General features: G+C 49.7%; 2 non-coding genes and 2 pseudogenes across 2 annotated transcripts; all 4 read left to right on the forward strand.

Annotated features, from left to right (window-relative positions):
* The first annotated feature begins 28,105 nt into the window (after positions 1-28,105).
* Positions 28,106-28,181, forward strand: LOC138565436 (small nucleolar RNA SNORD47; annotated as a pseudogene).
* A 538-nt stretch (positions 28,182-28,719) lies between these two features.
* LOC138565486 (small nucleolar RNA SNORD75) lies at positions 28,720-28,785 on the forward strand. The gene has a single exon (XR_011301351.1). It is a non-coding gene; the product is annotated as a small nucleolar RNA SNORD75 (small nucleolar RNA).
* A 1,447-nt stretch (positions 28,786-30,232) lies between these two features.
* Positions 30,233-30,316, forward strand: LOC138565451 (small nucleolar RNA snR60/Z15/Z230/Z193/J17). Its single transcript, XR_011301324.1, has one exon. It is a non-coding gene; the product is annotated as a small nucleolar RNA snR60/Z15/Z230/Z193/J17 (small nucleolar RNA).
* Positions 30,317-68,028: 37,712 nt separating this feature from the next.
* Positions 68,029-68,104, forward strand: LOC138565434 (small nucleolar RNA SNORD47; annotated as a pseudogene).
* Positions 68,105-72,089: the final 3,985 nt, after the last annotated feature.

The raw sequence follows: 72,089 nt of genomic DNA on the forward strand, positions 1-72,089 counted from the left end.
TGTCCCCAGGTTATGCTCTGAAAACTGATGGGCCAAAGCGATTGCCTTTGATCCATTGTCTCAGGTTGGCTGTCGTTGGCTGCTTATTTGTCCTGGACCAAATGCTGGTAGACTTATCATGACAAATAATCATCCAACAAGTATTGGACTCAGCACTATTAATATGATTGGTTATTTATAACACGCTTAATACCCAGAGGTTTCTAAGCGCGGAACCGGAGATCAAACCTGTTCTGCTCCGTGTCGTATTGCTTCCAAGGCGAGCACGTTGCCCATGAGCTATCCACCCGAGAAAGATTAAACTAAATTGGAGAATCACTAGAGGAAAACCGCTCTAATCCCAGGCTGCCTTGGGCACCTGGGATCTGCATGGATAGTCAAAAGGGCTCCATGATCCAGGAGCAGCAGAGACGAGGGGGTCAAAGGCAAGCAGTAGAATCTTTCCTTTTGCTGCTTCACTAGTGGCTTCCGACTGTCTGTACCAAGTAAACCTGAAATGGGGCAGAGAGAGGCGATGTGATGGGCTAGAAGTGGCAGTAATTGTGGAACAGCCAGGGAGTTGGACCCCTGGGGAACACAACAGGTAGAGCTAGAGGAGAGGAAGGACCCAAGGTGGACCTGGGAGGGTCGATTGGAGAGTTCAGCAAAGCCAGGGCCTGATCGGCGACACCCAGGTTATCACCAAGGCGGTTGAGCAGGATGGCATGATTGATGTGTTGAAGGCAGAAGAGAGATGACTAGGATGAGGAGACAGGGAGAGCAGGTCTTCACAGATGTTCAGAGGAGCAGGTTCCATGCTTCTGGCAGCTTTGAAGCCAGACTGATGGCCACGGAGACAACCAACTGATTCACTGTGAGGATTAAGATGGGAGATGGCCAGCTTTTCCAGGAGTTTGCCCAGGAAAGGAGTGATGGAGATTGGGTGGTAGTTAGCAGGGCAGGAGGGATCATCTGAGGATTTCTTAAGGGGGTGCACAAAGGGAGTGCTTCAGGGGGGGAGGAGTGGTTGCAGAAGTTGGCCAAAGCAGGAGCCAAGGTGTCAATGCGGTCCTTCATGGTTTTATAGGGACCAGGGTGAGCCTTTTCTGCGGACTTGGCTAGAAACTGTCTGGAGAGAACAGAGGAGAGGCAGACAAGGGTGGAGGGGTGGCTGGCGAAGGGCCAGAGGAAGATGTCCTGAGTTTCAGAGAGAAAATGAGAAGCCAGGGCCGTGCAGAGGGCCTGTGAGGGGGACAGGAGAGGTAGAGACTGCAGCAGGATTGGCCAGCTCCTTGCAGATTTGAGTTCGGCCGAGTAGTTGGATGCTGCAGAGACGCAGGCTTGGATGAGGACTCCCTTCTTGGTGTGGACAGAGCCGGTATTGACTTTATAGCAGGCGGCAGGCCAGTTTGTCAGAGGATGCACAGAAAGAGCACCATTTCCCCTCAGCCACCCTGCACTTGCCTTTAAGGGTGACTAGGTCTGAGTTTCACTTGGCTTTGGGCTTCAAGCCGATCCTCATGACAGGGGCAAGAACATCAAGAGTATCAGATATAGCAGAGTGGATCATGAAAGGGCTGTGTCAGGGTGTGAATCTGGGGGGGTGAGAAAGTGGCAGCTAAAGCCTCAACTGACGCACACTTAATGGGTCGGTGGCACTGCTTGAGTTGCCTTGGCCTGAGGGGTGGAGAGTGCTGGGAGGAAAGGAGAAAGTGATCACTCCAGGAGACAGGAGTGGTGAGAGGGATAGAAAGGGGAAGGTCTGAAGAGATCAGAACATCCAGAATGCGCCCTGCAGATTGAGTTGGGCCGGAAGCGAGAATAGAAAGGGTTAGAGGTCATGAACGAGAGGAAGGACAGGAAGCAGCCATGTGGATATTAGGAGTTGAGTGGTCGAGACCAGGAGGGAAGAGAGGGCCACCCACTCAGGAAGATCTGACCTGGTGGCCAGCAGATGGAAGCCACAGTAAGGGAATGGCTAGGAGAGAGCCTGCAGATGAAGCATTTGAAAGAGTAGGCCTGCGTAGGAATGACTGGCAGAATCCACTCGGGGCTAAACCCCCTCCAGAACAATTGGACCTGGGCGCGGAGAGTGTCTTGTAGCCATCAGGAAGGAAGAGATTCAAAGCTTGTACTATACCTTCAAAATGTCTAAATACTGTTGTATCTTGTGTTACTCTCGTGTATCTACGAACACGTAAACTGCAGTTTTATTAAAAATCTCACTGCTGTACTCGGAACTGTCCTGATACATTTTTTGTCAGAAGTCATTCACAGTAATGTGTACACACTTACCAAGGTTGTAACCCTCATAGGTGTGTGTTCACCCTTCGTTCATCAGCCAGGTATCCCATGGCCTTGCTCATTTTTGCTCTTTAATACGTGACTACCCACCTGGGTAGAGCAAGGCATCAACCAGGTGCCCTTTTTGATAAACATTTTAGAGCTGGCCATGAACCATGTCTCGGTGAGACCAATGACATCGAGGTCATGGTCTTCAAGGAGGCGGCAGATGTTAGGAGTGTTTGACAGCTGAGCAAGAGTTTAGAGTGGCAATATGGAGAAGGTTGCCGCCCTTGAAAGACTTCCGGGGAGGGGTCAAAATCAGAGATATGCCCTGCAGAGGTGTAGAAGAAGCCAGAGGGCTGGGAAGCAGAAGAGGAAGGGGTAGAGGGCAGGGTAGCCAAGGCAGTTGTGGAGGGGGACAGCAGGAGAAGGAAGGAATTTGAGGCGCAGGAAGCATCTATCGGAGAAGGTTGTCCTGAGGGCCATGGACCAAGACAGTCCCGTTGAGGTAAACGTTTGGCCTTAGAGGAGTGGAAGACGGCCAGGAGGGCCTCCCACCATTAATGGCAGAAAAGAGTGCAGAAAGCACAGACCATATGAAGAGTCCATGGGTCTGGCGAGGGAATGACAAAGGGGATGTTGGTGAGGGTTTGCCTGGAGGAAGCACTAGTATAGGTGTCGGCAATGGGGAGGCCTGGGTTGGAGACCAGGATGTCCTTTTTATACTTCTTCCTACCAGATTTAGTGAGGGGGAGCAGGATAGTCCAATAGTGAAGCGGTTAGAAAAGATGGAGACAGAGCACCATAGACTAGGGAGGCGAGGAAGGGAAGGGAAGGGAAGGGAGGGGTGGGGGTAGGGGCAGCAAGAACACCAGAGAAGGACTCTTGGGGGGGGGGGGGGGGGCAAGCAGACGAGACTGTAGTAGACAATTCGACAGAGCTCGAACAATGGAACAGTTTGCTAGATGAACTCTTTGCTAAGGAGGCAAAAAACAGACTGTGCAAGGCTTGTGACTGGCTTGTGACTGGAGAGATATCCATTGCCTCAATCTCAGGGTCTAAAATATCTCCACTGGCTCCCAGTAGCTGCAAGGATCACATTGAAATCCATCTGCATCATCCATAAGGCTGTCGCTATCTACAACATATTCACCAAATTCACTTTCCCCCCAGATCTTTATGCTAAGAGGGTGTCAATTCTCTGCATGGCGAGCGCTTCTTTGAACAGTGAGCTGGTGGTAATCTTTCCTCAGCTGGTTCCCTCTGGAACAGCCTCCCCCTTCCTCGGTCTTGAGCCAGATCTCCTAAAATTCCAGAAACTCCTCGAGACTTTCCTTTTCACCTTCCCTTGTTAAACCCTGTGTCCTGGGACCTGACAACCTCCCCCCCTAACTCTCTTGCTCCCCCCCCACTTCCAGCACTTGCCTTTGGGTGTCCACTGTGCTTTCTCACAAGCCTGCATTTATGTATTGGAGGGGGCCCCACTGTACCAAGTGATCTCTACCAGACACTTAACTGTTTGCAACAGACTCCCTTGCACTTCCCCTTTGGAACTCGGCACTCACTGGTGGCCCCCATCTCTCTGCACTTGCATGTTCTGAATGCTTGCAAAGACTAGTAGGACTTGTCTTTTCTCATGTTCCCTCTGTTGCTCTTTGGGTGAATTCCTTGATGTATAGACACGCCTTACATATGCACAATAAATGAAATGGTGGCAGGCTACATAGGTAGCCAAAAAACCATGATGGAGCACAGGGTGGTTTTCTGTTTGCTGGCCAGGAATGTACATGGCTATCAGCCTGCATCAGACCAGGAACTCTGGTGCAGACTGGTGGTCTGTGGTGAGTTAAGTTGCCAGGTGTATCCCTTTTTCAGTTGAATGGTGGTTCAGTCCTTGAAGGGTGTTGGTAGTTGTACAGATTATTCCATCCCTAATATGTGACTTTATGTAGTTCAATGCATAGTGTATTTTTGTATTGATAATGCGCCTTTACAGCCCCATGGTGTTTCTGTGCGCATCAAGATGAAAGGGCAACAGGTGTGGTGAAAAACAAATCAAATGTTCATACGAAGCCTTGAGCCATTCAGATCGTGCTAGTGCTGTAACATGAAAGCTAGGGGGTGGGGGAGGGGCACTGCAGGGACAACTAAGTAAAGTGCAAATATGACTGTAAATGAGGGCCTTTGTGCTATGTATTTGGGTATGAGAGGCTTCCACGAGGTGAGTCGACTGCTCGGTCTTGAAGACGGACCAGCCAAAAGTGACCATGGTTTTCTTTTTTTGGGGTCTATAGGTCCAGTTAGTTACCTTGTAAATGGCCATCTGTTTTCTTGCACGTAACAGGTGGCAGTGTAGTTCTCGGTACTGTCTCGCCCGGTAGGGGTGTAAATGGCTTTATTCTACCTGGTGCCTGTTAGGTTAGGGAGGAGAGGCCGGCATGATTTTAGTGATGAGAGGAAAGGATTGCAGGACTACCAGAGGTGGCCTGCTGCGCCTAGGCTTTTGAAAGGGTTAAAGGACAGTTGATAGCTTGCAGGATATCCATGCTGTGGCAGGGAAAGGAGAGGCTGTGGTCTGTTCTCTGGCTACTATAATTCATGTGAGTCCACACTAACTCTCATGGGGTGCTTGCTTGCTTCGGGAAGATGGGAATAAATAGTTGTTACTAGACTAATGCAGTGAACTTTTGACTCCTCAGGAAATGTTGCTGGTCCTGCTAGAATGAAGCCCAAGGGACTGCATAAACCCTTAGGTGATTTGGCATTCTTAGTAATTGTACCGTATACCTGTATGATAATAACTTGAACTCTCTGATGAAACGCGATTAACTGACAATCCTACTTTCTTATGTTTTGCTGCGGGTAAGATGACACCTATTAGTTTCTTTTCACTTTCCATAGCTGCTGATCAAATGCGACACTAATGGTTAATAAGATTCCTTTTGGAGCAGGGGGCCTGGAAAATTGATACATTATCTGTAAAACGTGATTAAAATAATTCTTGCACAATGGAGTGGTCTTAATTGTCTGGCATCTTCTTTAATGAAACACCACTGATGTGCTCACTTTACCTCCCATGGTGCCACCTGCTATTATAAACTTTTAGCACAGCACGATGTTCAGGCCACTCCACACCAGGGAGTGAGGTTTTTAAGTTTTTGACGCCAGACATTTAGTTTGTGGGATACTGCAACCTATTTTTGCATGGATTGTGCACTCACAGGGCAGCTCCATACACTGAGCTGCTCACATTTGCTTAAATCTTCTTCATTGATTTTTATTTGTTGGTAGCGCCCAAAACCCAGAGGTTTCAAAGCACTAAGAAGGCAGTACATAGTGAGTTAACAATGGTTGAAAACTGGTTACATTTCAGCAAAAGTATTTAGTCATGTTCATAAGTGGACAATGGGCTGTACAAGTTGCATGTATTTGTGAAATAGTGAGGATGTGATTGTGGTTCCCCAGAAGAGTGTTACCAAGGAGCTTGGATTGTTGCCACTTTTTCCAGATAACTGGTATGTGGCACAACTCCTGCAGTGACTTTCTACTTGCACCCCCATCTTGGGCCAGTAGAAGTGCATGGCTAACCTTTGCGTGGTTGTCTTGATGCCAAGGTGACCAGCAATGGGGAACTTCATGCGCCAGCTGCAAGAGGAAGGGTCTTGCATGAAGGGGAACAGCCAACCTCCTATGCATTTTCCAATGCATCAGTTCACTATATTTTACACAACCTACATTTCTCAGCACACAAGTCCCTGGGTAGTTTGTGTGCACTGCTGGCTGCAGCTACACAAGCTGCGCTGACATCACGATAATTCCAACTTTTTAATGTTGGGCTTTACTCTGGTGCAACATTCATAGTGTTCTGGACATGGAATACTTGAAACCATGCAGTCACCTTGAGCAATTTATTCAGTTGCTAGTCTGATACAGATTTGAAGAAGTGGATACTATGAGATGCAGTTTTAGGGGTTGTTCAGGGGCAATTGGGGTTGAGAAGGTAGAAATACAATGAGGGCCCAGTATAACTTGGGCAAACATCAGAAATTGACAGGGTGGGGGGGGGGATTAGACATGTATCTGAAGTTGATATGCCTTAAGCTTAGATGGCAGAATAAGTGATGTTGTATTTGGGCATTGCAAGCTCAAAAGCGCTGAGTTAATCATTGGATTTGTAGTGAAGGGACCAATGGGGTGAAAAGATAGTTGGGAGGGGGTCAGAGGGGGGTGGCAGCACAGTTTCTGATGCCAAAGCTACTGATCTTGCGTGTAGACCTACCTGTGGAGGGAATTCACTTTTTTGGTTTTGAGGGGCTAATCCCACCCAATCATGCTTTCAAATGAAAGTGGGATAATGCTGAAATTAAAGCTGTTGCAAAAATACTTTTACTTATCACGCTGACCAAGTGCGATTCGTTACAGGGTGAAGACAGCTATTGACCTCTGGCAGGAAAACCTGCTGTTTTGCTGAGTGCCCCAAAAGGACTTGGTGAACAGGCAACCATTATTTGACTTAGCCTGTGCCTGTTCCCCCGCTTGACTGAAGTAGCTGTCCGCTTGAAAACCACTTTTGGCTGTGCTCCCACCCTACTGTTTGACTTTACACCTATCACTCATTTCGACTACTATGCCAGTGGATCAGGTTCAGAACTGTACTTTGCAGCATACCTGATGCACTGTGCCTCTTTCAGCTTTGGCTAAACCTTGGAACTTGGTGTGCAATGGCTGCATTGTTCTTTCTGCCTTACAAAAATCGAACTTGATTTGGCGGTGTACTTGATGTTGCCATTTTTAAAATCGATTCTTGTTGGGTGCACAACTTTGGTACTAACAGCCGTCTGCTGTTGAAACATCCTGCATTAACGGCCTACCTTGCCGTCTGCCCCCACCACTCTTAACTTCGGTACACTTTGTTTTTGTGCCACACCCCATGTACTTCAGTCTGGTAAGTGTCCTCACTGCAGCTAGCCATGACGCTACATATCTTCTATCTTCTCAAACTGCTTCTCTATTTCCGATCCCTCTCCTATCACAAAATCTGGCCGGAAGAAAATTAAGGAGATACTTGGCTCCAACCCAGGCCTTCCTATTGCAGACACTGTTTCTTGACTTCCACCAGAGACTCGCACCTCCTTTGTTGCCTCACCCGACCAACGGACCTGGTACATGGTTGCCTTTCTCGTATCGCTTCTTCTCCCATTAATGGTGGCACCCTCTGGTCCCCAACCTTCTCTGACAGGCTCCTGCTTTTGCAAACCTTACCTCTCCCACTGCACGGGTGCCCTTGCCTCAGTGTCCAGCTCTCGTCGGCATTGGCACCTACGCAATCCTCCATTATCCTTCTGGCTCTCTTGCCAACCGCGGAAGACTTTGAAAGATGGCATGCTGGTCCATATTTCTACGCTCAACTCTCGCTCTGCTGTCAAACGCTATCTGACATTTGCAATCTCCTTGAACACATGGCTCTAGATGTGCTCAACATTACAGAGACAAGAGAACAGGAGGGAGTGGCGCTTGTCTTCTCAGAATGGATACCTGTGTCCATCACTACTGCTTGTGATTAGTCTGCAGGCCCCCACTCGCCTAAATCTTCTCTCCTTATTCTATTGGCGACCAGGACAGTCCACGTTCTTCCTCTCGGAATGGGCTAACCTGGCCTCTCAACTCCTGCTGCGTGGTCTAAAAATCCATCTGGACTCTCCTGATGCTCGGGACCTTTCCACAACCTCTCTCCCTCTCCTACCTTCTGGCTGCATGCACACAGCCAGCCACTCTTTGGATGCTCTTATCTCTACTGACATCCCTCTCGCTATCCCTCTCTTGGACAGACCACTCTCTTGCATCGGTGCGGCCACTCTGTTTCGAAGTAACCAGACCCATGAAGAGTGTCAGCAGCTGTCTTTAAATCCACCTGCTCTCTGCCTCCTCCTACTGCTGCAGCTGACTCCCAGCCTGACGCAAGCCCTTGCTAACTTCAATCTATCTCCCTTCACCCTTGATACTCTTGCTGCTGTCATGAGGGTCCGACTGAAGCCTTCCAAAAAGTGCAACTCTAGTATGACTGATCTGGCTTCTCTTAAATATAAGTGTAGGGAAGCTGAGCGGAAATGCAATTAGTTATATCAGCTGCATCAAACACGGGCAAACTTTTCAGTCTGGAAGGGACTGGCCAATCCTGCAGCATCCTCTTCCATCACCCAAGAAGGACCTTTGCTCAGCCCTGGCTCCACACTTCACAGCAAAAACCCAAGACCACCTCTCACTCCCACATCATACACCAACACCTCTGGAGCCTGCCTTGGCTCCTCCACCACTTCTCACTCCCATCACACCAGATGAGGTTTTCAGACAAGTCTGATTTATGAAGGCCTTATCCAAACAGGCGGACCCTTGCCCCTCCAAAACCAGGAGGACACCATTGACTAGCTTCAGCCTTGACTGATCTCTGCAATCTCTTTTGCCACTGGAGTTTTCCCAGTGTCTCTTGAGCACGCCCTTGTGCACCCTCTGCTTAAGAAAACCTCTGCCCACCCCCTTCATTCTTGCAAACTATAGCCTCTTCCCCATCACCCCTTTCCTGGCAAACTCCTGGAGAAGTTGGCTCACCCTCCCCACTGAATCTGCTATTTGCCTCCACAACCATCACTCTGGCTTTAGAGCCTCCAGAGGCGCGGAAACTGCTTCTGAACACCTGTGAATACCTGCTCTCAAGTCTTGACCCACTCCCTCTGTCATTCTTTTCAACCTCATCTGCCACGGTAAACCACAACATCCTGATCGCACGTCTGACACCCCGGGAATCACAGGTCCGGCTCTGGCATGGTTAACAATCATTTCTGAACGCCCATCCCAAGTGAAACTTAATCACTCCACCTCTGGCTTTCCCAGGGTTCTAACCTGTCCCCATAGGTGAATGTCCATGGCTGCCCAGGCAGCCATTTTCTCCTCTAACTTCCAGTGTTATGCGGATGACATGTAACTCTCCTTCAGGCTACCCTCGGCCACCTCCTCTACCTCGCTCATATCTGACTCCACAATTTAGTGATGGTGTGCTTCAAATGACCAATGCCGCAACGCTAGTGATACTGAGATCGTTTGCATTGGGACTCCTGCTTTCCCACTTTCACTCTGGCTGGCCTTCCTTGGCCCTGCACCCACCTGTGAGGCAAAAAAGGTTGGTCATTTTTGCATCTACTATCCTGCTCCACTCACATCTCAGGCATTTCTAAAGTCCAACGACCAGCTTCACCTCCTCAGGGGTGCTCTTCCTTTTCTCACCTTCCCCCAGCGGGTCACTGGCCGAGCCCTGGTTAAGGCTGGACTACTGCAATAGCCTCTCAACCTCCCTGCCGCTGCTTTGCGCCCTTTGCAACACATCCAGAATAGAACCTCAAGACTTATCCTTGGCCTCGAGCCCAGGGACTGCATCTCTGGCGCTGAAATCCTTTCACTGGTTCCCTGTGGCTGCAAGGATCAAGTTCAAGATCCTCTGTATTGGCCACAAGGCTTTCTGGGGCCTTGGACCTACCTATCTGCAACATGCCTTCCTAAATGCTGTCCTTCCCAAGTCCTCCTCTACCTCCAACCTTCTGTGAGTGAGCCGGTTCTCCAAGCAGATTTGGAGGGAGATGTTCATTCTCAGCAGGGGCCTCCCTCTGGAACAGTCTCCCTGCTGATCTCCTAAAATTCCGGACACTTCTTTTCTCCTCTCCCCCCCTGCTAACCTCTCTGCTCTATGCCTCTCACCCTCCTTTTCCACACAGCCTGCTGACTGGCTGCCTGGTCTACCTCACAGCTCCTGGACACCCTTGCCAGTCCTCACACTTGCCTCATTACTGCACTTGGTCAATGACTTGAGTGGCATCTCTCAGCACTTAACCCAGTTTCTCACTGGGTGCACTTACTCCCACTGCACTCGTTATCCCCCCTTCCCTGTACTGACTGTGCACTTACACAATCTAAATGTACCATGCCTTTGAACCTGGTCTATCCTCCCTATCTCCCCTACTTGCATGGTGGTGCAGAAATGCACTTGAAAAAACTGCAGAATAGTCGTCGGAACTATTTGCTGTTATCTACACCATTAACTGTACTATAAGCTCTTACTCTGCCTGTGCAGACTTGTACCGTTAAGAAATTCAAGGGCTCTGAATAACTTTTTCTCTGCTTGTGCCCTCATTACCATACCATTGGTTTAGCTTCAGGCAGTTGAGTTGGGCGTACAAGGCCAAAAGTGGACTTTGCAGTTTGTCTGCCTCATTTACAGACTGTCTAGATAAGATTGAGTGTAAGCTCTGAGCGCGAAGCACTCTTGTTTTGCTAAGCTAGTGTGTTAGTAGGACTGAGCAGGAAAAGTGCAAGAGAGCAGTGGTGCACTGTTGGCAGCTTCAGTTAGGTTAACACTATTTGCTGCGCTTGGGTGTGGTTTTTGGTTGGTAGCAGTCGTCTTCTGGTTGCAGTGTAGTTTGAGCAGTTTGGTGTGCTTTAGAGTAATGGTTGTTAGGTTAGTTTGCGAGGTGTATGCAGAAGTTATTTTTATTTTTTAGTGGGTTGGGTAGTGGCATTGCTATCTAGATGTGATGCCTGCTAAATTATTTCTAGTTGTGGCACATGAATATCTCAATTTCTATCTAAATGTGGCATTGGCTAATCACAAATCCTGTTTTATGTGATGCAGGCGAATATTCCCAATTTTAAGTCACGCAAGCTATTGCTCCGTTTTTTCTGGAGTGGCTAGCAGTTAGGATACAGTTCATGTAGATGTGAGATGGCTAGGCAATACAGTTGAAGGGTTAGTGGATATATATGGGTCAACAGTTGCTATAGAGTGGTACATCATGCAGGCTTCAAGCTAATGAGTCGTGGGGAAGAGGTAGGAGAGAGGTGGGCCAGTTTAGTGGGGTGTAGTATTGCTGTGCCCCCGTCTCCACACCGGCTTTGTCTATTGCTACTGGTTGACTGCTTCCTGCTGACACCATCTGGAGCTGCCCTTTTCTGTGCGGGCCCTCGGCCAAGGGCTGCCTGGGCAAAGCTCCCCTGAGTGGAAGTCTTTCCCTGGCCAATCGGGGAGTCGGAGAAAGGGAGAACAAGCAAGCTGGGTGCTTTGCAAGCAGGGGAAGGCAGAGTTGCAATTTAACCAATCCAAATGGTAGGGGCCACTGTCGTTGCCCTCATAAGGGCAGAAGGCAGGCAAAACTGGCCAATCGGGGGAGGGTGGGCAGGGAGGAGTCTAAGGGTAAGGAGCAGAGCAGCGAGAAAGTGCGAAAGCAAGAGATGGAGACAATTTGGAGGCAGGCACAGGGAATTGTAAGCTTATACAGGGTTCGAAATTGCTGGGAGTTGGGATCCATTTAGCTCTGGCTTCTACTCTAGTAGAGCCTGGTTAACTTGAAACCGTTACTAGGAGCTACTTTTGGCTCCCCGGGCCAACTGGTGCCTCACAAACATGTCATTTTAACTTTTGCGTTAAAATGTAAGCCAAGAATTGGAACACCACCATTCATTATAATGGATTGGGAATGATGTGCAGAAACTTGGTGTGCATCGTATGTGGTGGTTAGATTTGCAGTGTGCGGTCTACTCGCACCCGATTAACCACCGCTGATGTGCCCAGTGAGGTGGTGGAATTCCCAGACCTTAGAAACATGTCTGGTGTAGTTTATACTTGGTCTAGTGGCTTTTGATTTCAGGTGAGACTCCTACGAAGAAGTGAGATTGCATTCAACATTAGGGCTTGCAGATTAGATCCATGATTAGATCTACAGGCCTAGCACCCATTAAGCTTTCTATGGGTGTCATTGTTATTTGGAGACATTGTAGGCCCACATTTCAACCCTGGTTCAAAGATCCTTGTTTAGGTTGGTGGTCGGGGAAATTTTACCTTTTCAATATTGGGTGTAGGAAAAATATCTTGCAAGAACATAATGGAGCCCAGCCAATTTTGAGTGGTCTTGTGTTTGTAGCGCTTCCTGCCATGTTACCATAAAGCTAAAGTAAGTGTGCATGCAGCAGTGGAGGATGGGTGTGGGCGGAGTAGGAGGGTTGGACCCATTCCAGAGTGGTAACAATTTATTAGCAATGTGCACATGTATAATAACCACGTGTGTTTTAAAAGTGCATCCTGATTTCAGAATTGTGGTGCTTTTAAATGAGCAGACAACTAAGTCAACCCTTGCACCTGTAGGGAGGTGGTGCTCATTGCATGCGTCTTTACTATTTTTATTTTTCTGACTGCTAAGGTATGAACTGCTGCTCTTTCACTTGCTATCGATTTGTCGAACGGGGATAGCGTTTTTAATTTTGATAATCTTTTACAGCGGGAGGCCCATGGACGCTTCCTTTTAGTTCCAAACGGTGCATGTAATGACCGCCTGCAATATGGACACCCTCCAGTCTAATGTGCCTGAAATGCTGCAATATCCTGAAGGGTCTGTAGAATGGCCCCATGGCTAGACCTGGAAGATACTTGCCGAGTAACCAGGTGAGGATGTCCATTGAAGACTGCTTGGAACCAAAGCAGCAGATCGCTACTGTATTCCCCTTACCAGCTTCGAGGATCACTTAGCAGTGATATAATTGATGGCAGTGATGTAATCGGTGTGCTGAGGGGTTGCATGATGGAAGGCACAGGTTTTGTAGAATTCAATCTTTATTTTCTCCAGCATGGGGACTGCCATGGATTCACATGCTCATGAATATTACCCGTCATCAGGCTTGGAATCCTAGGTAAAAGAAAAGTTTCACTTTTGCTTACACACTGTATTTCTCTTCTATACTGCCCCTGCCAATGACTGCCCTCTCCCTGGCAGCCATTTTAAGATGGGAGTTCTTGCGTTTTGCTCTGTGCTGATCTGTTTTTTTCATGTGCTCTTTCCTACATCGGCTGACAAACGGGGATCCTTTTGTTGGTGAACTTCAGTGCCCCTTCAAGGGCATAATCGTTGCAGTTTCATCAGATTCCAGAAGGCCGTCGGCGTACTCCGGACCATGTTGCAGAAGTAGGGGAAGCTCCCTTTTCAAGCTCTGCTCCAACTGCCGAACATGTTTTTGGAGGACCAATGCCTCTACTGTCTCCATCTGGATCACAAGGAAGCAGATTGCAAAATCTGCCTCTGGTTCTCAAAGCGAAACGTGAAGGATTGTCACAATAGGCTGCCAGTGTGGTTCAGCTCCAAGGCCTATACTCCTGTGTAGGGAGCAGGGGTATGCCTCACAAAGGAACGGCTGGTCCCACATACGGGCTTCTAAGTTATTTGAGGGCGCTCCATCCGTGGGGGCCCAAGACCAGGCCGGGAGCCTTGCAGGCGGGTCCCGTGATGGACAGGGCACGCTCATCTTCACTGTCTGCATCCAGCGCTCCAGTGCCACCTCTAAGAGGAAATCGGCAAACCCAGCTAAGCTGTGGGAAAAGCCAGAGAAGACTAAAGTGCAGGAAAAGATGACCATCCTGCACCAGAAGGCCCAGGTGAAGTTATCGATTTGGTGGTGGCTGCCTTCTCGAAGGCCAAGGGGGCTGACCCAGACAAGGTAGCCCCAGCAGTGGCCAGAGTGTCCCTGCACCGGAGACTGGAGGCATCGGCCAAGCCAGTGGAGAGGACATCCGAGAAAAGGATGCCATCCCTGAACCCGAACCAGAATCCACGGGATGCAAAGAAAGGGGGAGTGGAGGCCTTAACTGTACTCTAGGGCACAGATAGTTCATCCTAGGATGAGGGCCAGGCATCTGCCCACACGATCCAGGAGGATGTGGGGGACAGCGGTGAAATCCCTGATGGGGATGCTGACTGAGGTGGTGATGGCGGACCTGCCAACAACTGAGCTGGGCGCAGTAGGCATTATTTCACCCCTACCCCTCTGAGGATATATCGCTGGACATCCTTTCGACCCTGCACACCGTGGTGTTGGAGATTCAAAAACTGATGCCGACATCGCCGGCCCCGGTAGCTCCAGGCAAACCTCAGGTGAAGAGAAAGTGGCACCCTATGCCGATGCATCAACCCCCACTCATGTGCCTATATCAACGACGCGAGGCCAAGAGGTAGAGCCATCTTGGCGGTGCCTATCCTGGATATTGTTTGGGAGGAAGAACTGGCTTTGAGGAATCCAGCCACAGTCCTTTCAAGAGGGATCGGCTGGAGAAGAAATACTGGGTGCCTGAGTCTGCACCCAAGTGTCTACGCTCGCAGCCTTCCCCAGACTTGGTTGTCGCAGCAGCAGCAAGGAAGTTGTTGTCTAACCCCTCTTCTTCATCCTCTGTCCCTCCCGGATAGCGAGGGGAAGAAGTTGGATGCCGTGGGAAGGAAAGTAATCTACTCAGCAGTGTCCAGTCAAGGCAGCCAACGCCCTTGCTATCCTGGCCAGATGTGACTGGGAGCAGAGGTAAAAGATGGCCGCACTGCTAGAGTTCCTACCTGACGACGAGTGGGTTGAAGCACTTTCCGTCCTCCAGGAGGGGGAGGTGGCATCAGACCATGCCATTGCGTTGGTGGCCCTGGAAATCATGGACACAAGTTTCCGACAGATAGGGAACAGGGTCTTCCTCCGTCGTCATGGCTGGTTGAAAGCCACCAACTTTTGTCAGGAGGTCCACATGAGGTTTCTGGACATGCCCTTCGGGGACAACCTTTTTGGGAAGGCCGTCGACTAGTCGTTGCAGGCCATTAAGTCCGACACTGAGACGGACCTTGCCTTGGGCACTCTTCAACACCGCCCATCATTTCGTGCTTCCGGCGGAAAATCAGGCAGACAGTCGACGGGTTTCGGCAGAGGGTCCTCTTCATACTGTCAACCCTCCCGATCCACGACACAGGATTTTGGTGGAGGTGGCAGTCTTAGTAGCTCCCAAGTTGGCATGCAGGCCCTGAAGCAAGATTGAACCGGCCAGGATGTCGGGCCCGCACCCATGCACCCCGGTGGGACGCAAGCTTCGTAGGTGAATGAGAGAAGATCTCCACTTACGGATGGGTGCTAGATGCTCTTGCCCACAGACACACCCTAAAGTTCTAACATAAGTGTCTGTGACCTCCCAGAGCCCAGCAGGAGCAGCACATCACACAACCCCTGCAGGAAGTACGGGCCATAAGAAAACGGGCAATAGAGAGGATTCCAAAGCGACTCGGGGGGCCTCTGGCGTCTACTCCAGATACTTCTTGGTGAAGACCAGGTGCTGGAGGCCCATTCTAGACCTGTGGAGTCTCAACAAATACCTCAAGTGCCAAAAATTCAGGATGGTCACAATGTAGTGTGTGCTCGGCCAACTGGAGGGAGACTTGGTGTCACTGGATCTGCAGGGCGCATACTTCCATGTCCCCATTCACGAGAAGCATCGGAAGTTCCTGCACTTCTCCAGCATTGGATCTTTCATGGATTCACATGCTTAGAATATTCCCCGTCGTCAGACTGGGACCCCTCGGTACACATATATAGCCTTTTCCAATAGGAAAACTTCCGACACTTTTGTGTCCTATCTAGGTCCTTTTAGGACCCGCCTTCGCATGCTCCGTAGGCCGTCCCCGTATAAGAGGCCCGCCCCTGCGGTTCCCCTTCAGATTTCAACCGTCTCCAAAGTAGTGGGATCTCCTTGCGTTGTCTTACTATTTTGTACAAGGTTGCATTATTGGAATTTGAGTACAGAAAATGTCCTCCGTGTCAGGAAAAGCGCTGTTCCGCCCAAGCGCGACGTGCGGCTTGAAAAAAGTTTACGAGGGGGACGGCCATATGGATTGTATATATTGCCTCCACCCTCATCATTCGGCGGATAACTGCGACATATGCAAAGGGTTTTCTCAAAAAACCCTCAAAGACCGCAGTCGACGACTGGTGGCATGGCTGAATGATGGAGCGGGGGCATACCCCCCCTTCAGAGGTAGGCTCCACACAATCGGCGAAAACATCACGCCGCGCTACCTCGTCGGAACCACCGGCGAGGAAATCTCGACCGACGGAAAAAGAGTCATCTGGAAGTCACTCAACTAGAGACTCCTCGTCAAGAAATCATCTTCATCAAAAAAGCATGAAAAGAAAAGGAAATCCTCCTCGGGCGATCATCATAGATCGACCACGAGTCGAGAGTCGAGTAAAAGCAAGCCAAGTGTGGAAAAGGCGGGACCGCCAAAACCACCTGCTAACTCACCGTCGTCGATGGCGGCCCAGTCATCGGCATCCACCCTGCCACTTACGCAGGTGGCATCCACCGACAACGACGTCGACGGGGGTTCTACAGGAGGCCTGGAGTCCTGAAGTTTTTGATCCGATCCCCCCGGATACTTTACTACAAGAACAGGCTGCGTTGCTGTCCTCAGAGGACGAGAATGAGAGAATAGCTGGCCCAGCAGACCTAGGGCTATGTGTGGCTGACAAGTCGACGACGAGGGGATCCGTTATACCGGTATCTGCCCCTCTTCTCAATCCTCAATCTGTTTTGTCGTTGGAAATTCTGTCCACGCTTCAGCCGTTGTTAGTCGTTGGACCAGAGACTACCTCAGGCAAACCTGCCACAGTCACCCGTCGACGAGCCGGGCCCGTCCCGTCAACCGACGCACCTACGCACGCCAATCTCAGCGCTGGCACAAGAGGAAGGTGAGCTGCGAGATTCGGAGTCTGACAGGGGAGCCATGTCGGATATCTCATCATCCCCCTCCAGGGATCCAACCTGGGAGTCAGAGGTGGAGTTGGAAACCCCTAGAAGCCCAGCTCACCCGTCCCCTCCGGACGACATTGCGTCATTCCATTCTATGATGGAGAAGGCATGCAAAGAATTTGGTTTGTCCCAGGAAGAACAGAAAAAGGACTGTTTTTTTGTTCGACCACATGGGTAAGAGAAGGAGGTCTGTGTTCTCGATACCAATACTAGACCATGTATGGAAGGAGGGGTTGCAGACAATGCGTCACCCGTTTTCAGAGCCGGCAGTGAAAGGACGCCTGGAAAAAAAGTTTAAGGCTCCAGAGTCTACCCCCAAGTGTTTGTCCTCCCAACCAACGCCAGGCTCGGTGGTGTCGGCGGCAGCGGCGAGGAAGGCGAAGGCCCAGCACAAGTGCACGACGACTCCTGAGAACGAAGCGAGACGCCAAGATGCCTTTGGCAAAAAAGTGCTATCCGTGGGAGTGACCACAGTAAAGGCCGCAAACTCTCTGGCAATTGTTGCCAGATACGATAGGGAGATGTGGCACAGGCTAGCTCCGTTGCTTGATCATCTTCCGGACGAGCATAGGAAGGCAGCGATGTTACTCGTCCGAGAAGGTGAGGAAGCCTCAAATCACACAATAAACATTGCGGTGGACCTCGCTGAGTCAGGCTTCAAGCAAGTCAATAATGGGGTCGTATTACGTCGACAGTCATGGCTTAAGTGTACCTACTTCAGGCCAGAAGTACAATACAAAGTTTTAGATATGCCCTTTGAGGGAGACCTTCTTTTCGGTGAGAAGGTGGACGAAGCCCTAAAGAGAATGAAAGAGGACTCGGACACGGCACGTTCATTGGGTGCCCTCCAGAGTGGCAGAAACTACAAGTCTTTTCGTCCCTTTAGAGGGGCTTCAGGTAATTCAAGATTCTCTGCATCTGGAGACAGATCCTTTGGCAGATCAGCTTACCCCTCCCAGAGATACAGACGTGCCTCCCAAACGGCAAACCGTCGCCGGAACTTCCAGACTTCCAGGAAAAGACCATCATATCCGCAGTCGTCGAGAGACGAGCAAAATAAAGATCAGCAGTGACATACAACACACCGTTCTGGGGGGAAGAGTTTCAGCATATGTCGACGAATGGGAACGAATAACGACGGATCAATGGGTGCTGGATACTATAAGAAAAGGACACTCTCTACAATTCAAACACAGCCCTCCGCAAATTCCACCTGCGTTCACCGCTCATTCCCATCTGAAGATACTTCAACAAGAGGTAACACTCATGTTAGCAAAGGGCGTGATAGAATTAGTTCCAACATCACAGAGAGGTCAAGGAGCCTACTCAAGATATTTCGTCGTAAAAAAGCCGAACGGCAAATGGCGTCCCATTTTAGACTTACGCGATCTCAACACGTCTTTAAAGAGCCTAAAATTCAAGATGCTCACTCTGCAGGAAGTGATCCGCGCCGTTCAAGAGGGGGATTTTCTAGCGTCCCTGGATTTACAGGACGCGTATTTCCATATTCCAATGTGTCGGAAACACAGGAAATTCCTAAGATTTGTAATAGGGCGGACTCACTACCAATTCACGGTTCTTCCTTTTGGGCTCAAGACCTCCCCCAGAACGTTCACGAAATGCCTGGCTCCAGTAGCGGCCTGGCTAAGGAAGCAAGGCCACCATGTATACCCATACCTCGACAACTGGCTGGTAAGGGGATCCTCCCCAGCGTCGACCAACACAAGTTTACAAGCCACCATGCAGCTTCTACAACAGCTGGGATTCGCCATAAACTTCGAAAAATCCTCTCTGCAGCCATCGAGATCGCTGGTATTCCTGGGGGCACAGTTCGAGACCCAGTTAGGGCTAGTGAAACCTTCTCTCGACAGAACCTCAAGACTCAATCAACAAGCATGCCGACTACGGCGAAACACCAAGATCTCAGTGAGAAAATACGTTTCGGTCCTAGGGGCCATGGCATCCTGCATCCATCTGGTGGAAAACTGTCGCCTATTCATGAGGCCAGTCCAGGAATTCCTTGCGGACCGATGGATGCAGGCTCAAGGATCGTGGTCAGACAAGATAACCATCGACGACGACGACAAGCTGCTTCGGACCCTTCAGTGGTGGCAGAGTTTCCACAATCTGAACAACGGCGTACCCCTACATGAGCCGCAGTTTCAGCGAACCATAGTCACGGATGCGTCCCTAACCGGATGGGGAGCTCACTTGGGTGCTCTCCAAACGCAAGGTCGCTGGTCTCCAACAGAGTCACTCCTACACATAAACGTGTTAGAGCTCAGAGCAGTAAGATGGACCTTGAAGGCATTCCTACCACACATCAAGGGCTCGCGAGTACGAATACTGACCGACAATACAACGGCCATGTTTTATCTGAGGAAACAAGGAGGGACGCGATCAAGAACTCTTTCCATAGAAGCCCAGAAAACATGGCATTGGGCATTAAAGCACGAAATTTCCATCGTGGCTCATCACCTTCCAGGAGTGAGGAACTCCCAAGCAGACTCCCTCAGCAGAAGCATGGCCCAGATACACGAGTGGGAAATGGACACAGTTCACCTGATGAGTGTTCGAGAAATGGGGTCACCCCCCTCTGGACGCCTTCGCGACCAAAGACAACAAGAAATGCGAGCAATTCGCAAGCAGATGGCCTCAAGAGGGCTCCAGGGGGGAGGCATTCTCCTTCCCATGGACGGACATGTTCCTCTATGCTTTTCCCCCGTTCCCCCTCATACGGAGGACAATACAGTGGATACGCAGATACAATTGCCGGGTAATTCTAGTGACACCATACTGGCCAAGGCAACCGTGGTTCTCTGACCTGCTTCACCTGTCGCTGGAACATCCCATAGGGTTTCCCAAAGCCCCGAACCTACTATCCCGGGAAAAAGGCACGGTGTGGCATCACGACCCGGACAGTCTCAACCTTACAGCCTGGCTCCTGACTTTTCGGAGTTCGGTGCTTTAGACGTTTCGGAGTATTGTCAAAAAATTCTGCAAGCGGCTAGAGCCCCTTCTACAAACAAATCCTACTCCTATAAGTGGCGGAGGTTCTGTGAATGGTGTAGGGGACAACAGGGCCAGAACCGTTGTCGGTGACGCCGGAACAAGTTCTACCTTACCTGCTCCTCTTAGCGGAGAGGGGATTATCCTTCACATCGATAAAGGTGCACCTGGCGGCCATCTCGAGGTTCACAAGGAAAAGGCAGTCGTCACCTCTATTTAGCGACAGACTTGTAAAACACTTCATGAGGGGTTTATTTCGAGCTTTTCCCCCGGAAAAACGTTTCCCACCGACTTGGAGTCTCAACACAGTGTTGGCAGGCTTAATGAAACCGCCTTTTGAGCCTATGGCCACGTCCGACATAAAATTCATTTCGTGGAAGTTGGCATTCTTGATTGATATCACATCAGCTAGAAGAATCTTGGAACTGCAAGCGCTGGTCGTAGACCCGCCATACCTAAGATTCTTTAAGGACAAAGAAGTACTGGCAACTAATCCTATGTTCGTCACAAAAGTTCCGACAGCGTATCACAAACACTCGTCCATTGTTCTCCCTACTTTCTTCGCCACACCATCATCGGCAGCAGAAAAAGCTCTTCATACCCTGGACATTAAGAGGGCTCTGAAATTTTACCTACATCGTACACAGGAATTCAGGTCTACTAGACAACTGTTCGTCGCGTATGGTCCGTCGACGAGAGGAAAAGCAATCTCTAAACAAGGATTGACTCGATGGGTCTCATCGACGATTGCGTTTTGTCACTCTAAGGCCGGAAGGCCACTGCAAGGACATCCTAGAGCCCATTCTACAAGATCGATGTCCTCCTCAACAGCTTTATGGGCAGGAATTCCGTTGACGGACATATGCCAAGCTGCGGCATGGTCAGTGCCCCACACGTTTACCCGCCACTACTGCCTTGCCAGGCAGCATGCGGACGAGGTGCAGATGGGAAGAGCTGTCCTGCGGCATCTGTTTCAGTAAGGTAAGCTCCACGCTGTGGAGAATCTGTTGTCTACCTTTTTAATGACAGTTTATTTTACGTGGGTAAGGTTATATGAGGTAACTTATTCCTACTGTACATATGCATTGTGTAGTATGTTAAGGGTATATTACATTACATTCTCACCGCCGTCTCAAGTGTTACTGCTATACAATCTATTCTAAGCATGTGAATCCATGAAAGATCCAATGCTGGAGAAGGGAATAGTTTCTTACCTGTAACTCCATTTCTCCAGCATTGGTATCTTTCATGGATTCACATGCGCCCGCCAACCTCCCCGGAATGTAATGTATTTAATTGATAAATTTATCCCTTCCTACTTTGGAGATGCCGAAATCTGAAGGGGAACCGCGGGGGCGGGCCTCTTATACGGGGACGGCCTACGGAGCATGCGTAGGCGGGTCCTAAAAGGACGTAGAGAGGACACAAAAGTGTCGGAAGTTTTCCTATTGGAAAAGGCTATATATGTGTACCGAGGGGTCCCAGTCTGACGACGGGGAATATTCTAAGCATGTGAATCCATGAAAGATACCAATGCTGGAGAAATGGAGTTACAGGTAAGAAACTATTCCCTTCGTTGTACAGGGAAGGTACTACCAATTCAAGGCCCTCCCTTTTGGATTGAAGTCAGCGCCCAGGGTGTTTAAGAAGTGCCTGGCACCTCTGGCTGCCCATTTGCGTCTACGGGGGATAAATGTGTACTTTTACCTCGACTGGCTCACTGTGCCAAGTCGAGGGGAGTTGCTGTCGAACAGAGGACCATCCTGCTAATAATGGATCTGGGGTTCTCCGTCAACTATCCAAAGTCCTGCTTGATGTCATTGCAGAATGCACTGTTCCTGGGGGCCAGGCTCAACACTGTCTCCTGCCTGGTGGCCCACTCGGAAGAGAGGATAGCATCCCTGCTGGGCAAGGTGCAACGGCTGTTGGCACTGTAGACTGCCACAGTGCAGACCATAAAGTCGCTGCTCGGCATGATGTCTAGCATTTATCTGATCCAGCTTTGCAGGTTCAGGATGTGACCCCTTCATCCTGGATGTCTCCACACCAGAGGCCTGTAGCTGCCATAGGAGAGGGATCTCCACATCAATGTCCCGCAGCTAGAAGAAGTGTTCTGGGCCCTCAAGTTGTTCATTCTGTCCCTCAAGGACAAGGTGGTGAGGGTCTTCACCGACTATACCACCATGATGTTTGATATCAGGAAGCAGGGGTGGTGGGGGGGGCTCGAGGTCCCCAGTGCTCTCCAGAGGTGCGCAGGACTTGTGGCACTGGGCTGTCGTCCAAGAGCTGTTCCTCATCCCTTTTCATCTGTAGGGAGTCAAGAACACTCGCTGACTTCCCTCAGCAGGGAGATGCGCTCTTGCCATGAGTGCGAACTTGGACAAGATCTGGACCACCTCTTCAACAAGTGGGACATAACCCATGTTGGTCTGTTTGCCGTGGCGATTAATTTCGCCTGCAGGTTCCACCAGTGAAAGAGCATGGGGTGTGTTTTTTCTTCCCGTCGGAAGGCGTGTTCCTGTACACATTCCCTTGGTTGCCTCTCATGCTGCGAGTCATCAATAAACTCAAACAGTGCCGATGCAGGATGATTCTCGTCGCTGAGGTAGATTTGGTACTCAGACCATCTCAGCCTGTTGCCTTCTCCCCTGGTTAAGCTTCTGGTGGTCGTGGATCTGCTCGCCAGAGAAGGTGCAAACCTACATCACGACCCAGGACCACGGAACTTGTAGGCTTGGCTCCTACGGCCTTAGAGTTCGGAAGGTATGAGCTACTGGCGGACTGCAGGAGGTCCTTGCCAGAGTGTCATCGACTCTTCAGTGCTGCGGGCACAAGTGAAAATGTTTCGCGGGACGCAGTAGATCAACCCTCTGAGGGTCAGGGCCCAGCAGATTCCTCTGTACTTGTTGTCCTTGGCCAAGGCAGGGCTGGCACCCACCTCTATCAACCTGCATTTGGCGGCTATCTCCCGCTACACCAGGTCTCGCAGGCGCTTTGGTCCCACTGTCTCATTGAGGAGTTCCTCAAAGGACTGGTTAGATCGTTCCTGCCGGTGAAGGTGCCAACCCTGACATGGGAACTCAACATGGTGCTGAGGAGGCTCATGGGGGATCCCTTCGAGCCTATGCATCAGCCCTCTCTTCCTTTCATAGAAAACAGCTTTCATTGTGGCCATCACCTCTTCCAGGATGGTAGGTGAGATCCAGGCCCTATCCTGCAAACAATCTTCTTTGACTTTTCACAACACGAGGGTGGTGCTACGAACACACCCCTCTTTCATGCCCAAGGTTCTGTCGGAATTCCACCTTAACGAGCCTTTGTTGTTGCCTGTGTTCTTTCCGAAAACGTTGTCGCTAGCTGAGAGGGCCTTAGACTCGCTGGATGTGGCTTACGCTCTGAAATTCTATGTGGCACGCACAAAGAGTTTCCAGGGGACGTCTGAGCTATTTGTGAACTTTGGTCCTGTGAACCGTGGGAAGGCCTTGTCCAAGGCTTCCATCTCCAGGTGGCTCTCCAGGTGTTAAACAGACCGCTGCCGGGCCGTCTGAGAGCCCATTCCACCGAGTGATCGCTGCAACGGCGTGCGCCTGCTAGACATCTGCAGGGCTGCCACTTGGAGGTCTGGGGCAGTATAACCCAAAGCTCAGCGATTGGTTTAGAGGATGAATAAAGTTTGTGTGGAACGGAAACTTCCTTTTACCAAGGATTCCTGGCCTGATGCCACGGAATATTCATGAGCATATGAATCTAGATCAGACCCATGCTGCAGAACAATAGTTACAGGTGAGTAACTTGTTCCGCATCGGTCTTGGAGTTTTCACTGAATTTCAAGGGTTTTAGTACGTGCGTCTCCAGGTCAATTTCTCCCCTTTTATTTTTGACTATTTGAAAAACAAGCTTCATTTTCTAAACCTGGGTTGTATAAATCACTGGAAACTGAAAAATGACTCGGCATGGTGGTCCAAACAACGCTCTGTTCTGCACATGTTCGTTTCTCTTCAAAGTCCTTTCTTAATATGACACTTTAGGATTTGGTTTAACCATGATTATTGTAGTGACGCGTTTTAAGACTTTGCATGTTTAGTTGAACTATGCAACGCTTTTAGCATTCATCATTCGGCTCGGAAGTGATGAACTAGGTCAAAACAATTGGCAGCCTACTTTGACAGGATGAGGCAAGATTGCTTAGCGGAAGGGAAATGTTGCATTATATAAGCAATTCAGATTAACTAATGTATCCTGTGACACACAATAGCATGTACAATACACTATCTGGTTTCCTTGTCCATTATGGTGCCACTGGTACCTCTTGTCTTGCAGACGTTGGTATAATTTAGATCTCATGTCCCACTACCCTCATATTTAATATTGTTGCATTGGTGGCGTTTCAGTGGTTGCCCTGGTATTGATTCCCACCTATATGCCAGCCCTTTCTACACCCTAGTGTAGATCAAGGATTGTCCAAGTCCTAACCTAAATTCCCCTCCAATATGTGAAGGGTAATCTCCCCTCCCCCCAAGCCGCCCCACACTATTGGTCTATTCATGAAAACCGTCTAGTTATGCATGTCCCTAATAACCTCATCTAGCTTTTTGTCTGGTCTTTGAGGAATATCTGCAATGTAACCAAGTGCACGTGCGCTTCAACAAATGATCAATTGCACCAAGTTGACTAAGTTCCACCTGAATAGATAGATTGATGGGAAATCCGAGGGTGGCTTAGAAATTGACATGTCTGATATGAAATCTGCAGTGAATAGAAGCCAGACAATTATGGAAGACAACGGAGTAACCAGAGGACGAGTGCCAGCCAAAATTGGATGGGTATGAAAAGCTATTTAGAGCCCAAGTATGAAGTTCTATCTTTTACGTTTTAATTTTATTTGGTTATCCTGTGAACTAAATTAGAGCAAAAGGACCAGTCATTTCGTATTTAGCCTGGAAGCTTGTGTAGGTGGAAAAAGGCACACAATAGATGGCTTTTTGGGGGTTGGAAATGTGCTACAATTAAATGGATTGTTGGGGGTACAAAATGTGTTGCTACTATTAAACCCTCCATTCTGCATACTCTGAAAAAACCTCAACCATACTTGCATTGCACACACTTCACAACACCCAACATGAAACCATCCAGTGCACAATCACATGACGGCTACCAACCAAAAACGCACCTGCGCTCAGTGACCGTTTCTCCGAACTGAAACTGGCAACAGCACATCAAGCTCTCTTGGTCTTCCTCTCAATCACACACCCCCAACCCTCCCATTTGGAGTTGCACCAGAGTGCCAAGAGCGTGGTACAAGACCCCATAACATTAACACACAGGCATGCATTTTTGTATTCTGTAAACAATCTCATATGGGCCTGTTCTATTTGGTTATGTAAACTGAATTGAAGCCGAGAATAAAGTTGATATCCTGAGTTGAATTCGTATAGTTTGGAACGTGAGATTGAAAGAGGACTGCATCTGTCTTGGGTAACAATTTTCTCCAGCTTTGGATCTTTCATAATTACACATGCAGTATGCATATTGCCAGTCAGGCTGGGAATAATAGGTAACAGAGCAGTTTGCTCTTAAAATTGAAACTGCTAAATTGCTCCAGTAGTCATTTTGGGTTGTATTGCTCACAATCAATAGAAAGGGCTCCCTTAGCTCAGCCCCCCTGAAGGCCATCTTCAGATTTTTAACAATTGTGTCGGGAGTCCAATCTCTTGGAATTCTTTGCTTACTGGTTTATTGCACATGTTTTATCTCTTCGCTTGTGATCCTTGACTCCAGTGCTGTCTGGGGTTATTCCTGTTCTGGTGGCAGAGGCCCCTTTGGAGCAGTTTTTCTTGCATGGCGTCTTCATCCATCCATGGTGGATCCTGGAAAGAAGTCTCTTCAATGCCTGTGCCAGATGCAGCCTCAATGTCTATATGGATCTCTACTGCCTGATGGGAGTCAACTGCCTTGTCAGAGGTCTATCTCTGAGCACTCGTTGATCGACTTCCTTGTTAATGACCCAGGGTAAATTGTTCAGCTGTTGACTACAGAGCACCCATACTGTTGCAGGGGCCTGCTATGGGACACCAGTACCATCAGGAGTGGGGACAGTGTGAGCCATGCCCCTGACCATGCAGGCCTCTGCCACTGTAGTGGCACAATGGTTCCACGGTATACTGGCCTACAAGCCTGTGCTCAGTGTGGGCCTGCAGGCCTTATGAATGAGAGACAGACTCTGTCGTTCCTCTTTGGGAGTCTGCAGCCATTCTCGTGTCTGCAGAGACTCCTTTTATTACCTTGGGCAATGAGTCATGCCCCATGTTAAAAGGGCAACACACTTGGGAGGGTCACACTCCTCCTTTTTCATAACAAACAAATGTTACCAAAACAAACGACCCCCCCTCCCCCACCCCCCCCCCCGTTACAGAATGAGATGACTTGGGCTACTTCAGACTCATTGGATCAACAACAAATGGGATATGCCACAGCTACACACATGGGGCTCACATGGTCATAGACATACTACACATGACCTGCGGTTGGTGAACCGCTGGTAGAATGTTGGCAGTTCAACCACATGTTATAACACCTTTTATTAACCTGGGGAGTGGAAACAGCAACCACTGAGACACCATTGTTAGCTGCTGGCACCATATAGCGCACACCTTCAAACTGTGGTATCACAGCTTCACATAACTGTTCTTCACTGAGACCACTTTAAGCATGTAGCTAATATGCAGGCTCACAGCATCAAACGTGTTTACTGAGTCTCCTCTTTAAGCAATTGCAGGACTGCAGGAGACCAGTTCACTTTCCATCAGCGTCCTTTCAGGATAATCCTTTCCACAGGTCCAGGTCCGCTGATGTTCAAAGGCCGCTAAAGCTTCACCTGGGGGCACCAGGGGCCACATAGGCTTACTCACTTGATGTTGGGGTAGGCAGTGAGATGCGGGTAGCAGGGTGTCCAAGCTGCACGAGGGTCAGGCTCAGTCCCTTGATGTTGGCAGTCAGTGAAACACGGGTAACTGGGTATTTAGGCTGCACTACATGATATTGATGGGGCCTGGGGTGACAGGATATCACTCACCCCCCCCCCCCGCCCAATCGGGAGTGTCACCATGTTACTGGAGCACAGGAGGGTGCACAAGCACTTGTGAGGAGCTGCAACCCTCTCTTGCTCCTAGCTCTTATGCTGGGTGGTGAGCTTGAGGTCTGCTTTGGCTGGACACTGATGACAGGGTGTGACCTGGTGTTGGGGCCTCTTCTTGTCCTCCCTGCCCCACCCCCCCATCAGGCAATACACCGATGCTGACGGTGTAAGGGATGTCCCAGCTCGGGATTTGCAGGGATTGTAACAAGGGTCACATTGGCCTGGTCCATGGCTGGTGAGCCCAGTAGGGTGTACACCAGTGGCAGGGCGATGAGGCCTCTTAATGCTTGGTTCTCTCCGGCAGGCAAGAGTGTGGGCAGGAGGCTGTCGGTAACTGGGGGCGCTCACCAGTGTTAGTGTGACACAGGGGGCTGGGTGTCGCTGGTGGCAGGGTGATACCTGAGAATGCTATGTGCATTTCGTGTGGAAGTTAAATTTGCAGGGTACTCGCTCATTGTTTCTCCAGTGGTAGCTCCTGCCTGCTGGGGAATGTCTGGCACCCAGGAGCTGGTTTTAGCTCCTGCTCATAAAATATTGACTTAGACATTGTGGATCAGCAGGGTCCTCCTCCACTCCCAGTAGTAGCCCTTGCTTACTGGGTTCACCCACTGAGAACTTAATTTCCAAGCTGTTGACCATAAACCTAGGTATGTTGACATTGAGACAAAGGCGCCTTCTGTCGAAAATGGCTGCTTGTAGTTGTTGGGCGCCGTGTTTACCGGTCTTCTGGCAGCCTGCAGGCCCTGCAAGACCAAGTGTTTGTTTTTTTTTTGTTTAACTTGAGTCCTTTTTTAACACGTGCGTGTTTAGTGATGCCTGACTTGCAAAATGAATGGCCCAGTGAATAATGACGTGGGCTTTCATGGCTGTCAATGTCTTTTCCCCCCTAAAGATGACCTGTTCTGCAACGGGCTGATTTCGTGGAGTAGATGGCGACAGCTAGAGTACTTGCCTGGCCTTTCCCCTATGTATGTGGAGCAATTATAGGCGTGCAGTTAACTTTGTTGGTGTGCACCGCCTGAATCCGAATTGCACTGGGCTTGGCGAGCGCCGCGTGTAACCGATGATTAAATCGATTCTGCCATATGATTCCAGCTGATTCTACTCCTTACCGTTCCATATCTTTCTGAGGTTACTTGGTTTGATTTGTTATTTAGCAAGTCACCTTTTTTGTTCCCTTAACGACTGCCATTTCCTTCTCTTGCAGGTTTCAGCGTGAATCCCCCCTTGAAAGGTATATTTATTTGTGCGCGTCATAAATGTATGTGGGCGGTTCGCTTGATAAATTGCACCGATCACAAACTCCAGTCTTGACAGTGAAGGGGAAATATATCATGTTGGCGGGATATGTTCGTGTGACGCTTGTTTGCCTCATCGGGCGCTATGCACTTGTGCTACAGCAGAGTCACCGGTGCCCCGATTGTGGCCTGATGACCACCGGTGAATAGATTTATTTATATCCCAGGTGGGCGTTGGGCTCCATAATTTACCATTACTTTATACAAATTGGCATCATTGCTCAAGCAGCACAGACACAGGTTTGGGGTATAAGGGCAGCACTTTATACCGTTTGATAAGTGTCGAATTCAGAATTGTTAATATTCCTAGCGTTAGTTTTCATACTCTTGTGGGGTCCGCATTTTGGAATATGTGCGTTACCCAGCAGCTCTGAAGCCCATGATGTCAATTTAAAGAGTAGTGGACAGAATGGATTTCTGAAATAAAACACACTGAGGCTTCAGTTTGCGGGTACAAGTGGCTGCTTGCGACATTCAACATTATGTTAACATTGCTTTGCTTTTTTCCTTTAGATGTGGCGCCAAGATAACACGCAGGTGGCATCAGTGCGCTGTAAGAACTCTGCCATGATGGTGCAGCCGTCACTTCTAGGTAAATTGGCCTAATGTTTGGTGGGCAAGTGCTTACTAATAGCCGTATGTCACAAAGGCCCTTACAGTAGATGCCCCTTGCACGTGTTGAGGAATCTAGGTCCTGCAGTCATTTGGCAGCCCCTTCCTGCCTCTTGTCTCTAGTAAGGGTTTACATCACCTACCTAATCCTGGTGTGCCCAGACTGTATCCACGCCAGCTCCTGTCCAGGGCTTGCCTTCATAAGTGCCCCATCTAGCACAGGGCGCACGCTCTCCTGTGACCTCGTTTGATCCCTTCCCTGTCTGCGCCCCCCCCCCTCCTTGCATCACTGATCTGCTGCCTCGTCCACCTGAGCTTCGTGACCCTGTGCCGAAACCTCTACTGGTGCACACTGCAGCGTTCAGGTAACTTTCCAGATGCTGTTTGGAGCATTGTCTGGGATTTGGTTGTTTGTCCTGTATTCCATGTTTGCATTTGTGGGGACGCAGCATTGCGTATACACTGAGGCCTGGAGTTTTGTGCGTGCAGTAATGATGACTTTTTATTTGCTACTCTTGACCGAGTGTATGATGAGAACGTTAACCACGTTTTACAATTCTGAATGCACGCAAGTCTGAGTAAATGTGTGTCTAGGAGTTCATGCCACGTGACTGATATTGATCTTTGTCTTCTAGCTCTTCTCCAGGGACAAGGCTGGATGTATTTTGATGGTAAGCGGTGATCAGTTGATCGGTCATTATCAATGGGGGAAGAGGGGTTGTTTGGAGCTATTTTCGCGGTTCCTGCAGACGGGGTACATTTTGTGGGCCATTATGATGGCTTTATTTTACAAATGGGAATCTCTCCGACAAAGGATGAGGGATGAACTTGTACCTGACATGGCACGGGGGACTTGTGCTGCAAATTGCTTGTAAAACTGCGCTTCCTTATTTTTTGTCCCCATTCTCCCCTCATGCAGGGATGCTGTGCTGTGGCGAGTGACTATAATTCAGCTTAAAACTGAACTTGCTGCCATACCTTCGGCAGCCCCAGTGACCAGCAGAAGGAAAATCTCCCATCTGTATGTACCGGTGTTTGGCGGGAGGCAGTAAGTCATTGTGGCTTGGAGGATGGGGGTGTGGATCTCAACTTTGTTGTAATTGGGAAGTGTTGATTGGTGTCAATTGGTCCGGCAGCCTATGGATTGTGTACTGTGCTACTCATTGCAGCAACGGGCGTTGGAGATCACACTGCAGCCCTTTGCATGCTGCACCTGCCGCAGAGCCTAGAGTTGCTTTTGGACACTGCGTTGTGTGCAATGGGATCTCTTGAACATTGATACAATGACGAGCCCATAGTTCAGCTGATGAACAGTGGTGAAAAAGAGCTTTTGTCTTTCGCTCCTATCTGATGTATTGATCCAGCATGACTTGGCAGTTTGTATGGAGTGTTATGTAAAACCCGCAATTCCAATTCCTTTCCAGCCTCGTGATACTTATTTGGCCTACTGGGTACGTACGCTTGGTCTTTTCGATATTAGAGGGTTGGTTGAGTGCGTTCTTTCTCCTGTATTGCCCGAAGGGTCGAACAGAAGTATTTAATCTTAAATCTGCCACAATATATTGACTTGCAATGTGGCTATCTTGGTCTGGTTGTCCATTTGTATTGTAATGGAGGGAAGGTTCGTTTTGTGTGGTAATAAACATTCTCCAGCATTGGATCTTTCATGGATTCACATGCTTAGAATATTCCCCGTCAGACTGGGACCCCTCGGTACACATATATAGCCTTTTCCAATAGGAAAACTTCCGACACTTTTGTGTCCTATCTACGTCCTTTTAGGACCCGCCTACGCATGCTCTGTAGGCCGTCCCCGTATAAGAGGCCTGCCCCCGCGGTTCCCCTTCAGATTTCAACCGTCTCCAAAGTAGTGGGATCTCCTTGCGTTGTCTTACTATTTTGTACAAGGTTGCATTACTGGAATTGGAGTCATATGGATTGTATATATTGCCTCCACCCTCATCATTCGGCGGATAACTGCGACATATGCAAAGGGTTTTCTCAAAAAACCCTCAGACCGCAGTCGACGACTGGTGGCATGGCTGAATGATGGAGCGGGGGCATACCCCCCTTCGGAGGTAGGCTCCACACAATCGGCGAAAACATCACGCCGCGCTACCTCGTCAGAACCGCCGGCGAAGAAATCTCGACCGACGGAAAAAGAGTCGTCTGGAAGTCACTCAACTAGAGACTCCTCGTCAAAGAAATCATCTTCATCAAAAAAGCATGAAAAGGAAAGGAAATCCTCCTCGGGCGATCATCATAGATCGACCACGAGTCGAGAGTCGAGTAAAAGCAAGCCAAGTGTGGAAAAGGCGGGACCGCCAAAACCACCTGCTAACTCACCGTCGTCGACGGCGGCCCAGTCATCGGCATCCACCCTGCCACTTACGCAGGTGGCATCCACCGTCCCACCGACAACGACGTCGACGATGGCCTCGTCGACGGGGGTTCTACAGGAGGCCTGAAGTTTTTGATCCGACCCCCCCGGATACTTTACTACAAGAACAGGCTGTGTTGCTGTCCTCGGAGGACGAGAATGAGAGAATAGCTGGCCCATATGGTTTCCATTCTATTTGTAGGAAGGATTTGATCCACAGTAGGGCAGTGTCTGTTATCCCGAGTCCTTCTAATCTCATTATGAGGATGTCGTGATTAACTGTTGAATGCTGAAGATAGGTCTAGAAGTATCAAGGCAGTACTGTTTGAGTCTGTGTTTATTTTTAGATCGTCCCATATTGAGAGGAGGCTGATTCCATTCCTCTCATTGGTCTGAAACCAATTTAAACCTGGTCTAGTAGGCAGTGCTCTTCTATGAATTCTTGGGTCGTTTGTATATGTACGTTTCGAGCAGATTGGCTGTGTACAGGATGTTAGAGATGGGTTTGTAGTTGGAGAGGTCCTCTACGGTTCCGGCTGTATCCTTGAGTGGTTCTGGCTGTATTCTTGAGTAGTGGCCTGATATATGCTGATTTGAAGGCTTGTGGCACTTTCCCTGTTGTGATGGAATATCACAGGAACATCCTCAACCTTTCAATGTGAGTTCCTTGTTTAAGAATTGATTTGTATATGTCTCGGGGGCAGGGGTCATCAGGAGAACCTGAGTTGTTGCTTTGATTTGCCAGTTTGATGTAAGTCTCCGTTGAAATTTCAGAAAAGCTTTGTAGTTTGTTCAGATTTTCCTCCTGAGGATAGATGGGGATTGTGGTGTTATCGGGTGGTTTGCTTTGTATGGTTTGTTGGATGCTGATGGTTTTGTTTTTGAAGTGGTCTGGTAGGTTATTGCATAGTCTTATTGTAGGAATTGGTGTATTGGTGCAGCCTGGTGGATTTTTTAATTTCATTTATCATTTTGAAGTTCTTTTTGGGTGTTTGGTGCTTCGAAGATTCGGTTGTCATAGCGTTTCCTTTTTGTAATTTCTTTTTGTATGCGCGGTTATGTTGCAGGAATTACAGTTTATTCGCACTGTTTTTTTATTCTACAATCTGGTTAGTCTTTGTTTTTTTCTTTTCATGGTGCTGAGTAGTGGGATGAACCATTTTTCCATTGCTCTTTTATGAGAAGGAGTGAAATGTTTTTCTTTGGCGATGTTGTCCATAGTTGTTACAGTCCAAGTGTGGAGCAGGGCTACTTTTTTGTCCAGGTCTGCTTCTTCCATAAATGTTGGGTGCGGTTTGCTGAGCTCGAGGAGTTCAATTAGGTTGGTGTTTTTGATGGTGCTCCAGTTTCTTTGCATAGTGGTCGGTGGTTTGTCTAGTTACCTATTTACTGGAGTGGTCCTTTTGATTACGAAGGTAATGATGAGGTGGTCACTAAAGAGTATTTGAATTGGGGGTGCCGTGGTAATTAGTTCTTTGCTTGCGAAGATTGCAACAAGTGTATGCCCTGCCGAGTGGGTTGCTCCTTTGACCAGTTGTTGTAGATTCATTGCTGCTAGTTGGCTGGTTAGAGATTTTTGTGTGGTTGTGTTTTCTTCTTCGAACCAGATGTTGAAATCTGAGGACGATCAGGTGATTGGGTTTGATGGCCAGGGTGGTTATTGCTTCCATGAATGCGTCTGCGAAGGTTGCATCGTAGGTTGGTGGTCTGTATATCAGTATGAATTTCAGGTTTGTTTTGGGGTTTACTGATGGGCATATGATTAAGGATTCACATTTATCAATGTTTAGTGGGTCTTCCAATTTGATAGCCAGGTGTTCCTTGTGGATGATTGCCAGTCCCCCCTCTTTTGGTTTTTCTGTTTGCTTGGACGCACTTGAAGTTTTCAGGTAGGCAGTTGAGGGTGATCTTGTAGTTGTCGTCTAGCCATGTTTCTGTTACAAATAGGATGTGGATCCCTCCGTCGCAAAGGAGAGTATATTTTGGAGGCATGTTTGGACATTAACCTTGCATTGATTAAATTGCAACAGATCTTTTTGGTGTGGTTTTGCTCATTTGATCCTTGTTTTGGTTTGTAGTTATCCAGTTGCTGTGCATTTGTATTGGCGTTGATTGGATGAGGATCAGCGAGGGCTGCATCTTCATTGAAGCGGTCTGATAGACTGAAAGCTTGGATGTTCAATAGCAGTGCTTCCATATTCATGCCAATGGGTTGAAGATCAGCGGAGGCTTCTTCATTGAATCTATCCGCTATGTTAATAGTTCGGTTGTTGGTTATTAGTACTTTGTCGTTTTGTCCGGTGTCCTGTGGGTGTTGGTCGTGGTCTTCCCATACTCTTATTGGGTGTTTCCTTCTTTTTTCTGCTTGTCTCGGGCGATTTTTTAAAAAAAATTTTTATTTTTTTTGCATGGGCCGATGTGTGTCATTGGGGTATCCAGGTTCTGGGGTTGTTATGAGGTATGGTGTGAGATGTAAGGATTTTTCTCTTTCGAAGTGCGTTTGGATCATATAGGTGTTTGGCGGGGTGTTTCCTGCATTTGAGGTTGTTGCTGCTGTGGTACATTGGAATTGTGTGTCCATGTCCATTGTGGCATGATCTTGTGCTCTTTCTCGGTGCCCATTCCTGTTCCTGGGCATTTTGTTGCTCGGTGCAGAGATAACGGGTCGAGTGGTCGACTGTAAATTCGAACTTGGCGGTGTGCACTGGCTGCATTGTGCTCTTTCTGCCTTAGATAAAATCGAATTCGATTTGGCTGTGTACTTGATGTTATCATTCTTAAATTCACTTCTTGCTGGTTGTACAACTGTTACCACCTTTTTTAGGAACAGCGTTTGCTGTGGAGTACATCCTGAATTAACAGCCTACCTTGTCCTCTGTCCCACCCCTGTGTTTTTGCCGTGCACCCTCCACCCCCCCTATATGCCTCAGTACATCAGTCTGGCAAGTGTCCTCACCACTGCAGCTAGCTATGTCGCTATATATCTCTCCTATCTTCTCTATTTCCTATCCTATTACTAAATCGGGCCGAAAGAAACTTAAGAAGGGCAAACTTGGCTCCAACTGAGGCCTTTCTATTGCAGACACCCATGTCACGGCTTCTGCCAGAGAGACTCTCAGTCTTTGTCGTTACCTAACCCGACCAATGGACCCAGTACATGGTTGCCTTTCTCTCACCTATCGCTGCATCTCCCATTAATGGGAGGTCCTTCTTTACCTCTTCACCATTTCCTGGGTCATATCAGAATAGAACCTTCATGTTTCAGGGTCCTCAACCCAACCGTCTTCTTTGAAGGGCTCCTACCTCACCTCTCGAACCTTAACTCTCCCTCTGCACAGGCTCCCTTGCCTGCTGTGCCTTCCTCCTCCTCAGCACAGGCTCCCTTGCCTGCTGTGCCTTCCTCCTCCTCAGCACAGGCTCCCTTGCCTGCTGTGCCTTCCTCCTCCTCGGCACAGGCTCCCTTGCCTGCTGTGCCTTCCTCCTCCTCGGCACAGGCTCCTTTGCCTTCCGCCTCCTCCTCTGCACAAGCATCCTTGCCTTGCTTCACTGTCCCAGCTCCCTTGTTGGCCTTGGCTCCTCCTATGGCCCTGCGGCTCTCTTGCCACCCGCGGAAGACCTTCAAAGATGGAATGCTGCTCCATATTGCCACGCTCAACTCTCGCTCTGCTGTCACACTCGTCTGACATCTGTAATCGCCTTGAACACATGGATCTAGAAGTGCTGGCCATTATGGAGACATGGTTCAAGGACGGCTCTGTCACGAGCTTCGACACTCCTGCCTGAAGGATACAAGATCCTCTCTGCGCCCAAGCCTAGGAGGACAGGAGGGGAGTGGTGCTGATCTTCCCAGAATGGATACCTGTGTCCATCACCACCCGGGCCTACTCCTCCTTCGAGTACCTAGTCTGCACACACTCTCTCCTAAATCTTCTCTTTATGGCCACCTTCTATCAGCCACCAGGACAATCCACTCTTCCCCTCTGAATGGTCTGACCTGGTCTCCTCTCTACTCTCCTCAACTCCTCCTGCTGGGCAACCTCAACATCCATCAGGACTGTCCTAACCCCTTAGGAGCTTTCCGCAACCTATGTGAATCTCTCCCTTTCTATCATACCTTCTGGCTCCACAGCGGACCACACTTTCGATGCTCTCATCTCAACCGACGTCCCTCTCTATCCCTCTCACTACCTCTCTTGGATGGATCACTCTTCACACTTGAAGCTCTCCTCGCCTCATGCATTGGCACTCCCGGTGCGGCCACTCAGTTTCAAAGTCACCAGACCCATGAAAAGAGTGACAGCGGCTGCATTTGCCTCCACCTACTCTCCGCCTCCTACTCCTGCGGGGCCCCCCCACCCTGACACTGCCCTCTCTAACTTCAATCTCAAAACCCTTAATACTCTTGCCATGAGGGTCTGACTGAAGCCTTCCAAAAAGTGAAACTATTGGTATGACTCTTATGTCTGCTCTGAAACGCAAGTGTAGGGCAGCTTAGCGGAAATGGAATTAGTCAGGAGGACCCTCTGACAAACTGGCCTGCCGCCTCCAAAGGCAATGTAGACGCTGCATCCACACCAATACAAGTCTTTATTGAAGCCTGCATCTCCATGGCATCAAACAAGGCCATACATTTCAAAGTCTGTAAGGAATTGGCTAATCCTGCAGCATCCTCCTCTTCGTCACACCCACCCAGGACCTTTGCTCGGCCCTGGCTGCACACTTCACTGCAAAAGCCCAAGACATCCTCTCCTCTCTCACACCACATCATACACCAACACCTGTGGAGCCTCCCTTGGTTCCTCCACCACTTCTCTCTTCTTTCATTCCCATCACACCTGATGAGGTCACCAGCGCCAGACAAGTCCTGTCTAAGAAGGCCTCATCCAAACAGGTGGACCCCTGCCCCTCCAAAACCATTAAGGACAACATTGACTCTCTCAAGCAAGCCTTGGCTTATATCTGCGATCCTTTGTGCCACTGGAGTTTTCCCAACTTCTCTTAAGCACTCCCTTGTGTACCTTCTGCTTAAGAAACCCTCTGCGGACCTCTCCATTCTGACAAACTACCGCCCCATCTCAATCACCCCTTTCCTGGGCAAAGTCCTTGAGGCTGGCTATCTCCCAGTTCACCCTACACACTGAATCTGCTGGTTGCCTCCATGACCATCAGTTTGGCTTTAGAGGATCCAGAGGCACAGAAACTGCTCTTCTGAACACCTGTGAAGACCTCTCAAACCTTGACACTCCCTCTGTCCTCATTCTTCTTTCTCATTATTATTCTTGCCTTTGACACAGTAAACCACAACATCCTGATCGCACGTCTCCGTGACACCTTGGGAATCACAGGTCAGGCTCTGGCATGGTTAACCTCCTTCCTTTCTGACTGCCCATCCCAGGTGGAACTTTGGTCCTTTCTCTCTATATCACTCAACCCGCGGCGTTCCCCAGGGTTCTAACGTGTCCCCCTGGTTCTTCAATGTCTACATGGCTTCCCTGGCACATGTGATTGCGACTTTCTCCTCTAACTTGCAGTGTTATGCAGATGACACGCAACTCTCCTTCAGGCTACCCTTAGCCACCTCTACCTCGCTCATATCGGACTGTCTAATTCAGTCCTGGTGTGCTGCAAACAACCTTCACGCAACACCAATAAGACTCAGCTTGTTCGCATTGGGACTCCTGCTTTCCCCCATTCATTCTGGCCAGCCTCACTTGGGCCTTCGCCCACACCCACCTGCAAGGCAAAAAAACATGCTCAACTTCGACTCCACTCTCTCCTTCTTCACTAACATTTCAGGCATTTCTAAAAAGTCCAACTAGCAGCTGCACCTTGGAGGTACTCTTCCTTTTCTCACGGTCTCCAGAGACCTGGTTCTCTCGACTGGACTACTGCAACATCTGCGTTCTCAACCTCCCAGCTTCTGATTTGTGCCCTTTGCAACTCATCCAGAACAGAACCGTGAGGCTTATCCTTGGCCTCAAGCCCAGGGACCGTGCATCTCTGACACTGAAATCCCTTCACTGGCTCCCCGTGGCTGCAACGATCAAGTGTAAGATCCTCTGCATTGTCCACAAGGCTTTCTGGGGCCTAGGACCTACCTATCTTCAACAATGCCTACCTAAATACTGTCTTCCCCCGAGCCCTCTGCTCATCTACCTCCAACCTTCTGCAAGTGACCCGGTTCTCCAAGCAGATTTGGAGGGAGATCTTTATATTCAGTAGGGTCCTCCTCTGGAACCGCCTCCCTGCTGCCCTCCACCTTGAGCCTGATCTTAAGTTCCAGAAACTCCTTTTCTCCTCTTCCTTCTCTCGCCACCCTGCTAACCTCTCTCTCTGCTCTCGCCCTCCTTTTCCACACAGCCTGCTGACTAGTGTACCTCGGACTCCCACAGGCGCCCGGCACCCTCGCAACTCCTCTCGCACTTGCCTTTGGGCCTTTACTCGCCTCATCACTACTGCATTTGTTCAATGACCCATGAGTGGCATCTCTCAGCACTTACCCCAATTTCTGACTGATTGGGTGCACTTACTCCCCCCTGCACTTGTTCGAAACCCCCCCCTCCCATTGTACCATCTGTGCACTTGCACGATCTGAACTTAACATGCCTTTTGAAGGTTGTCCTGTCTCCCGACCTTGCATGGTGGTGCGCAAATGCACTTGGAAAAACTTCAGAATCGTCGTCGCACCCATTTGCTGTTATCTACACTGTAAACTGTACTATATCCACTTACTCTGTCTGTGCAGACTTGTATCGTATAACAATTGAAGGGCTCTGAATGAATTATTTTTCACCCCTTGTGCCCTTCCTCCTTGAGCACTTTGAAACACTTGCCTTCTGTATAGGCGCTACACAAATAAACATTACCATACCATTGGTTTAGCATCAGTCAGAGATGAGTTGGGCGTACAAGGCCAAAAGTGGACTTTTCAGTTGGCCACCTTATTTTCAGACTTTCCAGATAAGATCGAGAGTTATGGTAAGCTCTGAGCAAGAAGCTGTCTCTTGTTTTGCTAAGCTAAACTGCAGGAGATTGAAGTAAAATGCATTTACTTTTTTTCCAATGTGCACTTTATTGAAGATTTAAACCACATGCAACATCCAAAGCACACTTCGGTAACCACGGAACGAACTTGTGCCCTTCGGGCAAACAGAACATTATGCAACATAGTCTCCCCCCCCCCCCCCCCACCTTTCAGTAACCTTCCGCCTCCATTGATATCCCTCCTTCCTTTGCACATATTGCAACTTTGTCCCACCAGCTCCGTTCACACCACCATTTCGATCTGTGAGTACACATTTCTTCCTGGATCAGCCCCTGAGCCTGTTCACCGGGAACCCAGATTCAGTGCAAAATCGTTTACTGCGTTTGCCTACCACCATCCTCCCCATCCTCCCCATCCTCCCCATCCTCCCCACCCTCCCCACCCTCCTCTCCCCACTCAGGCCAGTACAGTCTGCAGAGTCGGGTTCATGTATAATGCATCATACTCTGCCCATTCTATCTATTGAGAGCCAGCTTGGCCATGGAGACCCGCTGTTTTCTTTCCATAGTGCACATACTAGTGGCCACATTAATCCATTCTCTTGTCCCTGGGAGGAACTCATTTTTCCACTTAGTCACTATACATGACTTTGCAACTAGCATCAATGCTGCTGACATTTTAGCGAGTTTCCTGCACTCCGCTTCCATCTCTTCGATGCCAAACAATGTCAGGAGGGGTGCTTTTATTCAAGCTATGCCGTCTAGCTCTTTTATCCACCTCAGGACTTTGTCCCAGAAAGTCTAACCGGGTCACAGTGCCATCTGTGGAGTAGCTTAATGGAATGGAGGCTATATTGACAATAGACTGATGTCTTCACTATACCCCTGCACAGTCTATCCCATAGGTCGGGTCTAGGTTGGTTCCCATGTTACGTTCCCATCAACTCCTCCGTTTTTCCATAGATCCCTTACTCCGTGAGACCAGGGCCCCATACATAGCTGAGATCAGCCCCCTCATTTCCATCCTTTTGTCTAATAGTAATTTGAAGAGTGTAAGGTCCCTTTTGTATCGTTTCGCTCAGGTTCATTCTTGTCAGAGCCCCTTTTAGCTGTAGTAAAGTGAACACTGAAAGTTTACCTATGTCCAATGCTACCTCCAACTCAGTTATGGCTACAAAGTCCTCCCTCACCCCCCAAATTCCCTCAATAGTTGGTCTATCCTTTCCAACCCTGCCTCATACCATTTCTGGAATCTTTCAGGATTCGGTATTATGTCCCGCACCCCTGGGACCCAAAAGTGTCCCAATGGGGAGGGCCATGTAGGTAGTAACCCCCTCCATATCTCTTCCTTGTCACCAGATGTCCCATAAGGTACCCACAATAGGATGGTCCCGAATCCTCCTCGGGAGTCTATAGGGATCCATAGCCATTCTGCTACCATAGCCGGGTGCAGTTGTAGGTTGTCCAACACAATCCACTGCTGATCACGTTGAGATCTAAGATGAGGTATGAGGACTCTGAGCTGTGCAGCCTGATAGTACATCTTCATATCTGGCAGGCCCACCCCCCTCCTTTCTCCTTGAGCAGTACCAATGTCTCCCTAGGGATCCTTGCCCTTTTCCCCTGCCATAGAAATCTTGAAATGGAGCACCTAATATCGCTGAAGAACGCATATGGGATGCAAATGGAGAGCATTTGGAACACAAAGTACTCTAGGGAGAACCACCATTTTGAGCGCATTAAGGCAGCCCAACCAGGAAATTGTTAGCCTCTCCCACTTTTTAAAGTCCTCCTTAATTTTGTTCATCATGGGTGGGAAGTTTGCCTCAAATAGTTCCCTACAATTTCTTGTGACATTTATGCCCAGGTATTTCATCTTGTCCAGACATATCTGCATCCCCAACGATGTAAACCTTTCTATTTCCCCATCCCTTTTCTTATCGAGGGGGAAGAGTGCTGATTTGGACCTATTGATTTTGAATCCTGCCCAACGGCCATGTTACTCGAACAAAGAGCGCTACCGGTCTCGACTGCAGTGGGTCCCTGACGTGCAGGAGCATATTGTCTGCATATAATACAGTTTTGTATTCCACCCCCTCAACCAGAAAGCCCACCACCCCAGGGTCCGCCCTAATCTTTTGGGCCAGCAGTTCCATGGAAAGTGCGAACAGTGTTGGAGACAACCCTGCCTCGTTCCTCTTCCCAGTTTGAACCACAGGGAGTATCCTCCATTCACCACGACGCTTGAGCTATGGGACGAGTAAACGGCCATAATACCTCGCAGAATTTTTCCACCCTATCAAATGTCTCAGGATCAATGGATAAGAGGGAGGGGTCCCCCAGCATATCTTGGGATACATGGATCAGGGCGAGGGTTTTCTGCATTGTTTCCACTCCTTGCTGGCCCTTAATGAATCCCACTTGGTCTGGGTGGATGAGCCCCGGCATATAACCTTTCAGTCTGGTCGCTAAGATCCGGGTGTATATTTTAGCATCTATATTCAGTATGGAAATCGGGCGGTAAGAAGCACATCACCCAGGGGTCCCTCACCTCTATGTATTATTGTGATGAGTGCCCTTACGAATGATTCCCGTGTTCAGTATTCCATTAAACAATTCTGTCATGAATGGGGACGGTGCGGAAATCAATGTCTTATAAAACCCTGCTGTGAATCCATCCTCCCCTGGGGCCTTTCCCAATGGTAGTCTACCCACTGCTCTCCTGACTTCTTCCTCAGTTATGGATGCGTCTAGTGCCTCAGTCGGTTGGAGGAAGCTTAGGTAGGTAAATCTCCCGGAGGTACCCCTTTGGCGCCCCCACTTCATGGTCTGCCTCTGAGGTGTAAAGTGATTCATAGAAGGTGGCGAAGGCCTCCGCAATACCACCCGCAGGTGAGTCACTATCTCCCTTAGCTCCCTCAATTTCTGTAACCCACCTTTGGGCTTGTTACCACCTCAGCCTTGCAGCGAGTAAAGCACCTGCCTTTGTCCCCCTTCTCATAAATCCTTTGTTTCAGATACTGCATATTTCACATTTTTTCCCATGCTCCAGGAAACGTAGTTCCTCCCGTCTACCCCTTGCTGCCGCTATGTATTCCTACCGGGAAGCTCATATGCATTTTTGTACAGTTGTTGAATTTCTTCCCGAAGCCTACCTTCAATTAGCCCCCGTTCCCTCTTTTTCCTTGCCCCTGTTCTAATTAGAATCCCCCTCCAAGTGGCATTTCCTGCCTCCCATTCAATGTCCCTCCGACCTCTCCTGTATCGTTTGTTTTAAAATATTCCTTAATTTCCTTAACCAGCTCCATATGGAATACAGATCCTTTCATAATGACTCGTTACACCTCCCCTTCGTGCTCTTGGGGGTCAGTCCCATCCATTTTAGCTCCGCCGTGACCATGTCATGGTTCGACCAGGAGATCGGAGTGATCTTTAAGACCTCTGCGTCTTCCCACAAGTCCCTTAATGTGTAGATATAATCTATTCTGGTATGTGTACTGTTTGGGTGAGTAGAAAGTGTAACCCCTTTCCCGGGGTTGGAAATACCTCCATATATCTCTCAACCCATACCCATCTAGTGCTGTCTAAAATTCATAATGTCCCGGTCCAGGGGGCGGTCCTGGTCCGTCTCATGTAGTGTGTCTAGTTCTTTATTGGCCCAATGTTAAAATCCCCACCAGTGATGAGGTGACACCTGCTCTCAACCAATATTTATACCATTGTGTTCTTCAAGAATCTGAGCTGACCCTGGTTTGGGGGCATAGACCGTAGTGAACGAGGCGACCGACTCCCCTTATGTTGCAATGAGCACCAGAGCCCGCACCTCCACATCAGACCAGTTCTTAACTTACATCCCAATCACTCAATATTGAATGCCTATCTGCCGACTTGGGATCCTTCTCTCCTTCCACTTGGTGAATCTGGTCTCCTGGATGAACGGGATGTCCAACCCTGATCTCCGGAACTCTCTCGTTACCAAGGACCGCTTCCTGGGTGAGTTAACCCCTTTTACGTTCACGGTGCCCTCGTCCGAATCCTCCTAGTTAAAGGCACCAGGTTGGAACTGAACCACCTAGGCACCCATTCATTCGGGGCCCATTCGCATCAAACCTCTTACACCAGATTCCCCCTTCAGTCACCCCCTCCCCTCTACAAACCTCTTAACAAAACCACACTATCTTCCATCATTTACCAGACCCCTTCATCAAACCCTTCGGAAGAAAACCGCTTATGTAAAACAAACATGCGAACAAGAGACCCCAAAAGGACCCCACCAAACTGTGACCTCCCCCCATTCCTGCGAGTTGATGCTCATCTGAGTGCAGGTCAGTGTGGGCTCAGGTTTCAGCCCCAGGTTGGAGTGCCCAGCTTCCTATACTTTCTGTAGCCTAGTGTGCATCTCCTCCTTGGGCCCCTCACTTGCCAGTGACCCTCCTTAATCTTCTCCCTTGAGGTGTGCAGAGTCTCATTTCCGGTAAGATCCCTGGTGGTCCTGTGTATGTCCTCTGCCATCGAGCCTATATTTGTGACCCTCCGGTTCAATGGAGAGGGCGAACGGAAACCCCCCACCTATATCTCACCTCTTTCTCATTGAGCCACTTGGTAAAGGGGGGGGGGCAAAGCCGTCTCTTCATCAACGTAAGCAAGGAGAGGACCTGGAAGACTGTAATCCTTGCAGTACCATACAGCACCGTCCCCTTTGACATTGCCCTTTCAAGGATCTTGAGCCGATCACTGTAGTTATGGAAGTGAGCTAACACCGATCTGGGGCCTCTGGCTGTGCCCTCCCACCCTGTGAATCCTTTCGATCTTAACACATGGTCCTCCTCAGGTCAGTCTCGGTTTCCACATCTCTTTCCAGATTCCTGAAGATTCAGAGGTTATTTCGCCTTTCACGATTTTCGAGGTTTTCAATTTTGAGTATTATCTCCTCTTCTCTCCTCTCAACCTCTGAAAGGCGCACATCCATCTGTGTCTCCAGTGTGCCCAACGTGGACCGGTTATGCTTTACCTCCTCCAGTCTCTCCTCCATCTTATCAATCAGCTGGGTAACCTTATCCACTCCACTCCCCTCCCTCCCCCCCCCCATGTCCGGTCTCGTATTCCTGATCTCCTCCATTAGTGCTGTAATGTGTTTTTTTGGTGGCAGCGGATTCCTTCTCTCCCCTAGAAATGTTGGCCAGTCTGTTCCTTCTTTGGTCGACCTCTGCCTATATGTTAAATTGGCTAGTTTGGCCCTTGCGGTCTTACACCACCTGCCATTGCGCTAGGGTGCGGTTGGTATCTCCAAAACCATGGCCTGTTCGCTGCTGCCCCTTTGTGCTAGTGAGACCCCCCCAGGCGTCGGAGGTATTTGGAGTCCTGTTCAGTTTTAATCCATACTCTCCTCTGAGATGTGATACCATGCATCCAGTGGGGCCATACAACCCATCCAATTGCACTGGCTTTCTGGAGGGGGAGTCGGGCACATGCCCTTATCAAGACGGCTCTCACCTCCCTGTGCCTTCATCCCCTTGTCCCTCCTAATGTACCAGGAATATCCTGACTCTCTAGGGACAAGCTTGGTATATTCAAGCAATGGGACACCAAACCTGGTCCTGGGATCCCTGTTGGCGGGGCCTCGACGATGGGTTTGGTGCCCCCACACCCGCGCTGAGATGCAGGGGCAAGGCCGAGTGACGTGGTGCCGGGGGCCTCTGTGCGACCCAAAATGCTAAACCTCCTGGGTGCCCCTGATTACATCTATAGTCTTACGTGGATCCCTGTCGGGCTGGGCTACTGGTGGCTATTATTCCGCAAAGGGCACCTCCAGAGTGCTGTCAGATCCCGTGGGGGCAGAGTTCAGGGTCCACTGACCTTCTACAGTACCCCAAGTACAGTCCCAACAGGGCCAAGGCTCCTCAAGGGGGGGTCGCAGGTGCTCCCCTTATGTCGTTTTACTGGCCCTAGAGCGCGGTTTCCTTAGTTGGGGGTGGTTCTTCGCTCCCACCTGCATCCAATGTGACAGTTGAAGCAATATGCAGACTCTCCCGGTGCTCCCCTGTGCCTGCACATGGGTGCTGGGGGGAGGACTTTAGGGGCCCTCACCCACCTTCTACCATGTGCTGGGTGCTCAGTGTACAAACTGCCTCTCCGCTGGGTAGACGGCAGCTCCCAGTGTCAGCTCCTCCCCGCTCCCTCTCAGGATCTGGGGGATGCAGGGGCCCAGAGTGGGCTGCAGGCAGAGGGCCCCCTCACACCTCGATTCTGTGCCGGGTATTCCGACCAACATGGCCACACAGCAAGTGCACCACTCGTCACTTCCTGTGTCCCGCAACCCCAGCGTGATGTGGCGACTGCAGCTATTGCAGTTTTCGGGCTTCCAGTGTGCGTTTTCTCCCGCACTTGCTAGGGGTCCTCAGCAGATGGCTGGTCTTGGGCAAGTCCCTGGGGGAGGGGGGATAAGTGGTGGCCCAGGGGAAGTAGTCTTCTACCATAGAGTTGGTCGCGGCCACCCTCTCGTAGGCCAAAGGGGCCTGACGAAGAAAAGGTAGCCCTGGCAGTGGCCAGAGTGTTCCTGCCTCCGAGACTGGCGGCATCGGCCAAGCCGGTGGCGAGGACATCGTAGAAGAGGATACAAAAAAAGGGGGAAGGGGAGGCGTCCCACAGAAGAGGAGGCCCAGGCATCCCTCCACACAATCAAGTAGGACGTGGGGGACGACACAGGCGATTACCTAAACGACTAAGCGGGTCCCAGTAGATCTACCGCCCTGACTCTTCCAAGGATGTATTGCTGGACATCCTTTTGACCCTGCACACTCTTGTGTCAGATTCAGAAACTGATGCTGACGACACCGGTGGCCCCAGACCAACCTCCGGCAAAGAGGAAGCAGCACCCTACGCCGCCAGATCAATCCCCCTCATGTGCCTACCCAAGACACAGGGATGGATGGCGAGCGGTTCACCACAGCCCCCTTGCCGCAGACTAGGTGGGGTCGTTCCATATCCTGGTCACCAGGGCATCGGTACTCTTCCAACTGACACCAGAGGAGACCAGGAAGGAAAGGTTTCATTTATCAATGACACAAGGCCAAGAGGAAGACCAGCCTGCTAGAATTCTATAGCTGAACCATCGGTCCCTCGATATTGTTTGTCTCTCCAGCATTGCAAGTATATGGTGTGTCCTTTAAACACATAGTCTGAGTCCACCACCACCGTTGTGGCAACTTCCGGTGGTATTTTCTGCATTTCCCTAAGTGCCAGTACTACTGCTTGGAGCTCGCCGTACTGTACGCTTTTCCCTTCGAACACCATTGAGTTGTGCTGCCACTGATCGTTTTGCTTGTACACTACCGCTGCTGTTGCATGTAGCTTGTTATCTACATATGTAGAGCTCCCATCACAATAGAATGTTGGACCATCAATATCTTTATCCGGTGCACATGCCCTGAATATGTTGTGTAAGGTGTTCACCGTTTGTCCTGCATTCATGGGGCTAATCTATCTGTATACAGTCTACTGCAAGGTACTTCTCTCCCCCTTCTTCAAAGTGTAGTGTAATCGTGGTTAATAATGCAATCCATTTGCCTATGCTCTGTGTACTGACATTACCTTGATACATTTTGGAGGATAATAACATCTGTAGGGGTTTGTGGTTTGTTTTGATAATGCATGTAGGCCCTCCCATTATGTATTACATTTGTCGATTGCCCAGTATGTGCATAGCTGTCTCTCGCATCTGGAATATTACAATTCTGTTATTTTGTAGTTCAATGAATTACATGCCAACAGTTGATGAGAATCCCCATATTTTTGTGTCAATATGGCGGGCTGTGTACTTTCTGATATAAATGGCCATATGTAAAAGGGTATGTCTGGATTTGGGCTTACTAATGATGGTGCCCCGTTAAATAAATTTTTCAATTTCTGAAAGGCTTCAGTGTGTGCCTCAGTCAAATCAAACCTATCTGATCGTCCTAGGTCGTATAGTATTTTTGTGTTCGGCAAATAGGGGGGTAAAGTTCCTGGAGAATCCCAAGATCCCGATGTCCCTGTGTAGTGCAGTGTGATCAGTTGGGAGTGATATTGCAGTCTGTCTCTGCATATGCGTTTTCCTTTTCCTGATATTTTTACCCCTAGAAATCGTACCTCTGCTTGGCAAATTTGTGCTTTGCCACCATCCAGTTGAGTCCCCCTTTTTGTAATTATTCTGTCTCGCTACACACCAATACGTCATCTACATATTGGATGACATTTTTCATGCATGTTAAGCCCGCAGTATTCGTTTCATGGCAGCGTGGAATATTGTGGGACTGTCAGAGTCCTTGTGGTAACGCATTCCATACATATACCACCCCTTCAACCGTGAATGCTGTTAGTTCACGTGAATCCTCATGTAATGGGAGAGAGTAGAATCCGTTGGAGATATCTAAGACACATAAGACCCTCATGCCTGGCTGTATTTTTGCCATCATTTCCGGGAATGAGGCAACTGTGGTCTGGACTGTAAATGTTGGTTGATTATGCGATAGTAAGTTGTTAAACGGAATGAGTCATCTGGTTTCTTCACTGCCCATACCGTTGATACAAATGGTACCCACCCTGTATGTTCTGTAATTGCCCACCCTCTCCTGTAAGGCCCTTAGTATATAATTTATTTGTGCTGCCGCCTTAGGGGGGTATCCCATAGGGTTTTATGTGTCGTGGGATGCTGGTCACTTTTAATACCAGCTTGCAAAGGAACTTTTGGGTCATCGCCGGAGACGCGGGACGCGAGAACGTTAATTTGGAGTTGGGATTGATCCCAGTTATGACAGTTTCATCTGACCTTAGAAATAAGCAATATTCGGACATGCCCTGATTTGAGAAAGGCGGTACGCCGAAACACGTGTAATCTAAAGCGCGACACACAAAATTTAACAATAAAAACTTCCACAGTATAAAACTCTTTGGTTTCCAAGATCTTTTTCTGGCGCAGTAATAAGGCATTGCCTTAGTAACTTGGTCTTACTTTTAATACCACATTATCCTGCGTTCTCCCAAAATGTAGCCTGTGTTTTGCCCATGTCTGGAAACATCTCCTCCCACTCTGTTAGGATGCCATTTGTCTGTGTGAGGATGTGTGTCACCCTTCGTTGTTGCTGTGACAACCGCCATTGGTATCACTTGTACTATGCCTGCTGTACCTTGAATGCGGAGGCATAGATTTGCTAAGTCAATCACCGCCCCTCTTTTCAATAATGTGTCAATCCCCAAAATATCCCCCCCCCGCTCCCCCTGCCGTGGCGCATTGCAGCTTGCCCATATCCACCCTGTTTAATCAGATTTTTAGTTCCTTTATTGGGGAAGTAATTATAGGCCCGCCCAATCCCTGCATTCTTGTCAATTTCAAATGTTTGGTGTCTGTAAATTCACCCTTAGTCGGAGTTAGCGCCACCCCACTATCTACCAATATGGTTGCGTTGTGTGTGACTCCACCAGCGGAGAAAGAACCTTCTGCCGTCATGCAGCTCCATCTATCTTGGTGTAGGGGGTATCACTGTGGCCTCCAGCTCTGCTGCTTTGTCCCTGTCCTAATACCCAGTGGAGCTTGTCATAACAGCCACTGGCGTTGCTCCTGTACTGGTCACTTGCTCACAATTTCTGCGCTTTTTCCTTTGTCATTTAGCTCCTGTTGCTCCCAATATGTGACCCAGGGCCGTATTACCCCTTCTGCATTTTGGTACAATTTAGCCTGTCTTTCAACACCTTGCCCGCTGTACCTCTCCCGCGTCCTCTGCCTCCTCTTCCCCGACCCCGAAAAAATGTGGAATCCTTGCTATACCTTTCTGCATCATAGGTAATATTCCTTACTGGCGTCAGTGTTTCCTACTCCTACTCCTGCTCCTCCATGTACCTGCCCTCTGCCCACTCTTTACATTCTCTTTCAGGAATAATTTTTCTTACCGCTAGCCATGTATCATCTGCTGCATTCAAAACATATGCCCATCCCTTGGACATTTGTATTTTTTCTTCCACATCCACTTTCCCTTCCGCCACCCTTGTAATGTCATCCAGTAGCAACTGCCAAATGGTCATATTTTCTTCCACCCTGGGGTCCCTCATTAATGTCTGAGTTAACATATCAGCGAAATCGGACGGGCTATGGTCCCTTCCATCTTTATTACCTGCATTAGTTTAGGAAATGCTTGTATTCTGTGGTGTTTTTTCATTAGTGCCATAAATGGGGTCTATGCTTGTCGTCCACATCAGAAAATCCCGGAATTATTAACCGTGATGGGTTACATACTGCCTTTAATATCATCATTATTACTTGTCCCCTGTCCAATCGGTGTGCATCCAGTGTTTTGTATGTAGATTGAAGAGCGCTAAAAAGTTCCATCGGACCAGCCCCTCCATACCGGGGCATTTCTTTTAGGAGTGCTAACATTTTCATAATGTCCTGTGGCCTACCTTGGTGGGGTTCCTGTGACTCCCATGAGCCCTCAGCTCTTAAATTCCTGTTCGATCCGTATCCCCACTTCCCTGTTCTTGTGCGCAATGTTGTGCACAACATCCCATTTTCCCATAACCTTTCACCCTGTCCCACACAACCTCTGTCACATTATTATAGTTTATATTATCCAAATCTAGCTCGACCCGTAATTCATCCATCGTTGGTGTATCATCCACCTCTGTTTTTGTAAAATTTCCCCCAGTAGGCAGTGATATTGGTGCCATTTTAACTGATTTATCATATGCTAGAGGGTTTACATATTCCTCCGGTTGCGTGGTTTTTACAGGCAACACCGGATAGGCCCAATCATCTTTGTCTGGGTGCTTGTGTCTGTACACCTAAAACGCATTTTTGTGCATCTCTAGCTCCTCTTGACAATTAGCAAGCTGATGTCTAATATCTTCACACTCTTGTGCTTTTAGCACAATAGACGACATTGGCATAAAGTTAGTATTTGCCATTTGCCGTGCGTACATGAGGTCATTTCTCGTCGCACAGCACTACATTTTGTTGTGTAAATGCATCATTTTCCCCTTTCGTTATGCGATACATCTTCCAGAGACATGTCACAATGACATGTCTTATTTTTGCAATAATATTTTTTGCCTGTGGTGAACAGTAACTCATCAATGAAATCCTCCACTGTTCTTGGAGGCCTGTCAATATTCAACCACATGCATATCCCCTTCTTTTTTCTTAGTCTTCAATCACCTCTTTAGCCTCCTCTTCCCACCTGGTTAGTGGACTGGCGTCCGCCATCTGTCTTATTCCTCCTGTACCTATTGACCCTACCGCAGTGGAAGCTTCCGACCCTGCACAGTGCTTTGTCAATTTAGCTTCGGCCCTGCACCTGTCCTGTGCTCTGACTGTACCACAAGCCCTACTTTAATGTCCTCTGACTTGAACTGCGGCTCTGTTGCTGCCCTTTGACCCTTTACCAACAAAAATAGTACTCTGAGGCAACTGAACCTACCAGACAGGTGGTGGTACCCCTATGTATGTCTCAGAGACCCCAGGCCGCCACTAAAAGAAAAAATTACAAATACATAGGTATAGCGAAAAACACACTTCACTTACCATATTTGATGTTGCCTCCGCAACCGTGCCAGTGAGAGGTGGGAAAGGGAGCTTCCGGGCTTCAGCACCAAATGTGACAATCGTCTGCCCTGCTCCCTCCTGCAGCCGCCTTGCTTCACTGCACACTCAGCAACACACCGAAATAAGCACGCAGGAGACCAGAGGTAGAAGGGTATTTGCATATAATGAAAGCATGTATCCAAAACGGCCTGGGTGGACTGCTCTGCTCCCCCCAGGCCGGCAGCATCCTTATATACAGGTTTAGGTGGCTACCCCAGTCCTAAACCACATTACTCATGTCAAAGGGGATGCCTGCGGCCTGCATCCGGGCCCAGGTATGGTGTGTAGCAATCAGAGGCCAAGCGATAAGTGTCCAAGTTATTGTAATGGATGTTTTCCTGCACACAGGGCACTGTGGCCTTGGGTTCTGGTTACAACTTGTTAGGCACTAGTTTGCGCTGTGTACATTCTCTCAGAAATGGTTTCCCAAACCTTGGAGGAATGACAGTCACGCATTCCACAGCGACAGTGACCTTGCTGGTGCCAGTTCCCATATCCTCCTGCGCAGGGCCTCAGAGAAAGTAGGAAAACACATAATTAGATCATGTAACAATGAGTGTCTTCACGAACAATACCACCTTGATGCTTGAAAGCAGGGGGGCACCAGGTCCCCAGCGCTACCCAGAGAGGCACAGGACGTGTGGCACTGGGCCATCCCCCAAGAAATGTTCCTCTTCCCTTTTCACCTGGCAGGAGTCGAACACCATTGCAGACTCCTTTAGCAGGGAGCTGCACTCTTGCCATGAGTGGGAACTTTGAGAAGATCAAGTGGACCACCTCCTCTTACGCAAGTGGGCAGACCCCTTTTTGTGGTGGCAATGAATTCCAAATACCAGAAATTCGCCAGCAGATTCCACCAGCCGAGGAGCATGGGGGATGCGTTTTCCTTCCTGTGGGAAGGTCTGTTCCTGTATGCGTTCCCTGTGTTGCCTCTCCTGCTGCGAGTCAATCAATTTAAACAATGCTGATGCATGATGATACTAGTCGTCCTGGTGTGGCTGAGGCAGATTTGCCCTCGGACCATCTCAGCCTGTCGACGTCACCCCCGGTCAAGCTTCTGGTGGTCGCGGATCTGCTCGCCAGAGAAGGAGGCGTAATCCTACATCACGACCCAGTATAGCTGAACCTGAAGGCTTGGCTCCTGCAGCCTTAGAGTTTGGAGGGTACGAGTATCGGCGGACTGCAGGCAGGTCCTTGCCATGGCCCATTGCGACTCTGAAGTGATACGGCTACAAGTAGAAATATTTTGTGACGTGGTGCTGGATGCCGAAGATCAACCCTCTGAAGGTCAGGGCCCCGCAGATTCTTCTGTACTTGTCATTGGCCAAGGTGGGGCTGGTGCACGCCTCTATCAAGGTGCATCTGGCGGCTATCTCCTGCTACACCAGGTCTCCAGGATTGTCTTCTCTATGGTACCACTGTCGCGTCAAGGAGTTCTTCAAAGGACGGTTTAGAGCATTCCTGCTGGTGAAGGCGCCAGCCCGTGATCTCAACGTGGTGCTGACGATGCTCATGGGGGGGGGGGCTCCCTTTGAGCCTATGCATCAGGCCTATCTTGTTCCTTTCGTGGGAAATGGCTTTCCTTGGGCCATCACTTCTGCCAGGAGGGTAGGTGAGACCCAGGCCTTATCCTGCAAACAGCCTTATTTGACTTTTCACAACACAAGGGTGGTGCTGTGGATGCATTCCTCTTTATTGGCATGTTCTGCTAATGTTCATTTCTCTTCAAAGTCCTATCTTAATATGACACTTTAGGATTTGGTTTAATCATGATTATTGTAGTCATGTGTTTTATTACATTGCGTGTATGGTTGAATTCTGCAAAGTTCCTTTTAGCATTCATCATTCGGCTCAGAAGTGATGAGAACTAGGTCAAAACAATTGAAACGTGGACAGGATGAGGCAAGATTGCTTAGAGGTAGGTAAATGTTGCATATAAGCAATTTGGATCAATTTATATAGCCCGTGACAAACAATGGCCTGTACAATACACTATCTGGTTTCCTTGTCCATTATGGTGCAACTGGTACCTCTTGTCCTGCAGACGTTGGTATAATTTAGATCTCATGTCCCACTACCCTCATATTTAATATTGTTGCATTATTGGCGTTTCAGTGGTTCCCCTGGTATTGATTACCACCTATATGCCAGCCCTTTGACCACCCTAATGTAGATCAAGTATTGTCCGAGTCCTAACCTAATTTCCCCCTCCAATATGTGAAGGGTAATAATCTCCCCTCATGCACCCCCACTGCCCCCCACTATTCGTCTATACATGAAATCCCAGTCTAGTTACTCATGTCCCTAAGAACCTCGTATTGCTTTTTGTCTGGTCTTTGAGGAATATCTGGAATGTAACCTAGTGCACGTGCGCTTCAACACCTGATCAATTGCAGCAAGTTGACAAATTAAGTTCCACCTGAATACATAAATTGACTGGAAATCTGATAGAGGGTGGCTTAGAAATTGACATTTTGGCAGATATGAATTCTGCAGCGAATGGGAGGCGAGCAGTTAATAGAAGCCAGTCAATTAAGGAAGACAAAGAAGTAACCAAAGGATGAGTGCCAGCCAAAATTGGATGGGTATGAAAAGCTATTTTAGAGCACAAGTATGAAGTTCTATCTTTTACGTTTTCATGTTATTTGGTTATCCTGTGAACTAAATTGGAGCAAAAGGACCAGTCATTTCGTATTTAGCATGAAAGCTTGTGTAAGTGGAAAAAGTCACAAAATAGATGGCTTTTTGGGGGCTGGAAATGTGCTAAAATTAAATGGATTGGGGGTAGAAAATGTGTTGCTACTAACTATTAAACTCTTGATTCTACATACTATGAACTAAACTCATCCATACTTCTACCGCACTGCACGCACTTCACAACACCCAACATGAAACCATACTGTGCACAATCGCATGACGTCTACCAACCAAAAACGCACCTACGCTCCGTGACTGGTTTCTACGAACTGAAGCTGCCAACAGCAGATCAAGCTCTCTTGCTCTTCCTATCAATCTCACACACACCCAACCCTTCTTCCATTGGAGGTCCACCAGAGTGCGGTAAAGGACCCCATAACATTAACAAAAAGGCATGCATTTTTGTATTTAGTAAACAATCGCATATGGGCCTGTTCTATTTGGTTATGTAAACTGAAATGATGCCTAGAATTAAGTTGATATCCTGAGGGTTGAATTAGAATAGTTTGTAACATTAAGAGATTGAAAGAGGACTGCACCTGTCTTGGGTAACAATTTTCTCCAGCTTTGGATCGTTAATAATTACACATGCAGTATGCATATTCCAAGTCAGGCTGGGAATAATAGGTAACAGAGCAGTTTGATTTTGAAATTGAAACTGCTAAACTGCTAAAGTGCTCCAGTAGTCATTTGGTGTCATATTTACCCACAATCAATAGTCAGGGCTCCCTTAGCTCCACCCCCCTGTAGGCCATCTTCAGATTTTTTGCAATTGTGTTGGGAGTCCAATCACTTGGAATTCTTTGCTTACTCGTTTGTTGCATATGTTTTCATATCTTCGATTGGGACGATCCTGGACTCCAGCACTGTCTGGGGTTACTCCTGTTCTGGTGGCAGATGCCCCTTTGGAGTAGGTTTTCTTGTATGAGGTCTTCATCCATCCATGGTGGCCCCTGGAAAGAAGTCTCTTCAAGGCCTGTGCCAGATGCAGCCTCAATGTCTACATGGATCTCTACTGCCTGATAGACCTCTGCCACGGCAGTTGACGCCTACCTCTGAGCACTGGTTGACAGCTCAGCAGGTCCGATCGACTTCCTTGTTAATGACCCAGGGTAAATTATTCATCTTTTGACTACATAGCAGTGTCAGCCCCCAGTGTCCGCCTCCCCTTTCCAGGAAATCAGACCATAGACCATACCCTTACTACCCCCAATAATAGACCGACCGACAATAGTTATACACTTGGAAACAAAAGGTCACATTTTATTGGAGCAAACAATAAAGGGGGCAGTCCCAGCCCTAAACATATCATGGCTCACGACCATACACTTCTAAACGTGGCCCAAAAGCAGGGCAATGTTATAGTTCTGAATGTTCACGGTGTCCCCTTGCTGTCCACAGCTTTAGCAAGGCACCGGACATAGGCTCCAGATTTTACTGTACGCAGTACTTCCTCCTCGGGACACTGAATCTTGCAGGTGAGGAATCTCAAGTGTCCCTAAGGGACTTCGTGCCCATCGTCCGAGTTTGGCTCGAGTTCGGCCATCGAGAAACCTTCCCACTGTTCAAAACGCGGCGTCACCCTCCTCCCTGGCTAGGACTACCCTGAACTCTGCCCCGCTTTGGGGGCAGCCCCCATGCTCCACTAAAACTTACCATTGTTCCAGCTGCAACCGGCCTTCAAGAGGGCTCCCAGGATGGCTCTGGGGGAACAGGTAATTCCCTTTATCCGACAGATGAACACCGTCTGCCATATAGTGGGAAGGGAGTGAATTTAGGCAGATGTCTCACAAAACCAAAGCCCTCAGCGTTTGTACATTTTTCGATCCATCTGTTGAGCCAATGCCGGGACTTCTCCATTCCCCTGTGTGACGGCATCCTGCGCCATTGCAATCTGGGCACCACCTCCGACCAGATGTTGGTACCAGGAAATTCTTGTGCCAGTGTGCACAGACCCACTTGATCTGAGCCCATAGTCGGCCCCTTCCCATTATGGGCAGATCATTGCCACCCGAATGCACCATCAGCACCCTGGGCACAGGCCTCCACTGCAGCTGTCTGTGCACTGCTGGTAACAATGAGTGCGACCTCATACTTGATGGCCCTAACCAAACCACCCTGTTCCTTTCCAATCCTTTGGGGTCCATTTGCCATCGCTGAGCCACGACATCCAGCTGTGTTATAAATGGCCTAAAATCCATACCGCCTCATCTGTTGATACACAATATTGGGTTGAGAAAACATATTGAGAAACATCAAGTCCGACAACCATCAAATCTGTCTGGTCTGGAATGCAGGGAAACACCCACTAAGTCGCACCCATCAGTCTGTTGTCTCCTGTGGCCTTACACAAAGCTGAAAGCGGTTTGACTGCCATCTCCCTATCCTCTGAATTGCGGGTGCCGGCATGCCCTGCAAAAAGGCAGCTGTGCCAGCACCGATAAGGAAACTGTGGGAGGGCCATCCCCTCCCCTTAACACCCGGTGCCCCCATAGTGTTCGACAGAATCTTCCTAAACTGGTAGTTGGTGAGTGGTGCCCAACTTAAATGCACCAGGAGGGGGCCTGGCTGCTGAGATCTCAAAGTCAAGTACCCTTTTAACAAAGCCACCAGACACCTGTTTCTGTGGTTGGACTGGTGTAGCACCACCAATTTCCCTTTTCCCCTTTGATCAGTTTTACACAAGTGCATTTTATTTGCCAAAACCTCCCTGTCCCCTTTTGTACTGAACTGTATATCCCCCAAAGCTAGCGCCCTCCCAGAGAGATCCCCTTTACCTGCTGCCACCAATTCGCTGATTCTAAAGGCCCCAAAAAATGCAAGTGAAAATGCAGCCCTGAGCATTGCAACCTCAAAACTATTAAAGCATATCCCAGGCATTGTGCTAAGCAGTTAATCCAGTAATTTGAAGTTAATGGGCTTCCAAACGTCCCGCTTGGGTCCCTCCCCCCCCAGCCCCATCCCTTCAAAGCCATGCATACCAAAAACCCTTTGGTGGGTCCCCCAACCCCTTCAACTTGCAATGGAATGCTATGGCTGCCAGGTGACCCAACGCCCAGCTCCTGTGCTTACCGTTTCCATGTGCCCAAACAACAAATGCCTGCACATGATATGATATGGCATTTGTAACGCGCCTATACACAAGTGTTTCAAGGCGCGACGAGGCAGGGAGGGGGGAACAAAGGGAGACAGACAACGATCCTACTAGGCCAGGTGTCATTCAGATCGCACAAGTGCATGGGTAGGGTGGATGGGAAAAGTGCAAGGGGGAAAGGGAGAGGGGAAAGTGCAGTACACAGGGTTAGTAATGAACAAGATAAATAATAAGGGCCAGCTGGTGGCAAGTGCAAGATAAGTGCAGACAAGTGCTGGGAAGGGGGGCTGTAGGGATACAGAGACAGTCCCACAGTGCAGGGGTTGCCAGGAAGGCAGTGCAGGGGAGAGTGGCTGGGCCAAGGACCGAGATTGGTGAGTGGCCCAGTTGCTGATTCAGTACAGTTTCAGTGATTTAGCAGGGGAGAGGGAGAGAGAAAGCAGAAGCAAAGCGGAAGGTTTTGAGGTGCTTCCGGAATTCATTGTTCCCCCAATGAACATCCCGATATTTCCTGGGTTTCAATCATGCTGACAAACTTACTGTAGCCCTGCCGGTACCTGGATCTAATGCCTGGTGTGAGTGATCGCTCCCCCAAGTTCCAGAGCGTCCGGTCCACATCACCAGCTGCCACCACTCGCTCTTGAATAACATCCCTTCCTTCCTTGCATTCGGGCGTACCGCCCGGAACTTGCGCCACTGAAAACGAGAGCATCAGCCGCCACATTCACTACACCTTGTACGTGCCGTGCCCTGAATTCGATATTACCTCGTAGGCGCACACCTCAACCAACCTTCTCAGCAGGCACAATACTGCCGGGCAAGAGGATTATTGTAGGTTAATGGCCTGAACCACGGCCTTGTCCCAACACCAGAAGCACACCCTATTGTTACAGTTCCTTGGGCCATAGTGTGAGCGCCAGGACAATGGGCAATGGCTCTAAAGCCATTATATTCGTAGTTCTGCCCTTCTTGTGACACTGCCACAGCCATTTCTGGGCGCACCACTCCTGCCTCAGTATGACCCCAAAACCTTCACTCCCTGAAGCGGAGTATAACTGCAGCTCCTCGCTGGTCTGCCAAGGGCCCCTCCATAACAGTACACCATTGAACTCGCAGAGAAATGCCCACTACATGTGCAAATCTTCCTTTAAACCTGCCCCCAGGCACATGGTGGTGGGCCTGTGACACCCCTGCTGTTGTCCTTGCCAACCTGTGGGCGAATATGCTGCCCGCCGGGATGACTTTGGCTACATAATTCAACTTCCACAACAATTGCTGCACCCCTTCTAGGGTGGTCCTGTCTTTCGCCAAAGTAGACTCTATCATCTGAATCAGTTCAGACACCTTCTCCTGGGGCAACCTGCAAGACTCCTTTATGGTGCCTATCTCAATACCCCGGAAAGTCAACACTTTCCTTGGGTCCCTGCGTCTTGGCTGGTGCCAGCGGGATACCCATCCTGCCCATCAAGCTTTGAAAGGGAAACAGTGCCACCCTACAATCCCTGTACCCTTCCTGTCCCATGAACATAGTCGTCCAGATAGTGGATGTCCCCCCCCGTGGTTCCACCCTGCGAGCAGCCCACTTAAGAAATGTGCTAAAGGCCTCAAAGTATGCACAAGACAGAGCAACACACTGGCATGCATTTATCAACATAGAAATGACCCGCCCATTGAAACCCTAACAAGTGAAAACTGTCCGGATTTACTGGCAGAAGTCTAAATGCGGACTCAGTGTCCACTTTGGCCAGGAGGGCCCATCACCCTGTGGAGGTGACCATCAGCATGGCTTGGTCAAAAGAGGCATGATGCACTGAGCACCGGTCCAGATCTAGCCAGTCATTTCCTGAATCCCCCTTTGGGTAGGACAGGTGGTAAACTACCCTAAATTTCTTTTCTTTCTTGGGCACGATCCCCAAGTGGTAGATAATACAATTGGGAAAGGGCCCACCACCCTCCTGAGCTCTACCTCCTTACCCATCTTCTGTGTTACCACCTGAGGGTGGCGGAGTGCAGAAGGGAGGTTCCTTGTCATCCACCCTGACGGAGGGCCCTTGTAGGGGATACTAAACCCCTCGCTGAAACCTTCCCACAGTAATTCCCTATCCACTGACCCTTGGGGTTGATGTGCCCTGGACACCCGCCCCAGGTTTTGACAACTCCGGTAAAACAGACACTGCCTTACCCTTTGCAACCCGTGCTGCCCTCTTAGGTTTGGGTGCAGGTGCCTCGGTAAGCGGTGGGGTGTTGGGGACGGCGCACACCTGTGCCTGCACAATTTGTTGGTGAGGGAGCAGTCCTTGCCCGTCCAACATCTTTTCTGCCCAATCCTTCCCCTTTTGCGCATTTGTTCCTGAAAATGTGCGAACAACCTGGCCTAATCGAATACGTCCCCGCAATAACTATTCAAAATATCATCAATTCCGGAAAACATGTCTGGCGATCCTAACTGAGACATGTCCAGCAACCTGTAATTGGGCAAACACTCAGTTCATGTGCATTACCTCGTCCCCTTGCCCACTTACTCGCTGGTAGATGTCCGAGCTGCCTTCCCGGTGAAAGAAATGTATTCATTTTCTTGTCTATCTATGTTTTGGTGTGATTTTCCCCAAAAACCCATTTCCAACTTCCCCATACCACCTCTGTGGTTTATCATGCAGCATTGAGAACCCCCTCTTGTCAAGTCAATGCAGCGAAATGTGTTCCCAAGACCACTTTACCGATACTTCTGCTCTCTTCACCGTACCTTGCTCCCCTCAACCACAGTAATGCTTTCCAGTGGCCTAAACCTGTTTATGGTACAAAATGTGCAAGTTATTACTCCAAACTTTATTGAGAAACTGCTTTTATCATTGGTGTTTGTGCCATTCGCCCAAGCTCCAGCGAAGACAGCCAGTTGTTCCCCAACCCCAGCAACCTTATGCCGCTTTGCTTGAGCTCTATAAAGCCGGTGCTAAACAAACCCTGTACTCCCGTCCAACAGGACCTGTTTAGGCAAAAAAAACTTTTTGTTGCTCTGCGTCGCCCTACTTCCAAACCAAAAATTGTTGCGGCTACCATGCTTGGCGCCATTGCCTGCTCTGAAATCTTGCAATCTGTTGAGCCCTTGTTAACGGGATGAACCGCATGACGGCCAATGGGCACGTTAAATCAATACCTTGGTGACTGTTACTGGCCGCGGTAGGGCGGTCATTACTCACATTTACCCATCTTCCTCCTGTGCAACCATAAGCACGCCACCTAGTGCCCAAATAATTATCGGTGTTCAAATGCAGTCGACCCCTGCAGCACTGCGGCTGCCCCTGGGCAGCAAACAGCAACAAAGTTGGCCTGCAGCCTTGACATAAGTACGCATTTCCGAGTGATACTTCACCAAAAACACCCAGCCCCTGTGACAGGGGCTGTTGGGGGTTGGTCCTTTGCCCCATGCGGTCCCGTAAACCCCCAACCTGGAAAGACCACACACGTCTTTCCAGTTCGGGCTTCCCGGTCGCTCTACTGCGGCCGGGAATGCCCCGTTTATTTATAGTGCACGCGGCGACGTGCAACGTCACGCCGCCGCGTGCGCATCCCATCACGGGGCAGCGCCACACTTCACCTTTTTCAGGGATGACACACAACTGCATTTTATTATACACTGCAAACCACACATCAATTAACAACAACACTGCACGCCCACAGCCCCTTTAATGTCAACCACCCGGATCGCCCTCACTCCGGTTGACCAAACAAATGTCCCAGCACGTATTCGCTGAGGTAAGCGGGTTTCCCTCGCCCAGCCCTCTGGGGGTACCTCCCGCTTACCTCCGGCACGGGAAGTCCTTCTGCAGACGTCCCCCGGACCGGGGATTCCGTTGGGCTGGATGGGCTTCCTCCGTCCTCGGGCACCTCAGTTAACTCAGGCTCTCGCGGTGGCTCAGTCCTGGGGTCGCCTAGTTTCTTAAAGAAGCTGACATTCCGGGTGACAGCAGACCTTCCGTCCAAGGCAGTCACCATGGACCCTTTTACAGCCACCACGTCCAACGGCTCCGGCTCATAGCGGAGCGAGAGCTTCCCATGGGGGTGTCGGTTGCGGATGAGGACTTCATCCCCTGGCTCGAGCCGCTGGGGCCGGAGACCACGTTGCACATTCTCCTGTTCAATCCTCACCCGCCGATCTGCCTCCACTGGTTGGTTAGCAATCACTCCCGGTTCCTTTTCCCCGATTTCAGGTAGCAGACCCCGGGGGCATCGCTTGAACAGAGCCTCAGCTGGAGCCACCTCTGTGGAGGCATGGGGGGGGGGGTGCGGTACACCCGCAGGAATTGGTATAGGGCTCATTGGAGTGACTGCCCCTGTCCTTGCGCGATCCTGAAGGTCTTATTGAGTGTCCGCATCAGCCTCTCAGCGTCTCCGTTTGCTCGGGGCCACAAAGGGGATACCTTCCGGTGCTACACCCCGCAGCTCTCCATCAGCTCGGAGAACCGCTCGCTCTGGAACGGCGACCTGTTATCCGAGCACAGGGTGTGGGGGAAGCCATGGGCCGCAAACGCCTTCTCCACGGCCACAACCACGTGCTCGAAGGCCATCGACTCGACAAACTCCACCTCTGGATATCGTGAATATTCGTCGACTAGTACGATGAAGTGGGTGCCTACGTACGTGGACCCAAAGTCCGCATGGACGACCTCCCAAGGCTGCGTGCCTCGGGGCATCACCTCGATCGCTGGCTCTCGCTGTAGAGGAGAGGCCGCCTGGCACCATACACAGGCCGCCACAAAGTCATCGACCCTCCGCTCGAGCTCCGGGAACCATACCTTCAGCCGCAGCCTCGCCTTGGTCTTGGCGGCTCCCTGATGCCGTGGTGGGCCAGGGTAATCACCTCCTTTACCCTGGACTGGGGGACCACTATCCGGTCACCTCGGAGCAGCAGGCCTGAGGCCGAGAACGACAGCTCGTCTCTGACCTTCCATAGTTGTTCAAGTCCTGTCTTGGCCTCCTGGGTCTGCCCCGCCAGAGCTTCCAGGATGGACTTCCAGGAGCCGTGCTGCATTGACTGCTTGAGGATCTGAAAGCACTCGTCTTCGGCCGCCTCCAAATCTGAGAGAGGAATCGCATTCGGCGTGGCCGCCTCCACCACCATTCGAACGTGCTCGTCGGCCTCTTCCGCGCAGGTGTCATACTCTTCTCCCCCACGCACTCCCGGTTGTCTGGAAAGGTAGTCCGCCGCATTATTCACACCCGGCCGATAAACCAGTGTAACTCCATACTCGAAGGGCAAGCATCCACCTCTCGATTCTGGCCGGGGGCTTCGAGGATGACCCTGCCAGAATGGGAAGCAGGGGCTTGTGGTCTGTCACCACCATCACTGGACGCCCCAAGACATAGTCGAAAATGTCTGCAACCCCAGAGGACCGCCAGCGCCTCCCGCTCAATCTGGGAGTATCTTTGCTCAGTTTCCGAGATCGCTTTGCTGGCGTAAGCTACTGGCCGGATGTTCCCGTCCCGGTCCACTTGAGTCAATACAGCACCCAGGCCAAATGGACTGGCGTCAACCATGATCTCCGACGCCAGCGCCGGGTCGAAAAACGCCATGGTGTCCTCTGCTGTCAGGGCGCTCTTAATGTCCTCAAAAGCTGATTGCTCCAGTGGGCCCCAGTGCCAGGCCGACTCCTTCTTCGTTAGTGCCCTGAGTGGTTCAGACCTCGAGGCGAGATTTTGGATGAAGCGCCCACAGTAGGTCACCATCCCCAGGAAGATTCTTACATCAGACACCGACTCGGGGGGGTTGCGCCTTCTTAATGTCTTGGACCTTCTTCGGATCCGGCAAGACCCCCCCCCCCCTCCTTGAACACAAACCCGAAGAATTCAATGGAGGGATGCAGGAACTCACATTTGTCCCGATGAAGGGTGAGGCCCAGAGATTGCAGCCGCTCAAAGGTCTTTCCCAGTTTCCTTAGGTGGTCCATCTCGGTCTTTGCGAACACCAAAATGTCATCGCTAATGTTCAGGACACCCTCCAGATCTGCGAGGGCGCCTCTAATGATGTTCTGAAAGACTTCTGCTGCCGATGACACCCCGAAGCTCAACCTCTTGTACCGGTATAGTCCACGGTGAGTAGTAAATGTGGTTATGTACCGGGACTCAGGGTGGAGGACCATCTGATACCCTGCTTGAAGGTCCAGTTTGGAAAAGAACCGAGCCCCTTGCACTTCGGCAATAATGTCATCGATGGTGGGGGTGAGATGCCGCTCCCTCTTGATGGCCTTGTTGGGCAGCCTCATGTCCACACAGATCCGGACAGATTCGGGTTGTTTGGGCTTCCTAGCCACAATGATTGGGGACACCCAGGGGGTCGGGCCCTCGACCTTCTCGATAATGTCCAGACTCACCAGATTGTCGAGCTCCTTGTCAACTTGCTCCCTCAGATGAAACGGTACCCTGCAGTGTTTCAATGTAATGGGCTGCACAGAGTCATCGATGGGAAGCCCAACTGGGTCACCGGTCATCCTTCCAATGCCGTTGAAGAGGGCGGCATACTTGTCGAGCGGGTCACTGATGTCCTCGAGGTACACAGAGTATGCGAAGCTGACAATTCCGAGATCCTCGGCGGCGGCACAGCTCAGCTGAGTGTTCTTGCTCACAGGCGTTACATAGAACCGGGCTTTGATTAGCGAGCCCTCGTGCTCCACGCTTGCCACGAAGGCACCGTCCAGCGGTATCGGTTCAAGTCCTCCAAACGCAAAGATGCGGGCTCTCAGCGTGACCAGCTTTGGGGGCGATCCAAGGGCCTCATAGTGCCCCCAGGCCATTACATTGACCGAAGCTCCGGTGTCCACCAGCACCGGGACCGGCGAGTGATCGACCTCCACCACACACCTCGGTTGCCTCCTGCCCTTTCCCTTCAGGACTTCCACGCTGGAAATAAAGAAAATGTTCTCTTCCTCTTCCTCCTTGACCTCGTCCCCCTGGGTCTCCTCTTCACCCTGGTCCACCTGGGCCACGTTTGGCGGGCAGTTCTGGCGTGGGGTCCAAGTCCGAGCCGGGCCTCTCGGCACTATCACGGGCAGGGCTGCCCTGCACACCCTCGAGAAATGGTCAGGCAGGCCGCACCTACCACATGTCCTCCCAGCCGCCGGGCACTCCGTTGGGTGGGGGAGGTCGTAGCCGCACTTCTGGCATGATTCCCCCGCTCTCCCAACTCTGTCATGGGGTCCCCCACCAGGCCTTCTCACTCCTCTGCCTCCACGCCACATGGCACACTCCTCCTCCGACTTTATTGAGCGGGACCCCGCCTCCATCTTGCTTGCCCGAGCCTCCGCCACCTCATGGCACCGGCCCAGTTCCAGAATGCGGGGCAGAGTAATACCTGGCTCTCTCAGGACCTGCCTCCTGAGTTTGCCGGAGGAGCACGCTTGAATCAGCATTGTGCGCATCATGTCCTCCGCGTCCCCCCACGCACAGCCCAGGGAGAGGCGGCGCAGGTGACCATAAAAGGTGTCCAGTGTCTCATCGTCCTTTTGTTTGGCCGATAACATCACAAATCTTTCATAGTCCACATTGGCGAGGGGTAGAAAGTGGGCCTGGAGTACTGCCTTGGCTGCATCGTAGGTGGCATCCGCTGGAGTGAGCGACTCAAAAATTTCCTGGACCGCAGGCCCCCCGGAGTACAGCATCGTAGCCACCCTGCTGTCGTCGTCCATCACCTGAGCGGCCCTGAAATACATGTCGAGACGACCAACCTACCTCCTCCACCGGGGCCCCATGCTGGATGGTGGGCCCGACGCATCAAATTCGGGGATGGGCTGCAGGGCCGCCTGGGCTCGTGCCTGAGCCATGATGGGAGGTCCTGGCTGAGCAGCAATCTGTATTGCCGGTGGCCCCTGAGGCCCAGGAGCTAGACCACCTACTTGAACTTGAGGGGGCAGCTGCGGAGCCGCCACTGGTTGTTGCACTGGAAGCGCCGGGGGCCGAACGTCCTGCCGATGAGCTGCTGTGACCCCCATCCTGGGGAAGCTGCGCGGCTGCCGCCGCCCCACCGTCCGATCTTCACCGTCACCCATGGGCTTGAGCGCACAGGCACCCCCACCTTGGGTCCTGAGGGCCGCAACTCAGCCACCCACCACCTCCACATGGATTGAACACCCCACCCAGGCACAGCACCAGTCCAGACTGGGGGAGAGGTGGTGGTATCCTGCCCTCAGCTCACCAGCACCAAAGAAATTGAAGAGAAGACAGAAGCACAACAACATGAAGATCTTCACTGTAGCAGTCCACCTTGAGGATGAAGGGGGCAAAGATGAAGCCACAGCGTCCTGATGATGAAAGGGATGAAGAAGCACTGAACCCCCTTGCTGCTGCAAGACACAAGGGTATAGGCGTCCCAAAAATTAAGCTGAGAAAATGAAGTGGGCTAAGCAGGCCCTGCCATATTAGCCCTTCTCCTAGCTTTCACTCGACGTAGAAGTCCCAAATCTGGAGTAAAATTCACAAACCAGGCAGGGGCGTGCAGATTAATCTGTCTGCAAGCAGAATATCCAAAAATTAGACCTGGATCACCTTCACCCTCCGAACCGGAGCCTGATGAAGTTCCACAGCCTCACCGACAACATGGTCGCCAGCCGCGTGTGTGATCCGCGGCCACGGCGTGAAACGAAATGTCTGATCGTTCAGTTTCAGGGAAAAAATTCGGAATGATTTCACCGCCGGGCCTGGTCATCCAACATCACTCGTCGCCACTGTTGGGGGTTGGTCCTTTGCCCCATGCGGTCCTGGAAAGACCACACACGTCTTTCCAGTTCGGGCTTCCCGGTCGCTCTACTGCGGCCGGGAACGCCCCGTTTATTTATACTGCACACGGCGACGTGCAACGTCACGCCGCCGCGTGCGCATCCCATCACGGGGCAGCGCCACAGTGGCCAACCCAAGGCATATGCATTCAAATGACACCAAAGGCAGGAAACGTTGTGTAACCCCCCCGCCCCCCCAATTATCCACACTGTACTTCTCTCATACATAATTCAATATCACACTAAAACCGGCGGCATGTCTTGGCATTGGAAAACGATATGTCACCATGTGGCGTGGCAGCCAACCACGAAAAGCAAAATGGACAAACCCGCCTTTGTGGTGCATAAACCTAGATTAGCCCAGGCGGCACTGTGCCTCCCAGGAACAAAGCGGAAACACATTGTGTCCCCAAGGTGTCCCCAAGGTATCTGCACAGTAATCCCCTCCTACTTCATGCACTAGAAGACGTGAACAAGACGTGGTCTCGCATTGGGAATAACAAATGTACATGTGTATACGGTTAGTCACCACGTGGCGCTGCCGCTGACCGTGGAAAGGCCAATGTGAAAAAACGTTTCTATGTACATAAACAGAACTTATACCACGAATCTTCAACAATGCAACCACATACCGCCTCACCCTGCTGTGCGGTGGTTAAAGGAGGGTGGTGCGAAATGAAAAAATCCATTCTGAACATGTCAAAGCTAAAACAAAAGCAGCCCCCAGGCATGGCGTCCGTCACTGGGCGTATGCATTTCAATAACTGCTCCCGACACTGTAAGCCTGCCCCACATCTCATGCAGCAAGGAGACAGCTCCTTGGTGATGTACAAAAAAACTTTATATGTTGAACAAAACCATTGCCCACACAGCACGGTGGCCGTCCATGGGTGCCCAGATTGCAGAAATGAACAACGCAAACTCTTTACATTGCAATGTAGGCGCTCAGACGAAATTTCCCCCCGTCTGCAGTTATAAAACATAACCCCCACTTGGCACCGTGGGCCCTGAAAACATAACACCTTGCTTTGCCCCAGATCGAAAACAGCAGAGATGCCTGAGCGGGTGCCACAGCCCAAATCCTACGCAATCTTACCCAATCCGAACTGGTTTCTGCGTCGAAACTCGAACTCGCACACAAACTCACAACGACTTCAGGCAGGGGGTACAGGAAAGAGACTGAGCTCCAGTCCCCGCTCCTTATGAATCATCCCCAGGCCGCGCCGGATATTCCAGCGCTGGGGATGCCCCTTCCGCCAAGAGGAAAGGTGGGAAATGCCTGCAGAGGGTAGGGGTGGCCAGAGGGGTGTCTCGCTATGTTGGCTGTCCCTCTAGCGCCCCCTTGGGGGGGATGGACATCTCCTGAGCATCCATAATGTTGTTGGGGCCTGCTACAGACATCCAGCACCATCTGGAGTGGGGGCAGGGCGAGCCATGCCCTTGACCATGCAGACCTCTGCCACCGTACTGGCACAATGGTCCCACGGCATCATGGCCTGCAGGCCTAATGAATGAGAGACGGACTCAGTCGTTCCTCTTTGGGAGTCTGCAGCCGTTCTCATGCACGTGTCTGCAGAGGCTCCTTTTATTAGCTTGCGCCATGACTATCATGGCCCATTTTAAAAGGGCAATATGCTTGGAAGGGTCACGCACACACCACACTCCTTTTTCATAACAAATGTTACTAAAACAATCCCCCCCCCCTTACTGAATGATATTACTTGGGCTACTTCCGAATCAACAACAAATGGGAGATGCCACGGCTACACACATGGGGCTCACATGGTCAGACATACTACACATTATCACACTCTACACATAACCTGCGGGTAATGGTCGCGGTTGGCAAACCGCTGGTGGAATGTTGGCAGTTCAACCACATGTTACAACACCCTTTATAAACCTGTGGTGTGGAAACTGCAACCACTGAATGACGCAATTGTTAGCTGCTGGCACCATATAGCGCACACCTACAAACTGCGGGATCACAGCTTCACATAACTGTTCTTCACTCAGACCACTTTAAGCATGTCGCTAATATGCAGGCTCACAGCATCAAACAAGTGTTTACTTAGTCCTCATTAAGCAATTGCAGCACTGCAGGAGACCAGTTCACTTTCCATCAGCGTCCGTTCAGGATAATCATTGCGACGGGTCCAGGTCTGTTGATATTACAGTTCAAATGGTGGTAAAGCTGCACCTGGGGGCACCAGGGGCCACATCGGCTTAGTCCCTTGATGTTGGGGTAAGCAGTGAGACGCGGGTAGCAGCACGTCCAAGATGCGCCAGGGTCAGGCTCGGTCTGTACTTGGTGTTGGGCAGTCAACAAAACACGGGTGACTGGGTGTCTAGGCTGCACCACATGTTGATGGGGCCTGGGGTGACAGGATATCACTCACCCCTTCCTTCTTGGCCATGCCCACCCCCCCCAATCAGGAATGTCGCCATGTTACAGGGAGCACAGGAGGGTGCACAAGCACTTGTGAGGAGCTGCAACCCTCTCTTGCACCTAGCTCTTATTCTGGGTGGTGAGCTTGAGGTCTGTCTTGGCCGGACGCTGATGACAGGGTGTGACCTGGTGTTGGGGCCACTTCCTGTCCTCCCCGGGCAGGACACTGATGCTGATGGTGTTAGTGATGTCCTAGCTCGGGATTTGCAGGGATCGTACCCAGGGTCACATCGGCCTGGTCCGTGGCTGGTGGGCCCAGCAGGGCGCACAACTAGTGGCAGGGCGATGAGGCCACTTACTGCTTGGTTCTCTCTCCCAGGCAAGAGTGTTATGACATGACTGGTTATTTATAACGCGCCTAATACGAACCTGTGTTGCTCTGTGTCGAATTGCTTCCAAGGCGAGCATGTTGCCTCGAGCTATCCTCCCATGGGAGGCTGTCAATAACAGAGGGCGCTCACCAGTGTTAGTGTGACACTGGGGGCAGGGTGATAACTGAGAATGCTATGTGCATTTCGTGTGGAAGTTAAATTTGGGGGAGTACACTCCTAGTTCTCAGTGGTAGCTCCTGCCTGCTAAGATATGCCTGGCACCCAGGAGCTGGTTTTAGCTCCTGCTCATAAAATATTGATTTCAAACCCTGACGTAGACAGTGTGGATCAGTGGGTGCACCCACTGAAAACGTGATTTCCAAGCTGTTGACCATAAACATAGGTATGTTGGCATTGAGACAATTGCGCCTGCTGTCGAAAATGGCTCCTTGTAGTTGGTGGGTGTCGTGTTTATCCGGTCTTCCTAGCCTACAAGACCCAAATGTTGTTTTTTTACTTCGGTTCTTGTTTAAAATGTGTGTGTTTAGTGATTACTGGCCCAGTGAATAATGACGTGGGCTTTCATGGCTGTCAATGTCTTTTTCCGCCCTAAAGATTACCTGTTCTGCAACGGGCTGATTTCGTGGAGTAGATGGCGACAGCTAGAGTACTTGGCTGGCCTTCCCCTAGGTATGTGGAGCAATTACAGGCGTGCAGTTAACTTTGATGGTGTGCACCGCCTGTATCCGAATTGCACTGGGCTTGGTGTGTGCAGTGTGTAACCGATGATTAAATCGATTCTGCCAAATGATTCCAGCTGATTCTACTCCTTACAGTTCCATATCTTTCTGAGGTTACTTGTTTGATTTGTTTAGCAAGTCACCGTTTTTGTTCCCTTAACGACTGCCATTTCCTTCTCTTGCAGCTTTCAGCGTGAATCCCCCCTTGAAAGGTATATGATTTGTGCGCGTCATTAATGTATCTGGGCGGTTCGCTTGATAAGTTGCACCGATCACAAACTCCATCTTTACAGTGAAGGGGAAATATATCATGTTGGCGGGATATGTTCGTGTGACGCTTGTCTGCCTCATCGGGCGCTATGCACCTGTGCTACAGCGGAGTCACCGGAGCCCCGATTGTGGCCGGAGGACCACGGGTGAATAGATTTATTTATAGCCCCCAAGTTGGTGTTGGACACCATTTACCCTTACTTTATACAAATTGGCATTGTGGCTCAAGCAGCCCAAACGCAGGTTATTTGGAGTAGAAGGGCAGCGCTTTATACCGTTTTCATGCATTTTGCAATAAAGTAATGTCAAATTCATAATGGTTCTAAATTAATATGCCTGGTGTTAGTTTTCATACTCTTGTGGGGTCCGAATTTTAGAATATGTGCGTTACCCAGCAACTCTGACGCCAGGAACGTCATTTCACCAAAATGCCAGGGGTAGCGGAAGTGACATAACACACAACCCTTGACCCCCTGATGACATCACAGGAAGTGATGTCATTTGACCCCACCCAAAGTGATATCGCGGAAATTGATGCAACAACACCTTTCACCCGTTGACTAAACAGGAAGTGGCATCACATAGCATTGTACACTACGAAAAATATGGTTACAATATCACTATAATGTACATTTCATACAAGAATGGATCGCCATATATATCGTTAAGATCAGTGTGCATAGGCCCATATTACCAAATTACTGTGAATGCAAGCAGACGTCCATGACCAAATGATAATGATGTGTTATTATATAGCGTGTAAGCGCTTTATATAGAAAAAATATACACCCAATATCACCCAACCTGTGTTGGTTGGTACTCTTATCGACCTCAGAAGGATCAAAGGCTGAGTTGAGGCGTTTAAGAACAGACTACATCAGTGACTCACCCCCTGAAGTGTGCCTGAAATAAACCTTTAATGAGTCTAGCAATTATTTTATAGAATTCCAGAAAGACAAATTATTTGGTATTCCTATTCTTTCTTATTTAGGGTCAGTGCTGAAAGTGTTAGACTTGTGGCACTCCTGTTCTTATTTTTCTTCTTTTTTTTTAAGGGGCCTGAACAAGAAAGCCAGCCACTCCAGAAGTTAAGAGCCACAATGTGCTGGCCACAGCCCAGGAGCTTGCATTACAAAAAGAAAACCTCTTGTTTGATCCTCCCCCAAACCCCATCTGCTTTTCATTGCTCCACTGATTACAAATCTGTCTCGTCCACCACCTCCTAATCAGTTTTAAAAAAAAATCTTTTGCATCGTTTTGATAGAAATGTACACCTGAACTTCGTGACCCCAATGTCGAACAAACTAGTGGTGCACACAGCAGCATTAAGTTGTCTTGCCATGTGTGCGCTTTAGAGCATTGTTCTCTGATTTGGCTGCAAGTCCTGTATTACATATTTGCCTTTGTGGGGACACAGCATTGTGTATACAATGAGGCCTGAAGTTCTGTGCGTGCAGTAATGACTCTTTATTTGCTACTCTTGAGTCTTGACCGAGAGTATGATGAGAACTTTAACCACGGTTTACAATTCTGAATGCACGCAAGTGTTTAGTAAATGTGTGGCTAGGAAGGGGCGTGGCAGAGCGGCAACGAAGATGGCCGCATAGCTGAGGAGCTCCGGGGAAGGAGAGTTTTATTAACATCTAAACACTCTTTGCTCCGACCTCGCCTGAAAGCAGATGTCATTATTCACATTTGGAACAATGTCCGATGCGGCAGAATCGATTTCTCTTGAAGACTGACAACAATATTTAACCACATCGGGTTTCACATTGAATATGCCGGTACACAAAGCTACGTTCCCTCATGGACTTACTCGCTTCATTATAATATCGCAAGTCCCTAAACTGTTGAAACAGTTTTACACGTACCGGAGTAATCCTGCAATAAATCTCCAACAACGCTCTTCGCAGCTCGGTTTACTTCAAGACTTATGTCCACATGAAAGGAACATTGAGGAGGCCTGAAGCAGCGACGTTGAGAGGGTCGCAACGAGACGTGTCTTGTCAGCTGTTCGGAACGACGTGTTGAAGGTAACCCGCTTGCCGAAAGATACTTATTATACACGAAAAAGCCTGCAGACTTATTGCAAAAGCAGTTTCCTTCAGTTTACATCCAATTCAACTATAATTAGAAATCCTAATATTTCACCTTTAATTCCTCAGTGAACATTTGAATTAAATCATTGGGAATTATTCAGATAACTGTATTTAAATGCATATCAATTACTTTTCTTTTCAACGGAAGCAGCAGTTTGCCAACCTAATATTTTTCTACATAAGAGACTTTTAAATTGCCCATCTGACACGACTGTGATTCATTTATTTTTACACACTTGAATTGATTGTGTTGTTGGAGGCTGTTATTTTTTTCCTTTTCACAAATATACTTCAGCTTGGGTCCCCAATAACTTGTTGTTGACTTCATTATCTGTGGTATTTCACCTTTACGTTCACTTTAGGAACTTACCTAATGAAGTGAACCATTGCTTTACCTCATAATTACCGGTGTTAACTTTGTTTGGCTTACTCTCCTAACATGTAACGCTCACCTGACTCCCACGGAGACGCTGACCAGGTCTGGACTGCTGCGGCCTCTTCTAAGGTGATGCGCAGAACTCGGAAGACCGACTGGACAGGACCCCCAAATCTCGCTTGTCTGACTCGCAGGAGAATCCTTCTGCAGATGGAGAAAGGGGATTAACTACCTGCAGAGTAGCGCGTCGGCCTCCCACTTCCCTCTTTCACTCTCCACAGACCACCTCCGAAATTCCCCGTTAACTCTCACCTTAAGGTTTGAAAGGACGAGCTCTCCATCCTGCTTCTGGTGCAGGGGTGCGATTATATCAAGTTACTTCACTGGTGTTCGGATTGGTGAGGATCCAAGCTTACTTGACTTTCCTGGCAAGGTGCCGTAAGTATACTGTTGTAAAAGTTCAAGAGTTGGCCTCCTTTTCTATTTGCCTTTATATTCAGTAGTCTGTCTCTTATCCCTTTTATCACAGGTGCTGAGTGAAGATTTCGTGTAGAGGAAACAATTCGCCGAAGGTAAACTCAGGTGAGTTTATGATGGATGGTTCCTTTAATGTCCTTATATTCACCCACTAATGCGTGTCCTTTTTCCCCATAGGGGCCGGGGTACGGTACTGCCGAAGAAGCGGTGCCGACCCGAGATGAGGAAAGATTCTCCCAACAATGATCAGGTAAGTCTTATGGCGAAAATCTGGCTTTCCTCAATATGTTCCTTTTGCTCACCTTTTGTTCTTCTCTTCCCCCTTAGGCGCAGGTATGTGGCGGATCGTGCAGATGGTTGCTAAGGAGCACAGAGATGCCTCGTGAACAGGTGAGTGGAACGCGGCGCTGCAGTGAGCAACGCAATGCGTCTTTAAAATAAATGTCTTCCCTTAGGATTGCCGGCGTGATGACTCCGGACTCCGGGTAGAAGCAGGTAATGTTCTTCTGTTCACCTTTTCCCTTCTTTCCTTTCAGGTGTTCCAGGATGGAGGCGGGCGTGGCTGGAGTCAGGATGCAGGAGCAGACACGGTGAGCGTCCAACTGCTAGGTGCAGAACAACGCGAAGCGTGAGCTGCTGTCTGGGCGTGGCTTAAATAGCCCCCAAAGTAGTTCCAGGTACGTATTCTTCCCCGGCCACGCCCGAGTGACAAAATAGTCCCACAGGTAAAATAGTCCCTTTCAGGCCTCAGAGGTCTGGATCTGGCAGCACGGTCTGCATCAGGTAAGTTCACATAAACACTCCCTTTATGAGCCTGGCGCCTATGGCGCCAGGACTGAGGTCCAAAATGAGCCTGGCGCCAAAGGCGCCAGGACAGTG

The sequence above is a fragment of the Ambystoma mexicanum genome, chromosome 1q (genome assembly GCF_040938575.1).
Source record: "Ambystoma mexicanum isolate Mex_15411 chromosome 1q, UKY_AmexF1_1, whole genome shotgun sequence".
Lineage (NCBI taxonomy): Eukaryota > Metazoa > Chordata > Amphibia > Caudata > Ambystomatidae > Ambystoma > Ambystoma mexicanum.